A 72,089-nucleotide genomic window follows, 5' to 3' on the forward strand; every position below is an offset into this window, starting at 1 on the left:
CAGCATCCCAACACAACCAGAGTGAGCAGGTGTGGTCTGACTGAAGGGTTCCAGTTGCTTCAACCTGCCCTGACTGGAGCACAGGCAGCAGCAGCAGAGTGACTGCTCCTTCCCCAGGCAGGCAGACACCAGGTCCTGCTCCTGCTGTGGTGCCAACTTTAGCCTCTGTTCCACCATATAGTGAACCAGATCCAGGGGTTCTTGCATCACCTTAGAGGTCATCGGCCAGCTCAGAGGCCATTTTAACCGTTGACTGGGCAGCTAGATCTACTGCAGTTTATGTTGAGTGTTCATATAGGGCATGGAACGAAGCATCTGTTGCAAACAGACTTTTCTGTAGGAGATCCTACCCGGTAATAACCAGTCAATCTGCAGCCTTTCACTATTTGCACCCTCCTCTTCAAATTTTACAGGAAGCATGTGTAAATCTTTGGAGGAAAGCCTGCTGACAATCTGTGGTCTGTGCTTTCCCAACCCTCCACATCACCTACAGAAAATCGGAGCTCAAGCAGATCTCAGCTTAAAATATGAAATAAGATGGGAAACAGGTCAGTGGGATAAGCATTTTGAGAAAATAAGTGGCTATGAAACAGAAGTAATGCAGTTACCTGCTCTGATGACTCGAGACCAACGTCCTACTAGACTACGCTCTACTCAGATCAACAAAGTGTTAGAAACGTCTTTACCTCTCACTCATGCTTCAGAGTTGCTTGGTACTACTGAAAATAGAGTTTACCTGAATACTACCTTAAAGATGGCTCTCCACCTCAGTCAGTATTGGCCCAAAACCCAAACAGGAGTCAGTACTAATCCTGGATTGCCTGTCAGGGCAGCTAACAAAATCCCAGGTTATATTCAAGGTGCTGGATGTTCAAAGAAGGCTTACACTCTCAAAGTAGATCAGTAGAGCAAAGAGCATATCATGACCTGTCCTACAGACTCTTTCTAGAGCTACTTGTGATAGGTAGGCTGTGTGCTACACCGTTGAGATGTTGAGAGTCACCTCTCACATCCCCTTTGCTTAAGCCAGAATTTCACGTATCAGAACACATTGCTCCCTATTCAGGGCTGCCAGTAGCTAAAAGTTGTGTTGACATTCGTGATCTGACCAAAGTGCTGTCATTTCTGTTTTGGTACATCTGAGGTCTTCCAAACATACAGAAAGCGGCATTTTCATTGAACAGTGCACACTGGGAGCCTCTTTATTCATGTAGTTAAATATTTACACGTGCAGGCAACATGGTCAATAGAAATATCAGTAATGATTCCATGGTCTGACTGCTCTTGTACTAGAAAAATTCCTTTCTTTTTTTCTTGTCGCTATGACAAAGAAAAGAAATAAACAGCACGACTAAATATCCCCCTTTCCCCCCCCCCAACAAACACATTATTTCCCAATTCCACCATTGGCAATATGAAGTGGCTGAATGCCATACTGTAGGTTTCAGTAGAATTTTTTCTTGGTGCTATCAAATATTGACTGTGCTTTGTCTTCTAAAATCCTTTGCATCTTAGGGAGAAAACCACTTAAACATTACAGAAGAACTTTTAGACTCCGAGGTAAATGGTGAGAAGAGGGGAGGTTAAGGTTTTCAATGAAGACATAAGGACTTCACCAACATCTTCGTCTCTTCCCTAATTTTGTTAACGCACTTCATAATGTTTCCCTGCTTTAGAAAGACTCTATTCAGTGACTATAAACACCAGTATAGATTAAATCAACATGATCAAGAGCAAAGATAGACAGTTACTTCCACTGAATGGATTTTGGCAAAAGTCATTATGCTATTTATTCATGTTGCTAAAGAGCAGACTACAGTCAAATCAGGCAAATGAGGAAAGTAATAATCAGAAATGAGCTAAAAACTGCCTCTTTGAAAACATATTTATTGATTGCTCTTTGAATAGGTTAGTAGCTTGATCTGAACAGGCTGCCTGCAACTACAGCTTGGGAGGGTGGGGGGGCTGGAAAGTCAATAGTTTTCTCCATTTCTCTCTCAGCACTGTAAAAATTAAAATAAAAAATACATTTGTATTTTACAAATTACCATGCATGAAATATTCTCCTAATTAAAATTAACTGCATCAAATTTCTCCTTTTTCCTCTCTGGACTACCAGAAGCTTTTAACCAGTATTCCTGTATATCCATACTAATAATTTTTAATTTATTGCATTACCTATCTCAGCTATATAGCGCTTGCTTTTAAAGAACTGAGTGCTTCATAGTGTTTTCAGTAATCCTGAAGTATTTCTTGCTCCGTTATGAAGGGAGTGACTGGGGAAACTAAGTTCTATCTGTGCAAAGTTAATATATACAAGCTAATATCATTATCATATAGGAATTTATCACTGCAGCAGGGCTGATAATGCTGTGATTCCTTAGAGGGCTCACGTATTTTGGCCACATGAAGTGAACCATAGATACTGTTTAACACTTCACTCTAATATTAAAATTTAAAATTGTAGAATAATTTACATTGGAAGGGACCTCTGGAGGTCATCTAGTACAACCCCCTGCTAAAAGCAGATAAATTAGATCAGGTTGCCAAGGGATTTGTCTGAGTTTTGAACACATCCAAGGATGGAGATTCCACCACTTCTCTAGGCAGCTGTTCCCAGTGTTTGACCACTTTCATAGTCAAAATTGTTTTGCCTATGCCCTAATATGAAAGAAGAAGAATAATCTAATTGAAATCTCGGGTTCAGGCAGTGGGGAGAGGGAGAGAAAATACAAATAAGGGTATGTTAGGTAATGTTGACTGCACCCAAAAATTAATGCCAAATGCTTCTCCTTTTGTAAAAACTAATACGGGCTCTTTAGCATCCATTACAGTTCAAGACCTCACTTAACGTTTCACCTGGGAGTCTCATAGCTCCAATTCTTTATTGCCTTCTTCCCTTCTATGCAATACACGGATTTTTCTTTGGATGTCTCCCAGCTCTGTGCTAAATACGCCTGACCATGTTCAGTTTTAGAGGTCTGGTAACACCACATAAACTGTATTGCTTAATGCATTCCACTGAATGAACGTTACAGAAAACAGTTACACAACCTGGTCTGTAGTTTTCTATTAAGAGCTAACAGAAGTGACTTGAGAGTGTTACCAAGAAAACGTATTTATTTGTAGAAAACAACAAATATGAATGAGTGTGCATGCAGAAAGCTGAAATAAGAAGCAACACTTACTCCACTTAGGGAAAGGAACACTGTAAGTTTTCCTAGCGTTTCTTACCCCTCTGCTACGTCGTGTTTCTTTCAATGCAACGAAGTCATCTTCATCTCATTGTGAGCAGAGGTAAACTACGTGACCACTGTCGTCTTCATTAGGTAAAGCCAAAGTTTTAATAGAAACAGACTGTTCCAAAGACAGGAGGCAATTTATTTACACGGAAGGGCTTCAGTTATCCCTGCAAGGCTAAAGTAGTGCACTAGCAACACACCTCCTCAGCAGTCTCTTAAGGTTTTAGCCATAAGGCTGAAATTGTTTTCAGGCACATTTTACACAGTTGCAGATTTCGCTGCTCTTCTCCCGTAGTACCAAGGGACTGCATGCCAGCTCCGCTTGCGTAACCTACAGTTTTCTGCCACAAAGAGGCAGCCTCCACCAACAGATTCTTCCCTGTATGAAAAGTCTTAGAACTTACCAATTGCACAGCTCTTTAGACGCAGAAAAGAAAGATCTTAATCAAAATTAGTTACACAACATTAAAGCCCCCGTGTAGTCAGCACAAATTCTTAAACCACACAGCAGTAGGGCTGTACCGACACTACACAGAAGTGCAAGCCCTTTGCAGAAATACTACATTTTCGAAAGCATTTCAACAGTAGAACTCAGGTATGACGCCTCACTCAGGCCGTTAAACTGCTGAGCTGATGTTCCAGCTCCCGTGCGCAGGGCTGTGGTTGCGCAGCGGCCTCCTCCGCGCCGCGCCGGCCCTCTGAGCCCAGCCGCAGGGCTTTCACAGCCAGAAGCAAACTGGTTTAGCAGAGCTGCTTCCGAGACCACCCATTCTTCAAGTGCTTGTTTCTAGAAAGTCTATTTTGTCTAAAGAAATAACGAAGTATTTTTAACTTCTACAGAGCTAGTTTACACTGGATTTTTATAAAAGAATAACTACAAGATATATCAAATGTTGCTAATTACCGAAGTTGGAGACCCTCAATTTAGCGCCATGAAAAATTAAGAGAATAATCACTGAGGAAGAATAATTAGTCAGGGTTTATAAAGTAGCATAGTAGTTTTACTTCAATAAGAATAAATCCCGTACTGGTGCAAGTAGTGTAGAAGCAGAATATATGGAATGTACACTGTTAGAGGAATACCTGCCACTCACTGGTAGTCTTTCACGCTTCTCTAAGTATTTTGTGCAGACTCTAAACCTTGAGTAGTTAAATTCTGCTATAGTGAATTCTGAAGGGTTTGTTTTGTTTTTTTAAAACTATTGCAGAAGAGACATTTTTGCATTTAGTCTTGCTTTAATTAAAGCTTCTAGCTCCTAATTTGACCACAGGGATGCTATTTTTCAGGGGTTTTTTTAAATGAAGTAGGTTATGTTTACTACTGACAACTGCCTGAATGCATTTGCAATTTACTTTGGGAGATTAATTAAGGCTTGTTTTCTTGACAGAGACAAGATTTTTTATGATCAGATTAAAATTGATTTTAAATGATACGATTTTAAAATAGTTACAAAAATTATTCCTAGAAAATTAACACTTGGATTGAATTAAATACCAGTCATCTTAAGAATTCTGTAACATGTATAAACAGCTTTTCCTTTGCAGTTAACCACTGGACTTTGGACTTAAGCCCTATGACAGTTTTGCTGGTGGAAGGCGGTGCTGCTCGCGCAAGCGGAATTCAAGCAAAGCCCAAACTTAATTCCAAAACCTTCCTTCTCAGCTGCTGCCTGGAACCTCTCACCGCACAACTCATTAGGCATCTCTTCCCGTCATATTTTAAAGAACAAGTGTTCAGTCCTGACCCCTCCTGAGAGGGAAGCAACTCTCCAGGGAAGACTGTAGTCAAGATTCCTCCGTAGACACTGCTGTTTCTCCACAAGCCCCAGTAACACAAACATCAGCAAGGAATAGGCTTTGAGCAACAACTCTGGCTCAAAATTTATTATTAGCGAGTGCTGGGAATTTCCCTGCTCACCGTTATTTTGTTTTCTGGGCTTCATAAATGGAGTTTACTCCTCTTCAGGTTCTAGGCCACTAAGAATGTAGCGTCCTTGTCCTTTTCATTGACTATAGCCAATGCACTCGAGGTATTTTAAACCAGCATGTCACAGCTAGAAGTCAATAGTAGCTGAAACTGCTATCATACACAACAGTCTACATGTCATTAACTAGAACTATTTTTGTATTTCATGAACACAGACAAAAATAGCCTCCAAAACAAATACCTCATTAGTTTCAGCACAGAGGCTAGGAACCCAAATGTCCTGAAAGCAAATGTTATTTTTCTTGAGGAAATGGTCCTCTCCAGCTCAGCACTACAGACAATATGGACTGTGCTATATTTTGATGCAACTGTGTTTTATTTCCCAAAAGATATAGCATACGGTATATATTTACAAGTATACATGTGCTGTTACTTGTGTGATGGTCAACCTATTATTAGACTCTGCCCATTTTAATTAGTCTGAGTGAGTGGCAGAAATATTTTGAGTATTACAGGTATAAAAAGGATTAAAAACAAATTAAATTCTCCGAAGAGGGGAAGGATCCCTATGTTAACACAATCATATAAACTGTAGAAGTAACAGCCCAGAAAGTAAATCATAGTCTCATAGAATCAGTAAGGATGGAAGGCACTTCTGGAGATCTAGTCCAACCTCCCTGCTCAGCAGGGTCACCTAGAGCATGTTAGACAGGGTTGCATCCAGGCGGGCCTTGACCATCGCCAGAGAAGGAGACTCCACAACCTCTCTGGGCAACCTGGTCCAGGGCTCCGTCACTCTCACAGTGAAGAAATTCCCCCTCATGCTCAGGCGGAACTGCCTGTGCTTCAATTTCTGCCCATTGCCTCTCGTCCTGTCACACGGGACAACTGAGAAGAGTTTGTCCCCGTCCCCTTGACACCCTCCCTGCAGGTACTTATCCACATTGATAAGATCCCCCCTCAGTCTTTTCTTCCCCAGGCTGAAGAGGTCCAGCTCTCGCAGCCGTTCATCGTAGGGCTTCCTTCTAACTGAATTAACATCGATGATAAACCAGAAGACTGGTCTAATCATTGTGTTCAGTGACTCATTTCCATTGTAATCTAAATGTCTCCAAAAATCTATGTTTAAATAGGCTGAACACCTGAAATTACTGTACATACTTACATAATGAAGATGCAAAGTATACAGCTGAAACTCACTAATAACTTCTTAATGATGCACTGGATTACAGTTTCAATAGTATTTTTCTTGCTCACTAAACATGAAAACAATTATTAGCGGAGGCATAGAAAATTATTATGCTCCATACTACAGAGGTATTTCTATTAATATTCTCCTAATGGAAGCTGAGCCCCAAAACAGATAACTATTTAGCCCTATAGTTGTGTGCTGGATAGTGGAGTCATTATTCCACTGTTAAACATCTAGATACAATGAATACATACAAAGAGTGTAATAAAAAACACCAAACTTTTCAGCATTACATTTTAATTGAATTTGAAGATGTTGACAATTTTATATCTTCAGCAAAAACATGTATTTTCAAACATAGCATGTTCTTGTGAAATATACAGAGCCAGTAAGAAGCCTTTATTTACTTCTGATTGGTTCCACAGGGCTAAGTCATGTATTGCTCCAATATAATCTATACACGAATAATTTTTCCAAAGTATTTCAGTTCCCATTGATGTCCTTTTTGCATTAATTTTCTCCCTTCAGAATAGGCAAGAGTTCACCATTTTCTTTTAGCTCCTGTAAAGAAATATAGAGATTTTTTAAAAAATATATATTTTATGATTATACTAACAAGATTTCAACAGGGATGGTTTGCAGATAAGAAAATAATTCACTGGCTATTAAAGGGATGAACTAGATGACCCACTAGAGATCCCTCCCAAACAAGATTATTTAATATTCATAACGTTGTATTTAAATTCTATTTTTTGTTCATTTAGTAAAAGAAGAAATGTGGGTGGTTTTTTTTTTTTTTTTTTGGGGGGGGGGGGATATGCTCCTCTTACCCCTCTCCCCCAGAAGGACGCCATGTTACTACTTTACAAGGTAAATTATTTCCCCTTGCATATATATATTTCAGATATATTTTGTAGGTACACAAACATTCAAAATGCCTCATGCAAAATGAAAAAGTGACTGCCATTGCTAAAATTTGTTCTTACCGTACATTAAAACAAACAAGACCGCGAGATTCAGAAGTTATAAATAAGAAATATTTCCTTGCATTATCTTGATGGTGTAATTCAAACTATATAGTTTTTAATTTAAAGAGATAGAATTATTTCTCTTGAGATGTAGGAAAATAACACATATTCCACAACATGTTATATTAAAGCCATTTCCTGATATTCTCTATCTCAATTTTATTTCATATTATGCTACATTATGGAACGTATTTTAAAATACTGGCAACATTCATCAACCCATACAAATGAGTCAGTGTGAACTGAACACAGTCTAACAACACAAATAGAAAAATTGTATTTAAATAGCAGCAAGGAAAGTATTTTGCAGCATCTCTGCAATGCCCAGGACAATACTTAGTGATCACTGAAATAACCCATACACTTGTTAAATAAATAAAATTAAAGTAATCTATATAATTTAAGTAATACCAGTATTTTTAGAACTAAATGAGATTTATTGATTGCATCTTCCCAAGAGTTATAATGTCTGAGGAATTGGCTATAAACCATTCAGACAAGAATAGGCTCAAGAGTATTTGGGGTTTAGAACACTGTGCCTGCTCTGTTACAAAAATCAAAAACCACAGTAACAGATGCAGATCTATTTCTGTTGCTTGAGGGTCTGTTCAAACAACCACAATAAACCTTACTTTTTTCCAGGAATGAGACTGTTTGCTAGGAAAAAATGTCTCACCCACCTTATTTGAGAAAAGCAATGTCGAAAGTAAAACTAAGAAGCAAGAAAAACCTGTAAAAATGCACCCACGGGGTAAAAATGGTCTTTACAGTAAAAGTAACTGACTGCTGTCAAGAAAATGCATTTCACTGCTACATTTTGGCATACAGGAACACTAGAGATTTAAAGCTCCTTTCAACCATATGTTGAGATAATGGAAGTCACAGTAAAAGCAACCAAGTCATTCCAAAATCTCAGGTCACTATACAGAAATTTCTGTATATTATAGTCAGAAAACATTTTTACAGTTCTCAGCAAACGGTCAATTTACAAGTCAAACAAAATTCTCCCAGTCTTACCTTAATAATATCCAATCCTCCGACAAGTTCACCTTTTACATATAACTGAGGATACGTTGGCCAGTTTGAATAGGTTTTTAGTCCTTGCCGCACCTAAGAAAAATAATCTCAAGTGAAAACTTTGGCTTTAGTAAAAGTAACAACAAAATATACCAAGTGGGAAAGACTTAATTACCTCCTCATCCTCCAGTATGTCAAATGTCTCATAATCAACACTAGAAAGAAAATTTTTAAAACGTGATCTATGAACTTTGGCAACGCGAGACCCACAAAAATTCAAAACATTTATTTTTACAAAGCTAGCTTCCAAATCATCCAGGATATAATTAACACATATCAGGAAACAAAGAAAAAAGTCAGCTACTTAAGCACCAAAAACTAATGCAAAAGATGTCTATAGATTCATGGGAAACTCCTTATAACGCAGATGACATCACACTGTGCTAAAGATGGAGCTATATACCTTCAACTCTTACAAGGCAAAACATATCCAAAATAACTTTGTTCACTAAATAGCTTTAAAAAACTCTGCAAGTTTTTACTGAGAGATCAGACAGATGCAGCTATTTCATTTCTTTATATATTACTTGCATAAATACACTAAATGCATCATGCCACTGTAATTCTCAGTTCTGGCTGACTCACATGGAGTTTTGGTAAGTAATTCCTAGTACTCCCAGTACTGGTATTCTTTAATAACTGGAAAGCACGTGGATCCCTGTAAGGGCACTAGGGCCAATGACAACGATTTGAGTAACTACTACTTAGTTCCAAATTGTACATTGATATTCACAGCTCTGCTCTATTTGGCTATTATCTCAAGAGCTCCTTCTAAGGTCTAGTAATCAAGACAACTGGTTAACCTCTAACTAGCTGTACTAGCAGTACAAAAAACATGGGTTTATTCAGAGGAAGACAATGTTAATCTCTCACTACAGAAAGAATTGCTCTGAAAAGAAAAACTGAGTCTACACAAGATGAGAGGCTCCAAGATTAAGTAAAGAGATCAAGAGCGACCTCTAAGATGAGTTACTTATCAGAGAAGGGTGTTTTTTCTTTACAGTCAACAATCACAGCAGAAACGAGAAATTCACTGTTGCAATAACCTCCTAGCACGTGGTGTTAAATCAGATCAAAACAATCACTATGAAGCAGTCACTTTTCACAAATATTTAAGCAGCATAATATCTAACACACCATGTTTCAACACGGTATCCAACAAATGTAGTGGAGATTTACGCTACTGGTTTCTACACAGAGATAGTTTAAAATGCTTGCAAGCAAAGAAAAGGATGCTTTTGTATAGGCTGGAATGAGTATCTTCCAAATGTTTTCTATTTACAAACTGCAGTTTTTGAAACAGAACTGGCTTCCTAAATTAAATAAAGTTTACATACCCAGTACTATTTATGATTTCTATAATTTGCTTGCTGAAGCCACATTTTGCCACCTAGAATGCAGAAAAACACACGTTAAAACATATTTTTGCTGAAGTTAGTTGTTTAATTCCTCAAAATTCCAGCTCCTCAAATTACACTACAGCTAACATCAACTTTTGCTAACATGAGCATGATGAGCATTACTGCTAATTCCTTTCTTAGTCTTCCTTACACTTCACTCTGAGCTTAAATACTGCTGAATATTTCCTTCTTTATATACTTTGCAATATCCTTTGCTAAATCACTATTACTTCAGTTGTGGTGAAGTGATACAAGATTTGGCAACACTATCTTGAAAACTAATTGGGCTTCATTATTTCATGAACATTCAAAAAGCCACTGCTATAGGTAGGCTGAATACAAATGCCTAATACAATTTTGTAAAAAAGATGTGATTTATTTGGAACACACTCTTCCATCTACTTACCATTTTGGAGAGAATATCCTATGGTGAACTGATAATTATGTGCATGTACAGCAACTTCTACTTCCAATCATTAATTTCAATTACCTACTGTGAACTTTTTCATTTTGGCAGTACAGTGACTTGAATACCTAGAAAATGACGAGCATTGTATATTTAATCCAGGCTACCCTTTCTTCTTGGGGATTTAACTCTGCTGGTAACTTGGGCAAAACCAAAACACATACTAAATAACTTTCCCAAACTCTGCTTTCTTCAGGCAAGGCACTGGCCTTCTAAACAAATGCACTTCTAGTGCCTTTAAAAATAAAGTGCAGCTAGCTAGCTAGCTAGCTTCCAGTGCTCCAGTGAGGCAGCATAACCCACAAGGTTCCAGGGGTTATAAAATGGCTTAGGAGAACAGCCTATAATATTCTCACAAGTGTCTCTTGTTGTTGTACAGAGAGGGTTCAGGGAATGAATGAGCAAATGAAATGGAAAGAAATCACATGAATGAGCTAAGTTTCCTACTAAAGAAGTATCCCTTCCAGAAAAACATCGTATAAACATCTCTCAAAATCTGATCACTAAATACAATTATTGCTTAGGGTACCTCACTCCATTGAAAAGTTTAAGGTGAGTTGGGTGCTGTTCAGGAAACTTTGACAGAAAGAATTGCACTGCATTCCTGTTCAAAAGGGAAAAATTTATCCCCTGGTATAAGCATGTAACACAAATAAAGAGGATGACCTTTTGGTTTACAATCATTTGCCATTATTTTAATCCTAATTGTAAGCAGTCATCTGTCTTAGGCCTCTATCTTTATTTCAGTGTGCAAGATAGGTAACTCATGCATTAAAAGACACCAGGTGTTAACCACTCCATGCATGTGAGAAGAGATTATTTATGGCATGTGGCATTATGCGTTACCCTTAAAAACATCTAGCAGTTTTTTAAATGAAATTGTGCAAGCATAATAAAGTCAGAGAAATTAAGAAGTATAGGACACTCAATCCAACTGGGTCAGTAGATGGAAAAAAAACATGAATGAACGTGTTGGGTAATAGTCAAAAGTATACATCTCAAGTATGGTAGACTTCAGGAGCAAGTGTTTAGAACAAAATTTAGAAACAAATTTGTTTAGAAGAAAATTTGTTATCTGTAAAGACCATCAATGACCAAGACCAAAGACATGCACTGCTGCTATCAGTACTTCAGCAAAATATTTCAAATCAGGTGAAATACGGATTATGCTTCTGTGACTTACAGAAACACCAAATAAAACACAAATAACTTCCCAGAACTACTAATTAACAAAGGAAAAGAAGGTAACTAAGTGCTACAGAACAACAGTTCTATTCACTTCCATTCAAACAATTTTAAACCTTACCTGTTTATTTCCTTTCATAAAAAGCATCACAGGAGCTTTGTTTATCAAGGTTTTAAGCCTAGAGGAGGTTGGAAAAAGGAAGACACAGAACAGCTCAATTATCCTAAGCTTTTGTTCAACAGGAAAACAAATGCAAAAAGTGGAAAGATAACTTACATATTTACCAAAAGAATTTAAAGCACTACTGTAACCAACTGCATTCATTTATATTGTTCAACTTCATTCACTACAGTTATAAACAACCCTGTTACTTTAGAGCAAAAAACTACTTTTCTAAATTGTCCTGTAAGTATTAAGAAACAATAAATTTAAGAAAAAGCATTCTTTCAGGATATTTTTAATACAGTATCTATATTCAGTCATATAACACACATTGTTTTCCACATGCTGAATATAATACTTAACATTTCTTATTCTTCATATGAGACAAAGCATTTTGTAGAGTCATAGCCATAGCTGCTATCCATCAGTCATAGGATCACAAAGGACTAAGCACTACTGAAATTCAGGAACAGATCCACTTTGCCTCATCATGCCCTGCCTTTCTGGCCTATCCTTGGTCCACCCATATAACACCTCAGACACCTCTTTTCTTTTCTGCTCCTTACAGGAAAGGTTTGCCTGGGCGACTGATGGAAAGTGTTAGCAAAGCCTCCTGTCCAGCAGTTTCCTGCTAAAGGCAGTTCATCTTTTATAAAGTGTATGGCTGGTGGGCATTTTCCATAAAAGGTCACTTTGCACTGCTCAGACAATGCAAAAGTGATTCTAAACTGGAGAATCGGCTCTTTGCAAAATAAAAGTGATTGCTTTTTGTGGTCTCAGTGAAACTATTTACTAATTATCCTACCAGGTAACAACTGACCCTTCAAGAGTAACAACACGTGAACCTCAAAGATGGAACAATTTAAAAGGTATCACACACCCATTAAAGTCAGTCTGGTTCATTACTGTATAAAGACAGCTTGTTTTAAGCTATTTCTCAGCTGTGCTTCACCAAGGCGAGAAAGACCAGAATCAGTCACCTCTAGAGCTCTGCGAGACTTTTACCCTAACCATCCTCAGACAGCAAGCAGGAAATCTATGCTAACATATTTGCCTTCAAGCCACAGGCCTGCTTCTTGTAAATCAGCCTTCCTTTGCATGTCTCAATGGCACTATTCACACAAAAGCTAAAGAAAAATGCTGCCATATACTCGCAACTTCTCTAATAATTTGTCACATATGCGGAGCTTGTCTGCCTGAGGTACGGCAGAATTTCAAACAGCAGTGTATCTTCAAATGGGAAGCTTAACGGAGGACAAATTGGCTTCTAGATGTTGCATCTGACTCGAGAGGCAACACACTTCCTATTGATACAGCATGCAATCCACTGTCAAAGTGAAAGAAAACAGGAGCTGAAGGACATGGATAATCAAGAAAAATGGGGGACAAGCCTAGATACTTTGTCTACACCAATGTCATACTTATGAAGGTAAGTGCATGTCATATAAAGCAAACAAAAGCTACTAGTGCGTTTAGAAGAGGGTTTTCTGAGCTACCTTTAAAAGTAAGTTCTTAAAAAAAAGAATCAAAAAATCTATATATTCCTGTTAAAATTAAACTTAATAAAGCTTAAAATTAAAGAACTTACAATAAGCAAAGCTTATTAGAACAGTATAGCCTAATACTTTAAATAAAAAGTAATGTTTACTGTATAGAAAACAGAATATATTAAAACTATTTGAAATAAAGAGTGCAGGAGTTCTGCAATTAAAGGAAGTCTTGGTTTACTTCAGGTAAAGTTAAAGAAAAGGAATTTATACAGCAGATTGCCATATACAAAATAAACTCTTTAAAATAGAGATAATGTCATACTTGTCCTCCAACTTGCATGCCTTCGGACAGACTGTATCCAGTTCTCCCGAAGCCTCAAGTTCCTAGGGAGATTACAGGGAGCAAAAAATCAGATATGAAAAAGAAAAATTGCTTCTGATAACTAGCAAGAAAACTTCTGTTTCTAACCTTGACAATATCCAGTCCACCTATAAGCTCTCCAGCTACATATAACTGTGGATAAGTTGGCCAATTAGAATATGTTTTCAGTCCCTGACGAACTTCTTCATCAGAAAAAATATCGAAACTGCTAAATGAAATATCATGTTTGTTCAGTATCTCCACCATTTGTTTGCTGAAACCTGCAAACATAAAAAGCAGAATTATATTAAACAAAGTGTTTCCACGTCTGTATTAAACTTTATTCATTAAAAAAAAAAAAAAATACAAATCTTTCAGGCAATAACTTCCCACCAACAGCTCTAGTGTATTATTCTTTGTTGCGTTAAGATCCCCAAATATTATAAAGAGGCAAAATATAAACATAGTTAATTACTGGGCTTATAAATCCTAACTAATCAAACAGTTCAGTAAGTCTAGAGCTTTTCTACACAGAGCACTACAAAATAACCTTCACGTATTTCCCTGTTGATCCAAAATATGGTTAAGACAAAATTTAATGCATTCCTTTATTCTTTCTCTTGCCAGCTCTTCCTCATTCATAAAGAGGAAAAGCTCCTCAGTAACTGTATCTTCAGTAACCTTCTTTCACTTCCTCTACAGTTACTTGCACATCATTTTCTCTAGCTGTCATTTCTTCCTCCAGCTAATAACCTTCTTCCACACCAAACGCGGATGAACTTAACACAAAGCGGGAACTATGATTCAAACCCACTACCATGTCACTGCTTTAAAAAGTTTAAAAAGTGTAAAAGCCAAGTTTCTAATAACTTTTTTACTACCTCTGCTTCAAGAGCATCTCCTTTCTACTTCACAGCAAAGGACAGAAGCCTTTTTCTTTTTTTAATATTTATGTTCATGAGTAAATAATATAATTTTACTACCCTTATGACACTTAGGACACTACTTTCCTTTTGTGACCCATTTTCATTATGTTCTATTCTGATAATAATTTCTAGTCAGGATAGTAAATGAACATTAGAATGTAAACATAAAATAAATTTATACATTTATTATGCAGCCAACCTTGGAAAAGAGGTTTTCCCTCCTGTAACTAAGAAAAATAGAATATCACATGTAAAAAGCTGTATATATGAAGATTAGGATACTACAAATTTTGCAGTCTAAAAACACATAAATCTTCTTCCACTGAAAAGAAATTCACGTAACACTGTTTTGTGAACAATTTTTCTTCTCTATTTTAAATGCACCATTTTCACAAAGTAAAACCAGAAGAGTAATCTTTTTTAAGTGCAATTTATTTCTTATTTTCTTTATAGAAAAAGAATAATTCTTTACAGAATCTCTTCTAAAAAGAAAACCAAAAGCACATAAGCGGTACCCTTCATGTCTCCATCACTATTCTTTATGGGGTAACCTGAAAACCAGTATTTGACATCCAAAGCCACCTTCCTTCTGCTAGCAGCTTCCAAGGGGAGCAGCATCACCAGCGCTCCACTCGAGAGCGCAGAGCTCACTAAGATGTTCCAGAGAAGACTGCACAGAGTCACTCCCAAAAGAAAGCAGAGGTGAAGGTCTGCTGTACTGCACAACACGAGGAAGCCAAGGAGTTGATCTTTAGGACTGGTGATCAAATCTTGATTTGCAATTCCTTTGTTCCCCGACAGCTTATCCATCCGGCTACGCAAACATCGCTAACCAGGAGAAACTGCTAACCCCATAGCAACACGCACAGATTCTGAAGTTTTGCTTCATTTCTAACATCCAGTCTTTACCCTGAAATATTTTAAAACCTGCCACTGCTACTTTCACGCACATTCCTTCTGAAGGACTACAGGCCTCCAAGGTAACACTACTACATGGCCTGCAAGTGATTCATGCCAATCTGCCCACAAATCAATGTGATAATAATGTACATTTTATATCTTTGCCAACTCGTTCTGTTTTGGATTCATTTAATCTTGCAATCCTTCCAATTTCCTAAAAGAACTTCAACAAATGCTGTACAGTCAAATAAAAACCTCCATACAAATATATATATAAAAAACCAATCCTTAAAGGTTTTAATAAAGAAATGAAAAAAAAATTTGAAATGAGGAAAAAAGAACAGTGCCATACAAGAATAACCTTTGATTTCAGCTTGCAAAACTGCCTATTAGTTCTTCAAATACAGATTTTTACTACAGCTTTCTGCAGTTTTCATGATCTGCAATTTATTGAGATATGAAGTAGTAGTATTTATATGTATAGCATCTAAGTTGCTTTTCTTTCTACAACTGAAGTGTTAAGTTCATGTACAGCCTCAAGTAAAACACAGATTCTGAAATTTTTCATACATCTGGGAGTTCATTAGTAAACAGCTAAAGGCTGATTGCTGATGGTTATTCCATTGCCAATATATTAACTCCTTTCTACTGTAAGAGACTGGGGGGGGGGAGCTTTATTTTAGCTGTAGGCAATTACATGCAAACTAGAAAGATTGATTGGTTGTGTTTCATTCTGAAGGGATACAGTAGCAGTCTGGAAGTGTTATGCTTAGGGATAGCGTGCCAGAACAGCTTTACTCTCATAACAAAAGATTTAGGTTGAATTTCTGAAAAAATACCATACATGCATTACAAAGAATAATTAATCTGTGAATAAAGCGCTTTAAGTGGTTATCTAGACAACCACAAATGCCACTCTGGATTCTACTCTGATAACAATAGACTACATATATTACTGTATCAATGAAGCAAATAAATACGATTTATTTATGTATGTATTGAGTCCAAAAGAATCTGCTGAAATAATATAACGTGCATAGCAACCAGATACAATAGCCAGCAAACACAGCCACTGAATCAGCTTTTCTAAAGAAGAAATTATAAACTAAGTTATAAACTATAAAAAGATCTCATAACACACTGCTGGGGAGGGTTCCACACTGCTTGCCAACTGCATTCAAGACACCACTGCAAGTCTTTTATTTGAATCAAAGTAGATACAATTCACCAATACATTCACCTTTAGAGAGGCACGTCTCCTTTTACCTAATTACATTTGTAATACTGCTACTACTGTTATAAAAAAAAAAAAAATCCGTATTATCTTTGACAACATGTTAAATGTTAAGCCTTGAAAAGGAGTTTGTCTAGCCTAGAAATTTTAACAGACTCAACTTACTCCCAGCTACTGCCAGAAACTATCAAAACAGTCTAAGCAGGCATAACATTTCACAGCAAAATAAAGAGCTGTAAGTTCAGGTGATTTAGTGTGTGGCATTACAATTTTAATACATAAGTCTATTTAGGTAAGCACCTCCTGCACATTTTTCATAAGGAAGAAGGTATCAAATATAAAAACTGTAAGCTTGAAGAAATGCCTATTTTATCATAATATTAATATGCATACAAATTAACCTGTTATGCTCTTAATTCACTTTCCATGTTGAGTTTTAATGAAGTATCCTTAGCCTTGAAGCCTTAGGGTTTTGGTATTTTTTTTAAAACAGCCTCAACCCCCTCCTACCAAAAATTAAATGTATTAAAAACTCTGAGGGGTTTTCTTTAGAGAACTTTAAAATCTGCCTAGAGTTCTGCTCAATATACTTTAGCAGATCCGCTCTCTACTGGATGCCTACAGAAATCCAAAGGAGAAACGGTATGCCTGCGCCATCAGCTGATCCTTCTGCAGCCAGATGCCGATCTGAGCGTGGTGAAGAACCTGGGCAGGTCTGAGCACCCTAATCGCTGCCTGCACAACGCTCGCTCTCACAACAGACACCGGAAGAACCGTGCGCTACCTGCGCAGAGCTCAGCGCCTACAACTTCCCACGCACGGGCCAAACCCGCAACACACGCGCGGCGGGCTGCCTGTTAACATAGCAGGTAGAGCTACACCAGCATCCAGCGCTGTTCAACTTCCCCCCTCGCATCTGAATAACCAGCTGCAGACACCCCAAACATAGGCTTGGGAGTACTAGGAGATGCTGAAGTGCATCAGAGCTGTGCTCTGCTACATACAGTAGCATGTTGTACTATACTGTACTATGTATCTGCATGGCTGCACTTCACAAGTCTACTTCAGAGTGAACCAAAATTTCCATTCCTATGACCATACGTAACCTCTGTGCACTTGTAATTACGTTGTTAAAATATGCTCCTACATATAAACAGAACTTCATCAGTTCATCATCCAGAATAAAAGAAATTCCATGATCATATTAATATACCAACATCCAAAGGCACTTCAAAAAAGTTACTCGGCAAAATCTTACACCCTAGTGTCAAACTCCTTCAATACTACAGCAGCCAATAAACTATTGAGAGCTTTAAGTTCATGGTTTGAGTTTCTAAATGCAAAGAACAAGAATTTCTTGTACTTCAAATAGCAAAAGCTATTTTGATGAGGGGACTGGGGGAAGGATCTAGCAGACAGGAAGTTAAAAGAAACATTTGCAACATAACTTCAGTTCTCCAAGTTATCTCTAAGTTAATTTGCTAGCTCATATTTAGTTATACGCCACTAGGTATGAAGGACAATACATTCAGACTGTGAAATGATAGGAGGGAAAGAAACACCTTAGCCCACTACACTCCATCCCTGCTCCATTTCTCTAGCATACACCTCAACCATTTAAGACTTTAAAAAAAGACTTAGACACAGTAAGCACTGCATGTTAGAATGAAAACTATTATTTAACCTCACACTCAGCTTTCACAACAATCTGTTTTTCAGACAAAAATGAAAAATGAGGAATAACAGAAATACAAAGTAATTAAACATATAACATCTGTCGGAACAGAAAAATCACCAAAACTGTCCAAGTTCTTCATTACTTCTCAGAAATAAGCAAATGCATATGTGCAAACTGTCAGAATTCCAAGCCAGCATACAACCACACAGTGAACATGAAGGAGTTTTGAAATCTGGGGTTATTTCTGAAACTACTTCTACTGAAAAAATACTGAGAGTCAACTAATGCATTGAAATGAAACAGCAGCCTTGATTTTAGGAAGGGAAAAAATAAAGTGTGCAAATATGAGAACAGAATGAGCAGACTCAGGACATTGATGAGGACACTGCACTTCCCCCTTACTTCTGTAATCTTTTCACAGCAAGAGCTGGAGAACAAATGGCAGGCAAATATTTTAAGAGAAGCTGAGGGCATGTTTAGGGGCAGAGTCAACAAAGTAGTTGCACACAAGCTATAAACAAGTACTTCATCAACCTGAAGCAAAATCTGGCTGTGCTGCAAGACTCCCTCATTTCGCCAGGGCAGGATTATTTCTCTACAGCCCATGGTTCAGCATTTTGTTGGACATGCTTTGACCGCTACTTCTCTTTCAAACTTTGTTTCATGAGTTCATATATAAGCCATCCTAAAAATAGGGCACCATACACTACACTAAACTCCCTCCAGTTAACACTGCTTGTCAGACAGACTTTCTTCCTTTCCTGCCCAAGACAAATTGTATTAGTTCAAAGCTTTTCTTCGTAATTCAGTGCCACTAAGGCCAACTGGCAGCTTCACTGCTGTCACTGCTCTTGTCAGTTCCCTCACTTGTCAAGAATTGGTACTGATCCAAAGTCACCTGAAGTTAATGTGGAGATTCTTATTTACTCTATGCACCTAGTCCTAAATTTTAATAACTGCAACTATAGATAGGCCTTTCCTACAATACAAAGTCTACACAGCTATAAATGCCAGTCAACAGTGTCTATTTTGTAAATCATGTATTACAAACCCACAATATTCTCACTCCATTAGATCAGTATACTCCTCTATTAGCCTTCCTTTCCCCCATTTTAATAGCACATGGTAATACCACAATCTGCATCTTTCAGGGTTAAAATAGATCATCTAAAATCAGTTTCTTTTAGGTCTTTCTATACTATTTCCTCCATTATTATTACTTACACAGTTCTAACTTTAGTTTCTTTTGGGAACTTGCTGAATACATACCAATACAAAGCAAAAGGCACTAACAAAAGCATGTCTAAACTTGGAACTTGTTAACTGAATTTAATATTTAATACTGTTAAAAGCTCTTCCATGGCAAGCACACCACAAGGATATGTAGCAATTAAGTGAGTATCACATCACTAAATCCACACACCACACCAACATTTCAAATAAACTTGCAGACTTCTGTCAGAGACATCAGGCACCATTCTGCCTCTGGGCTGCATGTTTCCAGACAGGGGGTCAAACAGAACAGTGCTGTGAATCCTCATTTCATTCTCAGCAAAATGTTTTAAACACATTTAATTCACATACATCTCTGCCAGATATAAAAACATTTATAACTCTATATAGGAATCTTTCAAGTGAATATATTTTAACATAATATATGCACAGATAGACCAGGAAAAAAAAAAACAAGACTCATACTTGCACAATTTGTGAAAACAACTGAACAACTGAAGTTTTTCATAACAGTTACCCTTATCAGCAGTAAATCTGTCTGTATTGGTTCTGCAAATATATGCCGTATGCCTATCTCCACTTGGCCTGTAAGAAACTAGCCATTTCTAATTCTTTTCTGATTCTCCTGTTAGAATTTACAATTCTTTCTTCTTTTTGGCACTGAGATGTGGTTAGTATGACTTGCCTCATAGGATACATGTTCACTTAGCAAAGGAATCCTGTCTCAGTGATCTCAGTATGTCGGCTGCTGTGGAGAAAGGAGTTCTGAAAGTTCCAACATTTGATCTCTAGACCAATTTGGGGAGATAAAGGAGGCAAAAGAAATCAAAGCAACATCTTTTCATTGCTTTCTCACACACACACATTTCGAATTCTAGAATCCTATCTTAATCTCCTATCCCCAGAATAAAATCTTTCCAGTCTTCCCCGTTCCAGTGAAGCAATGAGGAGGAACGGTAGGTTTTCCACATTGCATTTTGCCCCTCGATTTTTTCACGATGGAATAGGGGCATTTGGGAATAGGTGTACACGAAAACAACAACAAAGCAACTAGCAGCTAAATGTAAGGCATTTCTACTTCTGTAAAGCATCAGTAGAAAAAGATTGCTGGGTAACAAGCAGACTAGCAATAGGAGACGTACTTCAAACAAGCTGTTATCCTGAGACATGTCCCCAAAAGGCAGGCTGGGATTATGCTCAAAGCAGGCAGTGCAGAAAGCTTGTGTTGTTAATTGCCAAAATGCTGACCCCAACCCTGCCCTGGAGCAAGAGGGAGCCATAGCCAAGCCCTGCCAAGAGTTCTGTAGAGCCAAGCAGTCTCCAACCCACATCAAAGCAGTATCCTGCAGATCACCACAACATACTCTACAATATCAGTTCTGCAAAGTAATTTTTAATTTTCTAAGCCTGCATGGGCAGAAGGATGGCAGCTTCACAGTACTACGATTTTATTTTTAAACACTTGTTTATGTACTTTCCCAATACAGATCAATATTTCAAGTCAGCTGGGAAACAATCACTTTAAACTGTGAGCAAGTTAAGCTGAAGAAAAGGCATTTCTTCTGTAGTGGCAACACAAGGCACCAGTCTTCCAATTTTACTAATTAGGGTAGCTTTACTTGTTTTTCCAGATGGCAACAGTAATCCAGGATGTTAGTCAATTCTTTTTATTCCTTGAATTGAATAGTTCTCTTCAAACTATTTTACATTTTTAACATGTAATTTGATGAATAAAATGTCATGATTAAACACTGAGACAGCTCAGAAAAAAGCATCCTAGTTCAAGGACAGCATTATACATGCTCTTTGGACAGCTCCTGATCTCTGTGACTGTATTTCCAAAATTTAAATAAGGGAACAGCAACTCTCTAACTACATATAAGCTATATGAAAATATTTTTGTATTGTTTCATTTCTAGGTATGTGAGATACCGTTGCAATGCATGTCCCCAAAACTAAATGAATCTGACAACTAGTCCAAAGCAAGGACTGTCACACTGAACAAGAACTTCAGTAAAGTCTTACCGCAGCGAGGCTCTTTTGGAGACCCTTTCATAAACAACATGCAAGGGGCAGCATTGATGAGTTTCTTTAGACGTACAGCAAGATCTTCTTTTGCAATGTCATTAGAACTAGCAGAAATGGAACTGCTGGATGCATGGCGCTGGATTTTTTTGGTCAACTCTGGGGCATGAGCACCATCTAATCTGTCAACCTTCTGAGAATTCTAAGGAAGCAAAAATATAGGCTCACGTTAACAAACTAAATTCCATATTTGCACTTTAAAGTAAAATTATCATATAAAATATAAATTTTCAGAAGTAGAGCAGATTGGTGCATTGATCATTTAGCCAACCTTTAGTTCCAGCAAAGACTCCAGACTTGCATCATCCTGCTGTTAATGCTAGCAAAATTTGTTTCTAATGAATTAAAATACTTCAAATTTTTAATCACAGGAAAACACAACCCAAACAGACTTGTCATTTCTACCAAGAGATTGTTTACCTGCTTTTTTTGCTGTGTTGTAGAAGCTAGACCAGAAAACATCACTGAAAAAACTTTTGACCCAATACAAGGTAAGACAGCTAACATAAAAACCTTAGAGGAATCCCAGTGCAATTAAGGAAGTTCTGAAATACTAAAATTAGTTACTACTAATTCTGTCTACTTCTTTCAGGATCCACTATCCAGACTTAAGCCAGATACACATATTTTTCTCTACTGTGAAAGTTTGTAACAAGCTTCTACTGTTCCAGTAATAAAAGTACACACTAAGAGCTCACATGGAATCCATTTCTTTTAAATTGTTTTTCTCTTACCTTAAAGAATAAGAATGTTGGAACAGAACTAATTCCATATTTTTCAGACACTTCAGGCACAGCTTCAGCTTCCAGCTTTTAAAAAAAAAAAAGAGGGGAAAAAAAACACAGAAAAGATGGTTTTATTTTCATAATCTTCCTTAAAGTTTGACCATGCATGTCAATCATGCCTAGAATGTTCTTCTAGGCATTTTATATATTTAAAAATGATTTTGATGCAGAAGTTTGTGACGCATTTGCATTTAAATGAGACTCACTGGGTTGGCGTGTCATCCACCAAGCCTACACAGTGTCAAAACAGGTTCAGAGGTTTTTATTTTGTTGCACATTTCAAAAGATGCCTGGAGGCTGCGAATAAAATTTTTGGTGCACTAGTGACCTAGTAAATTTTCAATCATATGCAGCTACTACTATATTGAAATCCATAAATCATTGACCCCAGTTATGTCATGATTACAGTGCTTATTTTCTGCCCACAGCAATTCTTGCTGTTTGCTCTATTGACTAATTTCAAGGGGCAGTACATCATGACTGACATTTGCAGCCTTCTGCAAATTATGAAGCAAAAAGGAGTGTTTCTTCAATAAACTATTGATGCCTAGTAAATTTTATTTTTAACTCCTGAAAGGCTACTGAGTATTGAGTGGAAAGATTGTTTAGATCATTCGTTCTGAGTTTATTCAGCCTTCAAATGCTTACTTTGGAATTCTACAATATAATGATTTACCATGAAAACAGAATCTTTTAATTTAATCAAATTTGTGATTTTCTATGCACAGTCTAGCTTATTTTAGTGACAGAGCACAAGGCTGTTTAAGTTGCTAGCTCTGTAACAACAACACTTAGCAGTAAAATAAAGTGGCTATAACAGATATAAATATTTTTTCAGACCCTAAAACACAGAAACCTGTGATCCAGTGTACAGAAGATTTTCAAATTCTTGTTCCACAAACCATACAATGACAGTTCATCGACAAGCACCTGCAGAGCTACTTAACAGTTTGCTCCTGTTCTCACCTGTTCAGCCCTACTAACCTATTTCAGAAAATACAATCTGTAATTGTCCTCACTATTAACTGAGATACAGTGAGTCTCTGAATGGTCTAGTATCATAACATTACGTTTTGATTTGCTCCAAGCGTTAAGGCTCTTAATAAGCTCACTAAACACAGAAGCAACCCAGCAATCAACTCAGAACTAGAAGTCCAAGCTTCATCTCCATTCACAGAAATCAATGCTCCGCCAGGATCAACTGTGAAGCTTTCTATTATGTACAATTCCAATTATCTACTAGCTTTCAAGTGGCAAATGAGTAAACGAATTGTACTAAAAAAATTAATTTTCTAGTTGAATTTTCTATCTACCTGGATATTTATGTTCTACTCTGGTAAGGTTCATGCATACAGAACAGATTTCACTTCATATTTCAATAACTTACCGTTACTGGTACATCTTTCCAGAATATTGTTTCTATTTTTTGATAAAATCATTTTCATTTTAAAAGTCAAGGATCTTAGAATTAAGACACCTAACAACTAAATGCAACAACTGAAATGTGAAATTGTATTCAGAAAGACTCCTTAGGATCTATTAACAATTTTTTGAAGTTCATTCCATGCTAACTAGTTCTATTCCAGAATCCACCTGTTTATGCCTTGCGAGGTGCTACACTACTCTTGGTTAGTCATCTGCAACCATCTGATAAGCTACCGGGTTCTCATCAGCAAAAAGTCTGGCTATTATGGAATAGAGACCAAAGTTCCACACGCTGAATACTTTCAAAATTAAAGATAGTCTCAGTGGAGAGCAAAAAAAAATACTTTATCAAGAGTATTTACCCAATTCTCTCAGTAGTTTGTTTTCTCTAAATGAGTATGCCATTATCTAAACTTTGCAATGCTTGACCATTGAATATAGAACCTTGCTATTAAAAAGTAAATAAACTACTGCTGAATAACAAAGAAGTAACTGAGAGGTTTCAAACTTTCTTTGGCCTACTAAAAGTTACAGCAATTCTATCCAAACAAGTATCCAATACCTCAAATTTTCAGTGCTGAACATCAGTCTTGGATGTGCTAATTAAAATGGTTTTGTAAATTAATACAACTGAGATAGATCCATCCTTCTGTTTCACCAAGAAAATACCAACTGTGAGAGGAATCATTAAAAACAAATCACAAAACCTAAAGGCTGTAAGAAATCAAATTAAAACACACAGCTGGCTGTTCCATGACTCCCTGCCCTCATAATCACAGAACTGTCTCATTAACAAGGGAAAGTTGTTTTAAAATGAACAGCACATTGATGAAGTGCATTCATTTTTCCTTCTACACTAGTTCTCTTACTAGGATGTGATGATGATCTCACAAAAATATAGCATCTCATTCGTGCTTATACCATTCAGTATTATACCACTTTCAACCTCAAATTACAGCTTTGCACAGACTTTAAATTTAATCTACCTTTAAACTCCATAAAGATTGCTGCTCTTTAGTAACACACAGAAACGAATTCCAAGATCTATTTGACTAACCAGTAACACCATGTGAACAAGCGAAATCTAACAAACTTGAAGAGTGCTTTCATTTTAATCTCAAATCCCTGGATAAAATCAGGCTTTAACAATATGGCTAACTATGGTACTGAAGCCCTCAGTCACTGCAGGAATAGGGAAATGTCAGAGCCTATTTGTTAGATGAAGTAGCTAATGTATGTACACTGTATGTATCTTAATAAACTGTCTTTTTTTTTTTTTTTTAATAGCAATGTAAAAATGAAGACATTATTTAAGTTTGAGATATCAAGCTTGGAAAGACAAATCTAGAACTTAATCCTACAGATTTTTTTTGATGCATCTCTTGCACATATTCAACTCGCATCTTCAAACATAAAGCCAAAATGAAACTCCCATCACAGTTTATTCATATTTTGCAATAACAGCTTTCTGATGTCTGTCTGTCTTTCCTGTGTTTAAAATAGGATTTACTGCCCAGTAACAAAGACTTACCTTCACAAACGTAACCTGCACATGTTCCTTTGCTAGTGCTGCCATAACCTCATTCATTTGAGCACACTGAGGAGCCCATGGCGCCCAAAAATGGACAACTACAAGAGACCTATTACAAAAAAGAAAAAAGTATACAGTGTTTATTTTTTATAGTACAGTTTGACATGCCATGAAAAAAAAGTCTTCCTGAGAAGAAAGATAATCAAGTGAAACTAGTACCATCATCTATGGTTCACACAGCAAAATTACTTATAAAAAAAGTAAAAATTGAGGACAATAGTACTTTTTTCAGGAAACACCTCAAAGCACAAAGAAATATGCCATCCTGCATTCTGGCAGTGAAAGATCACAGTATATGAATGGCAAGTAGAAAAGAACAAGCAGAAATATTAAATATGAAGTCATACACTTCATGGCTGCAGATTTTAAGGCAACCACAGGCCAGGCACACAGATCATTCTCAGGGGTCCTGCATTTCTTCCAGGCAGGTCTTCTAGTTCCAGAAGCTCTGGGTACTCCACAGCCCAGTAGCTTCATGCTAGAGGCTGCACCACTGCTCTTCTCCACTCAATGGCACTCTAACTTCTTTACTACGTACCCAAAAAAAATATGATAGTAATTTTTCAAATCAACTAGGACTTGCTCAAAAACAGAGTATTCTTATACAAAAACAATAGTTTTTGCCTTTAGTACCTTCAATTTCTTATTCCTTTTCCAGCACCAGTAAGATTTCCTTGAATATTTAGTATTAATCAGACATAGTATTTAAATATAGGTCACACGTGTGAACAAAAATCCCAAACTGGGTACCGTGACATATTTCTCGTGAACTTGTCACTGTTGTTATCAATGCTGGTTCAGTTGAGACATTTGCATTCTGTTTTCTAGATTTGCTGAAGTTAAAAGTACTAAATAATAGAGGATAAAGAATAAAAGACATATAACATACTGCTTTTAATCTACTTCAAAAGAAGTATAGAGATCAAAGCAACCATTCCCTAGAAGTCATTTAGTGCCTTTTATTAGAGTGTAAATAATAGAAGCTCACTATAAATTTTAATAGTCTCGTGGGCAGCACAATATTCATACTGGAACAGAAGCTGTATTACCTGACCTCTTACTCTGAATACAACACCAAACTCAGTTCAGACACAGGACGGTAAAATTCACATGCTTCATTTTCCAAAGCAATTCTAGAAAACTTCAGTAGAAGTATAACAGGGCAGCCGTTTTGCCATAACATGATCAGTCAGCACGTGGTTCAGCTTTGAAAGCTGATTAGAACTGGCATAGTTTACAGGCTAGTAAAAACTGAAATTATGGAACTGCAAGACAGTTCCATTTTTCTTCAAGGGCCAGCCTTGCAAATTCAGACCTGAATTTAAGAACAGTAATACATCTTCTCCAGAGTGCTCATCTGTGTAGATTCTTCCAACACTTCTGTACAATCACTTACCAGTAACAACAATCCCGAAGACAAATGATTTCCTTTGAATTGCAACAGAACAACCATATACTTCTTCAGACTAATTTCACTGCACGCAATTGACAGTAACATTTAAACTCTAGTAAAGGCTCATTTAAGTGACTTATTCTTTACTTATAAATGGCATATGTGGACATGAATGCCTTGAGAAACATGAGATCATGTCACTTCTCAGAGTAAAAAGTAACTCCAAAACTCTGCATTTCAGCATGTAAACTTTTCTACCAATGCTCTTCTTGGAATCTGTCTACAAAGCAAATGAAAAGGCATATTATAGCACAGGTAGCTCAAGCAGAAACTTTATCTTTCCTTCCAGATGATAGTCTTCCAAACATTGTTACCATTGCCAGCTCAGACTGCCACATTTTTGTTAAGACTTTTGAGATAATGGGGTTAAACACGGCACACCATGCTGGAATCAATTTTGGGGAGATGTTATCTTTTTTAAATACATCTTTTATGAGGTAAAAGACAGACAAGAAAAAAGAAAACTAGAAATGTATGTTATATTGTTTCCACTTCCATCCATAAATAGAACACAAAAAGTTAATCTACAGGCCCAAAAGCTGCAACATAGTGAAGTGATCATAATTAAATAGGTTGGGAGGCAAAGGGAGTCATTTATATATATAAGAATACCCAGTCACAATAGAGAAAGGGTTTAAAAAAAAGAAACAGCAGCAGTTTGGTATTTCAGAACCCAGACCGAGGTCTAACGCAGAGAATAATCAAGAATTTTGCTCAAGGGTTGTTTTTTCTGCACTTGCCCATCACAACCTTCATCTGAAGTTCCAATTCTGAGATCTGCTCCAATAGTTTTTTATATACGTAATGGTTGCCTACGCTGTTAAGGGTTCAGGAGACCTGTTATAAACAGATCAAGGAGGATCAAAAGCAACTTTACAAACGTAAAGTTTCATGACAGCACAAAACAGACAATTTTATTTTGATCTATTACAGCTTTTATGATTAATTATAGAGAAAAAGTTAATTTAGCTGTAAAGCTGTCACTGCAATCATACAATGCAATGCCTGCTTCACCTTTAAAAATAATTTGTGCTTCTGTTAAACTTCAAGTAGGACAGAAGAAAACTTCCTCCGGCTTAGAAATATATATACATATAACTGAATATAGGAAATATATTACTTTTTGCCTGCCACTAAGAAGTGTTTTACAGGTGCTCAGTTTAATTTAGTATGCATGAGGAAATTCAGAAAATGACTTTCTCCATAGGTCAACCCCCTTTTAAGTCAAGATGCAAGTATTTGCTAAATACTTATATGCTACTATTGACACTCAAATAAAGTAACTTTATACACTGATCTTTCTAAAACATAGTCTAGGCAAAACAACAGACTACAGAGTGATAATAAAAGCAGTCCAGTAATTTTGAAGACATGGGCTCTGTTCATCTTATGTGCCTATGAAATCTTGATAGGTTTTGGAAAAATGTGAATATTTTTCCATAACACAAAGCTTACTAATAAAACAGATAAAAGATAAGAGTAGCTTTCTGAAACAAGAGCTCTTAAGAAATTAAGTCACAAGATAAAATGGTGATAGCTGTATCCCAGTGGTGGTAAATCTACTGGAAAAGTAGGGAGTTGATTCAAACAGCAAATTTAGCTGTAAAATAGAATTAGGCCTGTCCTTAAAAATTCAACTTATCTTCTGCCTTAAGCTGTTAGTTTCAAAAGAGAAACATTTCTTCAACAAATTTTCTCCTTTTTCACATCATTATTTAAAGCAATATTTAAAATTACTTTTTGACATCATTCGTTTTCAAAACCATTTTGATAATCTAAATATAGAAGGTACCTTAAGCAAACGATGTCTATTCTTTAAAATTCTAAATTTTAAAATTTATCAAAGAGATGACGAGACCATAAGAAAAACTTTAATTTGGGGATTTGGGGTGTTTCTGAGTGCAGGTTTGTTGGGTTTTTTTGAGCGTCTTAGTAGTAACAAAAAGACAAAGCCCAATATTTTCGACTGAAACAGAGAAGAATCATCAGTACTATGAATCCATGTTAAGATCATAAGTAGTGAAACCAATCAAATCCATTCAAGAGAAAACTGCACCATGTTTTGCAGGACAGAGGAAAAGAGAGATTTGGTCGGGTTTTTGTTGAAAATAACTTCAAAATACTGTACTTGTTTCCGGAGCCATTCTCACTATGTATTTCCCCACCACCACTGCGGATATCCCCATAGAGCTGAAGCATAATTCCCATGAGGAAAACTGGAAGCCGTGGAGCAAGCTCAGAGAATCTACATCCAGAAATACAAGCGTCTTCTTTCTATAACCAAGATTTCACAATGTTTCCAGTATTGTTTGTAGTACAGTGATGCTGGCAGCTTCCCTGTTCTTCTCAAGCTAGTAATTTCGCCGGTTTTCTCTCTCCTCCGTGGTTTAGAGGTCACTGTCTGATTCAGCGGCCAAACACCGCAGCACTGAGCCGCAACGTGCCTTGCCAGAGCCGATCAGCCCACGCTCCGCTCGCGGGTTAAACGCCGTGACTCGGCCGCGCTGCACCCGCGCTCGAGCGAAGCTCAGGCCCAACTCCGCCCTGCCCCACGCGGGCACCTGCGTTCCTGCCTTTAGTTAAGGTGTTAACTACCGGGAGCGCGGCCTGCTAAAGCTAAGAACATACGTACATTTATTTCACACGCAAACGCACGGGACCAACGCGGAGACTTCGGGAGGGGCAGCGACCGCGGCGGAACCAGCGCTGACGGCTAGGAGATACCGGGGGGGGGGGGGGGAGACTGGCTGCGCGCCCGCCCCTCACCTCACCTCAGGGCGCCGCGGCCCCTTACCGCCCCTCGCGGCCCCTCACCGCCCCTCGCGGCCCCTGGGGGCGGCTCGAGCCCCCTCCTACCTGTCCCGCTGCTGCAGCAGCTCCTGGAACTGCTGGGCCGAGCCGGCCGCCACCACCGCCGCCGCCGCCATGGCCGCCCGCAGCGAGCCGGAGGGGAGAGCGGCATGACGCGCGACGTGTGACGCAAGACGCACCGCTTCCCACCGCGCATGCGCCGCAGCGCTCCCGCCCACTGCGCAGGCGCCATTTTAAATTAAGCGGAGGGGCTGAGTTACTCTAGGGGCGTCGTTAACGTTAAGTGGTGTTTCCCTAAACAAACGCTGCGTCTTGGGTTTGGCTGGTATTCCTGTTGCCGGTTGTCGTTATTAATGCTATCTGTTCCCTGCGGTCCTGGTTCCAGGAGGAGTCTCAGAAGGGCAGTGCAGTAAGAGTTGAAAAACGCGATAAACAGCTTTCTTCACTTTTTATCTGTTCATTGTTCATTAACTGAACACCAAAGAGGGGAAAAAATAATTCAGAAAACGCGTTTTTAAATAAATTAAAACTGTTTAACAGAATCCTAAGCAAAATATATGGATCATAAAACAAGATCACCACAATTTGTTCATCTTAGCAGTTATTGACCGATATTGCAATAAAAGCAGCAATTCTTTTAAATGTTTTTTGTCTCAGGTACGATAAGAAGTTGGAGAAACTTAACTCCATTCTGTTTACTAATCACTACATCTCCCAGAGGATTTCAGTGAGCGGAGGGAAGAAAGATTGATTCTATGTATTTCTCATTTATCACAAAAGTCCATAAAGCCCATATTCATGAAAGTTACCTAAATGCACCCAAAAAATTAACATTTTAACCTAACAGAAAATACCTAATCAGAAATTTGTGAGAATAGAAAATCTTTGGGGGAAGCAAATTTGGGATTTTACAACATATTTTGCTGAGTTTCAGAGCTTTTAAAAATTAGTGTTCCTTTCAGTCACAAAAAAAGGAAAAAACACTATTTTTTTGCCTTATGTTTATTTGGAGTAACTTAAGAATATAATTTTGCTTGAAATCCAAATTTGTTGCATTAAATAAATACGTCCTATAGATTGCCCAGATTTTATTTGAATTTGGATCATAAAAAATTCCACATATTAAGTAACCTATAACATAGAGGAAATATCATATAACCTTCATTGTGCCTGTCCCATGACTAATAAAAGGCACTAGATTGTGTAAAGTGGCATAGGACACAATGTTATGATGTAAGACTGTATATAATTCTAATAGTAAGTCTAATAAGACTATAATGTCTAATAAGACTATAATGTCTAATTCCACAAAAAAATCTATTTAGTCATGGTAAAATCTTTTTCCTTTTAAGTTACCTGGTACCACACAAAATGTTCACTCTGTTTTATCTAATAATTATTGATATATTATAGACAGACACAGTACTGGAAAAGACTGATGTTTCCAATAGTAAAAAAAAAAAAAAGGTATTATAGTCTCATTATCTCTTATAATTAAGTCACATACTCTCCATATTGTTGGTCCTATTACTTAACTCATTTTTAACAAATGAAGCTACTTTTTCACTGCAAAGGAATTCAGCTCATGGTAGTAACCTATGTGCTGTTCAAATCACACCAATATGGGATTGAGGGCTTAAGCACTCTCTAGCCTGCAGGCCAAAGCCAAATGACACAATTCTATTTTAAGAAGACTCATCCTACTTTATCTGTAAAGTGTAGCTTCTGTAAATAAGTATCTTCCTCTGTAGCCTATGTCAACTACAAGTGTGTCACTTAATTTAAAACCTCATTCTTTATAAGGTTCACAAGACCTTTTCAAGGTTCATTTGGAAGGTAAAAACAAGGATTGCTGTTAAAAATGTATAGGCCCATTGAGACACAGGAGAACTAAATCTCCCTAACATTAGGCTATATTTCTGGGCATCCCATATGGAGTATTTGGCAGCACAGTCCCACGGAAACCAGGGCTTCAACGACTCCAGATTGAACAACAGGCAGCAGGCCAAATTAATCTGGCAAACCTCCCACAGTGCCCAGTTGATCTACTACTCACCTCAAGTTGCAAAGAACTTGATTACAGAGGCGATACCCAAATCTGGATAAAACAAAAGCTGAAGATGCAGCACACCTAAAGCGGCATGGATGCTCTGAAATGTCAGTAATATTTTCTTGCTCTGCCTGAATACATTAGTCTGTTTACAAAAGAAATGTGTATTGGCTTTACATTTGCTAATAACTATATTATAGTGCTCTGTTGAAGTATTGAAAGGGGTATTTCTTACAGGCACAGGCTTGATTATATTCAAGCTGGGGATTTCCCATAAAATATTGATGCGTTTTAGCATAATTCTAGTTCTATACAATCCCTGAACACACTACTTTATGCACTGCAGAAAAGTTACTGGTACTTTATACAGTTTTCCTGACCCATGCATAGACAAAGACAGAAGAGACAGTAGAGAAACTACATAATTCCAGTTTAAAGAAATTAAAGTAGCTGAAAGTTGCTAAATATTCAAGATATATACAAGCATTTTTTTACATAGGAATATTATTTATCAGTACCTGCATAGCAGCATATCTAAACCAAAATAAACAGCTTTAGAATGTGCATAAGTAACACTTTTTCTTATTTTATGTGGTTACAGCCTTTTTCTATTCTGATATATCAGTAGCTATACTTCGGGGAATCTAGTCTGCCCTTTGCTCTAGAAGACTTTTTATTATGCACAAATTTGGCATCTCATTTATTCAAAGTGATTAAGAATAGTATATTTTTGTTGATGCTTGCAAAAAAATAGCTTCTTAAGTGTCTGAACTCGTGAAGTTTACTGGACTGTACAAATTAAGATTGATCCTAGGGAAAAAAACACAGTTTGAGGGAAATAGTGGTTCCATTCAAAGACAAATTAAAATCCATATTATAATAGATTACTTTTATTGATAAAATTGTTTTATTTGTGACTGTTAGTTTTTCACCAGGGCCCTTGACTGTGAGCCTTATCTGTTGAGTGACATGATTATCACATTGGGATTTTCCCTTCCTTTAAAAATCCTTATCAATCAAGGCAGAATCGTTTATTCATGTAGCAAGAAATATTCATGGGCAACAACCTACCCGCACTGAACCAAAGGTGAGATTCAGTACATAGTGTGCAACCACATCTTCCCACCATTCACATCAGTTCATAGAAGAGAGTTTTATTCTTTCCTTTTATTCTAGGGAGTTGAGGGTGGCTTGAACACGATCAGAGAAAAAAAATTGCTTAGATGTGGTGCAGATGTGTGATATGATATGGTAAGAGGAGCTAGGCAGAGGCCAATTAAAATAGTAAGAATAGATACCATAACAGAGTCTGAAAAAACTTCTAATGATAGGCAAAAATACAGAGGAAGACAGTAGTATGCTTGGACTTTTGGATGCATGACACAAGATCAAATGAAAAACATTTATGTCCTGAAAATATATAGGTTTGGGTGAAGAAGATGTTGTGTTGTATGAACGCTGAAAAGAAAGGGGAGGGGGAAGCAAAAATTCTGAAAAAGAACAGGAATTCACTTTAAGACATGTCAAGTCTCAGTATAATAGGAATTTTCTCAATGAAAATGTCAGAATTGTGTACACAGAATAAAACAAAGAGAAGGGAAACTTAACAAGGAATAAAATACAGCAAATGTGGAGATACTGATATTTTCATCTAGGAAAAAAGCAAAATTAAGGTCCCAGTCTAAGGCCTAAGGATACAGACCTAATCTCTGTAATTGCAGTTCTCGCAGTCATAAGGGTTTCTCCAGCAACACTCAGCAAGATGTAAGAGGAAACAGGTCAGAAGGTGTGCCAGGTTTGTGATCACTAAATCTATTTACTAGTGGTAAATTCCTTCTGCTTTTAAGTTACCTGGTACCACACAAAATGATGGAGGGAGTTAAGAACAGTAGAGAAAGCATAGAGAAATACTTAGCACCCGAGCTTAATGGAGAAATGGGAAATTTTTGGAGTAAATGGAGAGAAGAATAAAAATACAGTTACAGTTATTTGTGGACTGGAGGTCTTAGAACACCATGATATAGAACCAATAGCCATGAAATGTCTGTGCAGTGACAAAGAAAAGGAAATTATTCTTCAAAGAACAGGATGAGTGAGAGATGAAAGAAGAAGCAGACCTTGCCAAAAACAGTCTGCTCTTTTTGGCCCATACATTGAGAGAAATCTCATGGGACTCGTTCATAGAGGTACTTCTTTAAAATGTAGACCCATGTGTTCTCAGTTTCTCAAAAGAATGTAAGAACACTGAATCTGAGAATGTGATTTTGAGGGTGATAAGAGTAATTCCTCTATATATGATGCAAAAAAGGGCAAACTACTCCAAATAAAAATCATAAAATGCCCAGAGGCAAAGGTCTGACTATGAGTTTGGCAACCACAAAGGTAGTTAATAGTCTGGAGGTGGCAACAGGGTACTTCTGACAACCAAACTAAATCTCTGTTTCTCTGTCGGTGCTTTTCTTCGTCAGGTCACCTGCAGAACACAGGGCTGAGAGCTAGTGCCTGAGACCCTGACAGGGATATCTGCCCTGTGCTCTTGTCCAGCAGCACATACTAACACCAGTGTGAAAACAAAAGAGAAGTGGATAGCACAATATGTCACCCACCACAGTGAGTACAAAATTAAGTAAAGGGCTTGATTTTTGTAATGACAGAGCGTTGTAACTTTCACCTACACCTGCCCAGGTACTATGTGGGCAGACAACAAGCTGCTCCTTACCACATTCTCGTGTCACGCCGCTTTGTACAGTGTAAGCTTTGCTCTTGGTTTTGAGAGTTTACTTACCTCAGGTTAATACCAGATGTGGTCTAATTGAAAACATAAGACATTGTATCTGGAGATGTATTCACATAAAGAATTAACATCTCTATCACCCCTAGCCTCTTAGTTCCCAAGATGTCTTGGAAAGGTTTGTAAATTATATCTCCTCTACCTTTGTTAGTAAACTGCTTAAATCTTGCAATTACACCATTTGCATTTTTACTTCAGGCCACACTATCTTCACAGCATAAGCAATTAGTCAGTTTACAAGATTACCCTTTTCTGCTTTTCTGAATATGTTTTGTAACTTACTAAAGTGAGCTCTGAAAACCTGCTTTTTTTTTTTTTTTTTTTTTTTTTTTTTTTTTTTTTTACTCTTTTCAAAGCTAAGCTTTTTCTTATTCAGCAAAATATCCATGGCGGGAAAGAACTAATATTAATCCTGCTCAAATAGATGCTACTTAAACTTACTTTGCAGTTTGTAAGTCAGAAGAAGCTTTTCTAATGCAACTGACATTTCCAAATCTTGCACCTGCAAAAAGAACCCCCTGCTGTATGCTGACACATTTAGATGGATGTATCACAAAATGCATGCTTTTTATAGTGCATCCTATTGTTCTAAACATGCGAGTTTAAACGAGAAGCCAGTTAACAATGCTAGTTATACTGGCAAGAAGCATAAATAGACTATGGGAGTGGAATGGGAAAGTGGTTTTGAAATAATTATATAGATCTGATTTGATATGAATAGATTTGGGTTTGGTTCAAACTCTGAAAAGACTTATGCTTCAGATGTTCAGCAAACTGGATTACTCAGATTTAGGGTTATTTTTCCATCAGGCATGTCAAATGCTAAGTTAAAAGAAAAAGAATGCATAGATTATTTTTTTGTTATGCACCCCAGGCTCAAAGAACATTATATACTGTAAGCACAACTGGATCCCTCATGAAGAATAAGCTCTTAGGAGGAATGCCAGGGATAACATGACAATCTATGTTCTCTCCTGCAAAATAGTTTGGTTTAGCAGGGCAGAAGAGAAAAGCAGTTTATTACACCTGACTGAGGATATTGGTCTGTGCTGGTGTCAAGACCCAGCAAAAGTAAAATGAAGGGCTCTAACTGGCATCTGGGACATGGAGTGCCAGTGAATACTGAGCACTGCTGAATCCTGCTCGGTCACACCTCGAGAATCCTCTAGGAAAGAGGATTTTGTTGGTCATTTTCAGAGTGAATGTGAAGCTGGAATCCATTCCTTTTGGGAATGTCTAAGCAGTTTGTGAAGCCTGGTCCCAGCTCCAAAGCGGTACTAATGCCTTGGTGTTGTGTTACCATGGGCGGGAATTAGAAGACGATCCTTGGACAATTCTGTTTTGAAACTGGACATTTTCACATTGAAATACAGGCATTTTGATGTGACTTAATGTGGAATAAGTATGGAAGTAAATAACTTTTAAACTGTATGTTCTTAACATGCAGCAGAGAAGCAATAATATAGATAAAAACTCAAGTTCCATAAAGTCATTCTTATTCCATTTTCTTATCTGTAAATTAAACCTTGTTCATTTATTTTAAATGATGGAATAAGAATAATAGTCTTGCTGAAGAACTGCCTATATATCATTACATTCAAGAGAAAAAATACTGTTTTCATTTGAAAAAAAGACACTAAAAAAGAGAAAGGAAGAAATAAGCTTGATAAGCTGCAAGGACTATGAGGTAGAAAACTATCCTGTCTAAACAAACCTTGTCATTCTGGTCAAAAAAAAATCTACATCATGCGGAGAAGATGAAAGAAAAATAACCTTAATTTCACTTAAACATACAATTTATTAAGAACCAGAAAAAAATGAAGACTATGGATTGTGCTCTGCTTTTTTTACAGCTCTGTCACAATGATAAGAATAGGAAAAAAATGACTCAGAATCTAAATTTTAAAATACGTATAAAAACAGTAATTGGAGTTACTATTAATAAGCATTGAGCTACCTAAATATTGTTAAAACACTACAAAAGTAAAATCAACCAGAGATGATCTTAGATTATGTACAATGGAAACTCTTTTCAGTTGTCCCGTGTGACAGGACAAGAGGCAACGGGCAGAAATTGAAGCACAGGCAGTTCCGCCTGACCGTGAGGGGGAATTTCTTCCCTGTGAGAGTGACGGAGCCCTGGACCAGGTTGCCCAGAGAGGTTGTGGAGTCTCCTTCTCCGGAGATCTTCAAGGCCCGCCTGGATGCAACCCTGGCTAACAGGCTCTAGGTGACCCTGCTGAGCGGGGGGGTTGGACTAGATGATCTCCAGAGGTCCCTTCCAACCTTACCGATTCTATGATTCTATGATTAGACAGCCTATGATACTGCCATATGAAAGATAGCGATCACTTGTTAGGAGCCTCTTGACTTTTCAGTTTGGGCACGTTTTGGAGCATGATTGAATGCTCAGCTATTAAAAAATATATTTCACACTGCTTTTGGCTGATTTTTTTGTCCAAGGCTTAGACAACAATGGTGTACCATATAAGCAGTCAAAACCATCACCTTCCAAAGGAAAGGGAAAGCTGCCTCTGAGAAGGAGCGCTTGGTATCCTCTGTCTCACACACACACACACTAGAAAAGGAAGCTAAAATGGTTTATATAGTTGTCTGAATTTATTTGTTAACACAAAAAAAAATACAGCTGCCTGTTGTTATGTGCTCCCTTGTGCATCCAAAAACAGGGAAGAGCCAGAAATGCTCAGAAAAAGAGTTACAGGAATAAATACTGTAGTGTGTTCTTCACTAGCAGAGAAGCCATACAGCTGAAAGCCACAGTGTGCGTTTAGTTATGCAGCCTTATATATTGAAAGTACCACTTCTGGACTGCTGCATAGCCTTCCACCTCAACCTACACGGTCACTTGTACTAAAAAGAACAAGAAGAATAGCAGCAACCAGTGGAGGATGACACCATGTGAACGGTTAAGTCCCTGACATTCATTTACAGGAATGTTTGCATGTAGACAAGGTATCTGACCACATCAACCTTTTCTTGTCAGCGGTGTGTTCAGTTATTACTCCTCGGCATAGCGGGTCATATTTAAAGAGCGGACTTTTTATTCCCTTGTGCTGGTAACATACATGATGCTGGCCTGTGTAATTTTGTATCTGTAATTTCCACTTGGCTTCTAACCTTCTGGGGGACTTTAAAGGAGGTTTACTCACCTAGTTACACCATAAGATCTACTTAATGCTAGCAACAACCTTGATCACATTCTTACCTAAATGGATAAACACCTGTGAATTAAATGCTCATGAAATACACTTAGATAAGAACAGGTTAGATTTTCATTCTTTTATGGTGCTTTCTTTGGGCAGCACATAAACAGAGCAAGCTTTTTACTCTTCCCTGGTTAGGTCTGTCCTCCTTTTTGTTTTTTTAATCTACTGTGTCAATTTTAAACATTACCACTTTCAGCCACTAATGCAGCGAAACGTATTTGTTGTGGGTTTTGTTCTTTGATGTTATGGCACCCCCACAGCTTGGAGGCACAGAAATCAGACTGTGAGTTACATGAAATTATACATGCACAAACACAAAGGCCGCAGATAGCATTTTCTTTTTGGTCCTAATACCTTCAAAACCCAAAGAAACTCAAGGGGAAGAACAAAAGCTACCTGCAGTTACAATATCATTCCAACCTACTGCAGAATTTAAAGCAGAGGAACATGTAAGATCACCTCATACTTGAAGACCACTTGAAATTTCCTTCCTAACTTTTAGCTGTTCTGTTACCAATTGCAGGAATGCTCAGGAAGTTACAAAGATGAAACGCGAGTTCATAGACATGATCACTTGCGGCTGAATACTGATGTTACTGAAGGAAACGTCCCATTTCCACCGCAGTATTGCAGTAGGAGCCAAAGCTGGACATGTGCAAGCGGACAGAGCCAACTCCTCCTGCTGAGAGAGACCCGCTGCAATTTATTACCCTCGGCAAGGACGTAATTACATGCAGAATAAAAACGGCAGAGCGGTTGCATGAGACGTGTGCGATAATGCCTTTGGCAGGACGCAGATCCACGCCACGCGCTGACACAATTTACATCGAGTTAAATATCTCGATTTATTCTGCGTTTTGACAGCACCGAGGAGCTCGGGCCGGCATCGTACAGCGGCTGTAGGCAGCAAAGTGAGAACACCCCGAAACGGGCTGCCGCCGCCTCCGCCGCGGGCAGGGCAGGGCAGGGCAGGGCAGGGACGCAGCCGCGGCCCCGGCCCCGGCCCCCGCCCCCGCCCCCGCCCCGCCCCGGGGCCGCCGGGCGCGCAGGCCGCGCTGCCGCCGCCATGGAGGCGCTGGCGCTGCCCGGGCGGCCGCGGCGGGCGGCGCCGCGCGTGCACGAGGCGGCGGTGCCGGGCGAGCCGGAGCGCGTGAGTGCCGCGGCGGCGGGAGGGACGGGACGGGACGGGACGGGACGGGGCGGGCGGCGCTCGCGGAGCGGCCGGCGGAGCGCGGCCGGCGGCGGCCCCAGCAGCGCGGCCCTGCGCTTAGCTGCCGGGAGCGCGGGCGGCGCCGCGGCGCAGGGGCCGCTGGCGCTGGGGGAGGCTGAGGCGGCGTTGGGACCGTTGGCGCTGAGGGGCAGAGGTGGGAGTGAGGCGGCGTTGGGACCGTTGGCGGTTAGAGGGCGGGGGGGGGGAGGGGGGAGGCGGCGTTGGGACTGTTGGCGCTGAGGGGCGGGGGGGGGGGGGTGAGGCGACGTTGGGACTGTTGGTGGTTAGAGGCCAGGGGGGTGCGAGGCGGCGTTGGGAGCGTTGGTGGTTAGAGGCCGGGGGGGGGGGAGGCGGCGTTGAGACCGTTGGCGATTAGAGGCTGGGGGGGGGGGGGGAGGCGGCGTTGGGACCGTTGGCGATTAGAGGCTGGGGGGGGGGAGGCGGCGTTGAGACCGTTGGCGATTAGAGGCTGGGGGGTGAGGCGGCGTTGGGACCGTTGGCGATTAGAGGCTGGGGGGGGGGAGGCGGCGTTGGGACCGTTGGCGGTTAGAGGCCGGGGGGGGGGGGGGAGGCGGCGTTGGGACCGTTGGCGGTGAGAGGCCGGGGGGGGAGGGTGAGGCGGCGTTGGGACCGTTGGCGGTGAGGGGCGGGCGGTAGGGTGAGGCGGCGTTGGGACCGTTGGCGGTTAGAGGCCGGGGGGTGAGGCGGCGTTGGGACCGTTGGCGCTGAGGCGGCGGCGCGGGGACCGTTGACCCGCGGTAGGGTGTGAGGCGGCGCGGGAGGCGCCGCAGCCCCGGCGCTGCGCAGCGGGGCTCGGTTCCCGCGAGCGCCGCTCCGCGGGCGGCGGGGCTCGGCCGAGCCGGGCAGCGCCGGGGCGCCCGCCGCTGGCGGCAGCGGCCCTCGGCACCGTGAGCCTGGCGGAGCAGCGGCGCGGCGGGGGGTAGCGGCGTACGGTTATCAGCGCCGCTCGCGGTGGTGCCCCCGGGGGTGTGCAGGAAGGTACATGAAGACCGTGCGGGAGTTTGAAATGCTTTGAAATGCAGCTGTGTGCACGAGGAGTCAGTACAGAGTGGGTGCGCACCTTCGTGAGGACACGTGAGCTGTCCTGCGAGAAGAGGACCAGGAGCCTCTGTCACTAGATGTAACGCTGAGAAAGTTCTTAAAGTCTTTCTGGCAGTCACGTTGCCCAGAGTCGTCACAGGATGTGCAGTGCTTTTAGAGGATCTTAAACACTTGTTTTTATTAGGCAGAACCCGACAGCCATGTCTCTGAAAGATCTTGCTGCCGAACGTGCTGTTGAAAGAAACTATTGTATAAATCTCATCTGGATTTTCCAAGCTTCAGTAGTGAGTCTGTACAGAGACTTTCATAATGTTAAGTGGTATTTCACTGAACAAGCATCACTTTTTTGTTTGTTTTTGGCTGATGTTCCTATTACCAGTTGTTATTAGTGCTATTTATTTCCTGCTGTCCTAGTTCCAGGACAGGTCTCGGACAGTGTGTTAAGAGCTTATATGTTGTACTCCCAGACTAAGGGTTTTCCGTTTTATCTACGTTTGTGTGCATATATTTCTCTAATCAGAATAATTCCAACAAGTTGTCTGATCTGCCAGCTAGTAAGCACTTCTACTCCTAGTAAGTGCCAAGCTTCTGAGAGAGTTAACAGGAGCTCCAGGACAACTTGTGCTAGTGTTCCTGTTCTTCCCTACCTTTGCCTGATCATGACTGCATGCATGTGACATGAGCAAAAAATCTGTCTAGTTAGGGGTTATCCTTGTTTATAAGAGAAATACCGTGTAGAGGTAGAGAAAAAACCTGTTTGGTGAACTTTCAAATTCTGACTTAACTCATTTACACGGGAAAGAAAAAATGTCTTTTTCCCCTCTTGAGGTTAGACAACCAAATAATAACTTTCTTCTGGTTCTAGAATTGTCTTTTATCTGCTAAGAAAAGCATTAATGAGAAGCTTTCTGGAGACAGGATAAAATTCTGAGCTGCTGTCATTGAGATTTGAGAGAATTTTTGCCACTACCTCTGTAGATAGCAGAATGCCTGAGTTAAGATCTGCAATGTAGCTTTAAAAAGAGATCTTTGCGTATTACAATCCAGTAAGTTTGCTGTATAGAGAATCCTAGAGATTTTTTTTATAACAGCATTTTTTTCAGTCTAGATATAGTAGAATCATCATGACTTAGTTAACAGTTGAGCTGCAGTAATCATGTGCACTATCACAACTTTGAGATGAAACATCTATGCTTAATCTTGTTTGTTGTTGAGATGATGCATAGTAACTTAATGTTATGGTACCTGATCACTGTGGTGCAGGGATTTTTTAACTGCATAATTAAAAACATTTTCAGATTTTAGCTGATAGCATAAACCCTAGTGGCAATTGAAGTAGGCTGCTTTATTTTATATTTTACACAATGCTGTATGCAGTTTTGAACATTTTGGTTTTCATATGAGAATATTTGCCACTCTTCTCCTTGGAGTTATGTCCTTTTGGGGGTTTTAACCCATTGCTGGTACTGAGACTTAATGTCATTATGAGCACTCTAGTTGGCCTATGAAATGTTATCACTAAATCAGCCACCATGTGTGGGAGCACAGAACTCAACTCCACTAGTTGACGCAAGCAAGGCCAGATTGATTTTTGTTTTGGGGAGACAGCTTTGAATAACATCTCGTAAACATTGCCTTGTTCAGGGTTGCTGTCATATCCTGTTCTTTGCTAATGGCTGTTGTACATGGGAAAGATTCCTTAGATTTCTTCTCTCCCACAGCTCCTCCTCTATATTATATGTATGAACATATAATTTCTTTATCTTTTGTATATTAATACAGTTATTTGCCTGTATTTCAGAAACTTATTTTGCAATTGCTCACTTGTGTTGCATTGGTTTTACTGGCCTCTAAACCCAAACACCTTAAAGAGTCAAACGTTTTCTAGGCTAGGGCTATTCAGATAGCTTGTTCTGGACTGGCCTGCAAGCAGAATTTTCTAGGATAAGGACCTGTAGGCCCTCAGGTTCCTCTTAATTTCCCGAACCATCTGCATGTCTTTTAGTAGGGAGGTGGGCACTAACAATGGGAAATATCTACAGGCTACAGTCATTGTTCTTTGTGTAAAGGTATTCAGCAGAGCTCAAGATGTAAGAGCTGGATGGAGACCAGTTTTATACCTACAGGACAACTGTTTAGGAAATACATGGAAGCTAGCCAGATTTTAAAATCTGGCAAACAGAAAAGAAATTGCTTGTGACAAACAAATGTATAGGAGATGCTGAAAGTCTTACATTTAAATCAAAAAGCAACTAGCAGTCTGTCTTAAAAGCATCTTCAATTACATTCAGGTTAGTTATTTGTACATAGCTAATTCTAGTACCTGTTTAGTTTCACCGTTTATGAAAAGTAGCTTCTGTGAGGTCTCTATCCTTTCAGCAGCAATAAAGTAGCTACAGGCTCTTATTCTGGCATATCTCTTGCAAGCATATTTTTTTCAGGTCTTGTCAACTGAAAAAAAGAGAAGTTACAGAATATCCTCTCTCCAGATCTATCTGTTTTCTACCTGTTCTAGGACAGTATATGCTTTGCTGTTACTTGTCTTGAACTGTATTTCCAAGCTGATTATAGCATGATCATTCCCTAACAAAATTAGTCATTTTGATGAAATCCTTGCTTGCCTTTTGAATAGCTAGCCTGTTGATCTTGATTAATCAAAAACTTTTTGAATCCTGGGTTAAATGTGTTCTCTTGGCAGGCAGGATTGATGTATTGATTGTTTCTTTACTAAGAGAGAGAATTCAAGGGAATGAAGTCTTCCCTGAAGCCAGCCCCTAGAAACATCGGTATGATGAGATTGTCAGCTAGCTACTCTATATGTTGAATTTCTGTCACTGATATTAAGTATCTTAACTACTCCCCCCCCAAAAAAACCCAATACTTTGAATTTATTTTTAACAAGCCAAATTTTTTTCTGATGTATGGCAGTAAATCGTTTTTTCCTTTTCTCCTTCATCTCACACATCTTGGTAGTTATGCTGCTGCACCACCATGCTGTAGCTTTTAATAAAGGACGAGTTTTGCAGCAACAAAGGCAAGAGAATGTTTTCCCAATGGAGGGCAGTCTATCTTTAGAGGACTTTCTCAGACTTTTTGTTGTTATATTATTCACTTTCTCAGTACAATGCATATTTCAGTTTTTGATTTACCTCCCATACAAATATCTTGTATTCCTTCAAAGTGTTCTTATTTCAACTGTTTTCCACTGAGGTTCCTGTTGTATTGATCCATTTTATTTTTACATATCATATTCAAATTTTAAATTTAATTTCTGTGCTTCAGTAGTCTGTTAGTTCTGTGGCAACTCATCTTCTGTCAGAAATCATACACTTGTGAAAGAGATTGAGTATTGTTATTCCGAATAAAAAGTTTGTACAGAAAGATATCAGAAAAAAATTTCAAGAACATCTGTATCTCTTTGGAATTCTGCCAGAGTCAAACCCAGAAATACCTGCATCCCTTATTCTGTTAATTTGATGCTACAATTTCAAGGAGATCCTGGGATTTGGGTAGTCTTCCCACTGCATGGGATAGCAGTCACAAGCCAAGAATATTCTGCTTAAGATCTCTTCCACAGACTTGCACCTCAACCTGACTGGTTCCTAAACAGTTTTTTTTTTGTTTGTTTTGTTTTTTTTTTTTTTTTTTTTTTGAGAGTGCTAAAGCAGTACTTTCTGGAGACCTTAAATGTTGTATGGGGATGTGAGAAAGACATCCCTGTTAAGGATAACCTATTCTCTGGAAGTTGAGTGTTTTTGATGTGTAGTCATTCAATACTAGATAACAGTTCAAGTAAAAAGTAGAAAGTTAATTTATTTTATAGCAATGGGAAGCTTTAAAAAGGTGACAATATTCAGAAAAAAGATGTGAAGAAATAATTACAAATTACATCTTCAAAACTGTCTGACTTAGCTTCAGGGTTTTCCTTCCGTTTCCTTGATTTAATTAGCAGTTTCACACAACTTCCCATGATCCGCTCCTTTGATAAGCCACATCCTAAATTATACACTAATGCATGGTGAAGTATATCCTTGTTTCTTCCTTTCCCAGTGGCATTTTATATCTATTTTATATAACTGAGGCACAGAGACATTTAGTGTTATCTACAGACATCCCTGCTCATCCTGCATGAGGCACAGAGTTAGATACAAACTTTTTAAGTTTTGGACTAGTGTCTGCTAGGCATTATTCTACATACGAGATATTCTAGTGGAATGGATAGAAATAGAGTGGAATCTCTATCAGTCATAAACAATAAAAATACTAAAAACTTACATTCAGTGGCCTATACCTTGCCAAGATATGTAAATACTGCTTTTAATTCTTTCAGAAGCGAGTATGCAAGCAGTTAGAAACCATTCCAAGTGAGGCTGACGTTTGCTTTATTGATTGTGCTATGGATCTGGATTCTAAACAGAAAGTCTCCACTGACTGTGTTCCTCAAGCTGCAAAGACAAATCAAGATTCAATGGTACGTTTACATCATCAACAACATCTGTTTATTATAATATATTTAAAATATGCTTTATAATAAAATTGCAAGTAATTGCTTTTCTGATGGTTTTGTATGTGTTTTTGTTAATTAGATTTTTGAAAACCATGGAAGCAGAGGTACTGCCCAGCCTTGCCCAAGATGTATCGCTGGAGAATCTGTAAGTATATTAACCTTCTTTCCATGACATAAAAGATAGACTTGTTCTTAAGTATTAGATCCATAAAACATAAAGTTAATAAAAACCGCAATTACATTTTCAGGAATAAAGCATGTAAATAAAAGAAGGCAGATTGATTTAGTGCTTCTGAGGCATGCCAGCAGAGTACAAACTAATATTTCCAGCATCAATTGGAAAATATAGAGATTGCAAATAAATTTTTCAAATTCACTCTAAAAAGCAGAGTTTAGGAAGTAACTAAAGCCCACAAGAACGTACAATTTCCTCTACTCTATATCTATCTTGATTTATCTGATGATAACATATTCAGGAATTCCATTCTATCTACTTTTTTTTCCCTCCAACTTGATACTTCCATGCCAAAAAATATAGCAGCCTAAAAATATTACACCGTAGACATACTTGCGTTAGTTTTAAAGTAGTTAGCTAAAGAACTAATGGCACAGATGACTTCAGTTTTCTGAAAAACAAGGCAAGTGTTTGGACAGTTGAATAGTGCTGAATTCAGTGCTGCTACACTTAGACTCCCTTTGATATCCAAGTAAGCTAGCTGAAATCTACAGTTTTTATGTTTATGTATTTATGTAGGCTGTAGTCACAGCTGTGGTTTGGCAGAATGTAATATGTTCTAATACTGCAGGAGCAGCACTAGACTCTCCCACTAACAGATGATCTTAACCATTCCCTTTTCCCGGGATAAAAGGCTAAAGCCTTCAAAGGATCCTGTCCGAGAAACAGTGAAAGAGATTATGATGTTCTTACGGTTTCATTTTTTTCATGCAAATTGTCTAACAAGCATTTAGGAAGTCTCTCAAACTGTGAGGTAACATAACTTCTGTTTGAATCCTCTACATCCTTTTGAACCATCGTAGGGGATTCTTTAGAGAGCCAAAACCAAGGAAAGTTTTGAGGACTGCCTTGCATTTCTTTTAAAAGACTGAATCTTTATAGCAAAATCTTTGATCTGATGGAATTGATAGCAAAATTCCCATTGAATGCTGTAAGAACTTAGGTTGCTCTCATAAGGAGTTGTGACTAAAAAGACTTTTACTGTCTATGATGATTTATTTCTACTCATCTCTTAAAAACAAAATAGAATACATGGCTGACTGTAGGAATATAGAAATCAGTGTGACCACATATTTGAATTATCAAGTTTGGACTTTTCAAATGTATTTGTTCAAATGTGTTAACATTTTGAGGGCCTGGAGATCTTAAAGAGCATCTTGGGATTGAAGCCCAAGTTGGCACATTTGGAAGTCATTTTTTTTATATTGCAGAACTGCAATGACTATATTATAGTTTGTAAAATTACTCTTTAATGCTGACTGGTTAATTTTGGAAAGTTGTGACTCATTTTTTTGTAATATGAATATAAATATATTTATTTCAGATAACACCATTTCTATTTTAAGTCAGATTAGCCTGAAGTATTATTCTTCTTATGGCTAATTAGTGAACATGTGATCAAAAATACAAAGCCAGATAACTTGGACGGTAAAATTCACCTCTTGTGCAAGCATCAATGTGTTTAAGTTGAGTATAACAGATGACTTTTACTCTGATCACTTTAAATGTTTTCTGGTTTGTGAGATAAGCTACTGTTATAAGGATTAAGGAAAACAATTTGTTAGCTTTACACAGTAAAAATTGGATTCCTTAAAACTGAACCATTATTTTACTTGACTCTTTTTGTGCTTTCAGTACGTCATCTGAAGTTATTGTTAGAAAAGTCTGAAGCCCTTGTAGAGCTTCTTGCTAGATTCGCCGCATATCATTGATTTGAAGTGGGAAAATGCTTTACTCAAAGCATTTTTTTTTCAATATGATTGAATCCATGGAAATCAGTTTCATCTATGTGCCTTGTTATAGGGGAAGAGTTTATCTGTGTCTGTTACAGAAAAGCATAATGTCAGATACAGATTGGAGTTTAAGGATTAAAATATAGTGTTTGGTAATGGAATAAGGAAATTAGTGTATTTATTCAGTTTTCTAAACTGTGTAAAACAAAAATATGACTGCTTCTGCACTGATAGCTTGCTCTTGCAGAGAAGAGAGGCTCTCTTTGGCTCCCAGTTCCAGTTAGGAAAGTTTACTAATTTGGACGTAATGCCACACAAAGAGCATCTGGAATTGTGTTTCAGCATAGCTGAGTTCATGTTGTGTTGAGCTCATAAGATCATCCTCATATAAGCTGGCTTGTGTGTGTTTGCATTCAGAGCATAATTTGCTCATAACTCTCTACCTATGGGTGATGAATTGATCATACAGATTTGTTCATTGTGATCTCTTTGGGTAATCAGTTATTTGTGGCCATTATAACAAATGATACAGTTTTACTTGGATAAATCTGGTGAGAAGTAAATTAGCTTCATTCTTAAAATAATACAAAGCTTATATTAAGCAGATAGTGCTTAGTAAACTGGTATTAGCTCAGATAAAAAAAGATAATATTTCACTTCAGGAAAATCAGAGATTGTCACACTACTTAATACTTCATGGAAACCATGCAGAACAACTAAAACTAACATTAGCTTAGAGGCAGAAAAAGATTAATAATGTTGCCATTTATTTTCATAATCAATAACAGTGTTAAAATTCTGATAAAAAGATGTTTTCTACAGATGATAGGGAAATTCAAATAAATAAAGCATCCAAACTGGAACTTGTTAAACATGTAGCATATTCAACTAAAACAGTTTTTCATGGCTGTAGGTAGTCTCATCAGCATTGTATTTTGCATCAAGAAGTCCTAATATTTATAGAGCTAATAGGTCATGTGAGTAACTTCACTAGAATCAGCATTCCCAAACGCATTTAAGTCTGTTTCAGTACTGTAAGTACTCTGGACTTCAATATATATTTAAATGCAGTATCATTATCATTATGGTTTGCTCTCTTAATCCTTAGGTCTCTTTCCTACATTTTATGACTACCACGTTTTAGAAGGAATGATAGAATTGTATTAAACCTGAACTGCAAAAAAAGAGTACTCCTTCAATGCTTGGAAATTTTATAAGCTTTTGTTAGACTAATGTTGCTGACTATTTATGCAAGGACTTAGAAGAAGTGCTAAGTAGAAAAGAAGGAAGCTAGATAGGATTTTGGTGGGGGAAACACCATCATTCTTAAGATTTTCCTGTGTTACATGATAACTAAAGGTGAATTTTCTTGTTTTAAAAGTAATACTATGAATACATTTTTTTAACTGATACAAAACTTTAACAGATGTTATTTAAAACTCAAGTTTGCATTTGTTTGTATCACAGTTTAATCAGAAAATAAATTTCTGTTCTATCCTCAAATTCTTTAAATGCTTAGTAGTTAAATAAAGTAAAACATCTGGTGTGCTATGGATATCTGTATGATGCTAAAATTGTTTGTGTTCTTTTTGGGCATAGTTTAACCTGATGTGCAAAACTTCAGTCATGCTGCTCATACAGATTACATTGAGAATTCTCTTTACTCTCCAGACTTCTATAATTATCCACGAGTTCTTCAGGGAGAAAGGGAATGTTTGTGATGCTTTCAGGGGAACTGTTGCACAGTATCTTTTTAAAAAAAAAAAAGTTTGAAAACATACATAATTGGAAGAATTAAGAAGAAAAGTTTTTAATCAGCTAATTATTTAAATGACATGGAACTTTGTCATTTCAGGGACACTTCAACCATATTCTGGGCTTCTAAAAACTGAGAGATGGCAAATCAGCAACACTCTTTTTGCATTCTAAGGATGCATGTGTGAACACTGTACTGCTGGATATCTGCACATCCATTCTGCTAATGACATGATTTTATGTGTGTTATTTAGCATATAGCAGTTTGCTGTATGTGTTATTCTTTCATTGCACTATTCTGTACATCATTGTTTTTACACTTGAAATATACTTCTGCTTTTAAGATAGCTCAATATGTGAAAAAAGTGACACTAAGCTTGGTTTAACTTTTTAGGTAATCTTGCTGATTTAGCTTTTGGCCCAGTCCTTACCTGGGGCTGGGCCAAAGGCAGTGTTGATACAAGACATTTTTCTGTCTCTCTTGTGTGGTCTCCCTGATTGACTTGGGGAGCGATCCTTGTATTTACATAGATACAGGGCCTACAGTTATACCTGAGCTGTATATAGGTGGGCAGAAATGGGAGGACTCTTTTCAGTCTCAGAGATAAGAGTTATGCAGCTTTGCACATATACAAAGAACATTAAAAGTTCTGTTGAAGCCTACACATTTTGAAATCCCCAAATATACATCCAAGTCAGGTATCTTATATATTAAACTTCAATTTTTTATAACAAACACAATGTGTGAACGTGGCAGATAAGCAGTTAATAGAAGAAACAAAATTATTTGAACAACTCTCTAATGGAAATGAATGGTAATTAAGCTCTATGTGGTGCTCTCAAAGTTGTTAAAGATACCATCTGACATTCCATGAATCTGTCTTTCCCATTATTGTGATATTAGATCCAATCCCTTTGTTTGAAAGGTCTTGAACTTGTTAGCCAGCATGCTTTAGCTGGCTTACCACAAACCATTTCATCTACAATTTTCTAGTATTTATGACTATATAATTTTTAAACATTTTCAGAGTTTTAGACTTGCTAAGATTGCTGAGTTGTGGTGTTTGGGTTTGACACTTCAGTGGAGGCTCTGGGACAAGCAGAAGCATTCTGAAAGCTCGGAATCAACAGGCAGTATGTTAACCCTCTGCATTAGAGGCAAATTGCTGTTACCTCCCAAATACTGCAAAGAAAGCCATACCCACTGCCTGGAGAACTGCTGAGCTACAGCTGTGCCTCGCTGCCGCTCAGCATTCAGGTACAGTTCAACCCAAAACAAATATGACTGTCATAACAGCATTTGGCTTCTCCTGTTTGGAGAGCAGCTAGGAACCAGTTCAAATGAAAATAGTAGCTCCAAAGTCACAAGTTAGTGACAGGTCTTTAGAGACAGGGTTTACTAGGCTATAGAACGCTTAGACGAAGGGTTTTTTTTCATAATCCTAGAATGCTTTCCATATTGTATGTGGAATGGTAGCTGGCACTGAGTTGACTGTTAGCAAGAAGATTTTCTTCCTAAATAAACTAATATCGTATAAATATTGAATTCATATAAATGACAGATGAGGAAATCAGTTTATAAAACAGAGCTGCAGTAAATTGGCGTCCAAAGCATTTGTTAGGAAAAAATAAATTTCTTCCAAACCATTATAAAGTTTAGTTACATTGAAAATAAATCCTTTCAGGCATGAAATATTTCAAACACTTCAAAACTTTGTTCAGTTAAAAAAAAAAAAAAAAGTACAATACGATCAAAGATCAGGTCTGTAAGAAACACAGTGATTTTTAAAAGTTGCATCAGCGCTGTTACCTTGAAGATACGAGACTTGTCCTGAATCCTCCTGCTCCCAATACAGATTGATAAATGCTGTAGTGTCTATCCAAAGTATAAAGGAACTTATCCTGACTTGAAAAGATAGTGGTGCATAAGTAAATTCACATATATTGCAATCAGAGTTTTATCAATTAGTGCAAAGTAGTAATACAAAATGTATTCTGAAGAGACTGATGTTTACTCCAAAAGTACACATTTCTTACTAATGTGACTAGTTCATATATTGTGGACAAATCAACAAATCATTTTTACAAAATTTTCCAAACCTTGTTTTTTTAAAAATACAGGTGATAATAGGAGCCAAAAAAAAAAAAAAAAAAAAAAAAGGACTGGCATCAATTTCTGTATTGTTAAGAGCTCAAATAGTTGGTTAAAGGTAAAAGCCTGGAAAGTATCTGAAAGGTTAGTTACTGCAGAATAACTCAAAACTTGGTGTGCTTCATTGAGTAAAATGTATGACAAATAATGATGAGTAGTACAGTGCATAGTAAAAATTTGGGATAGACAAAGAAGAAAATATCAAAAATAGTCTCAGACTCCATTATGGGAAAACTTTTCTGCTATAATATGTTAGAGCAGAGAAGCATGTTGTCAATTCTAAAATACAGGTGGATGATATGTGTACGGATCATCAAACAAGGGTGTTTTCTGTTTAAATAACTCAGATTTTGTCATGTTAAGAATTTACAGATAGGACCAATGCATGTATCTTTTTTTTGTTTGCTTTAAACTTACTGTGTTTTAATCTGGTATGGAACATGGCAAAAACGAGAATCAGTTGGTTTTCCTTATGGTCTCCATAGTTTTTTAGATCATATTCTTTCTAATTGTGCTCCTTTTAGATTAATTACTATTTGGTTTTGTAAAGCCTTATCTTACATAAATCATAGGCTTGGTCTTAGTTACAGAAGGCTGATGAAGTCATACTATTGTTTGATTTTAATGTAATTTTTTCATATCAGTCTTCTCATTGTTACTGTACACTGTGCAGGTAGCTTATTACATTGTCCATAGTGACTCTCAATACTGTCCTTGGAGATTACTGCATCTATACAGCTCAACAAAATAGCCAAACTTTATACTACTTTTACTCTGTAATCTGCAACATAAACATAAGCCTGTTCTTTACATTGTTGCAAATGTAATGGTTTCAAAACTAGCTAATTAGTAATTACATTATTCACATGTCCATTTTAAGCATCTAAATGCTATACTATAGAACTTAAACTTGAGTAAAATTGTCACAAGTTCTTTTTTCTTTTTTTCTTTCTTTCCTTTTTTTTTCTTACTATAACCTTTTTCCGTTCTCCAGGGATACTACATAGGATATAAGTAAGGTCAATTCTATAATAATGTTTAATTAAAAAAAAAATCACCTACCAATTTACTCTGTTTTGAGAATGAACTCAAAAAGGGGATGTAAAAATAGATGAAGTAGTAGAAAGTTAGCTTCCTTTCATTTTCAGCCTACCCCAATTACCATTGTCATGTAGTTACACTGAGTGTAAATAAAATGCATTAGTATAGGAACGAAAAATACTTGGCAGTTACTGTGCTGCAACATAACACAGTTTGTAGTAAAAGAGTGATTATACAGAAATAGCTTTTGATACAGAAATGCAATGCTTCTTTTCTTTAGCAAAGATTTAAAAGGATACCTGTGTATATCTCTATTCCTTCAGATTTTATAAGTGTTTTAACTTTTGCATCCCTAACTTCTCAATTTCCAGGATAATTTTCCCTAGTTACTTAACTGCAGCAGTACCAGTGTGGGCCAATTGAGAGCATCTAATTCAATAACCTATAAGCCCTAGTGGACACATGGAAAGAGTCATCTTAGACTAGACAGGACACATTGAGTGGAAACATTCTGAACATACAGTAAATCAGTATTTTACACTAGGTTTGTTGTGGGCATTGCTTCGTTTCTTGCCTCTTAGCCTTCAGCATCAAATATTACAAAGACACTGAAAATGTCGATAGTTTCCAGTGGCATTTTTGTCTTTGCAGTCGTTTGTTGATATAAAATGTATTGCCCCTCAGGAGAATGTTGAACTTGACTTTTCTTTTTTTATTAAGCATTGGTGTCTTTACTATGTAAGAAATAATTCCAGTGCCACTAGAATTCAAGTGTGTATGTGTGTGTCTGTCTGTCTGTGTGTATACTCATATTCATTTAATTCATCTGGTGCAAGTATATTGTGTCTAGCATTTGTTAAATTAGCTCCTTTCTGTTTTTTCCTGAGTTGACTCACAACATTAAAAAAAAAAAGATATCTGGGAACTGCAGTTTAAGGTAGGAGGAGGAGGAAGGGTAATTTGTATATAGTGTTCTAAATTGTTGTTCATTACATGAGGCCAGAAGTCCTAACAAAAATTTGGCCCAATTTTGCTTATTTTTCTGGGAATGCTATTACTGATAAATAAAATACTCTATAGAGAGGTAAATCTGATTATATTCTATGTAAGGTATCCAAATGTGAAATAACTGGTGATGTTCATTTCATGAGCCAACATTCATATGCAAACTCTTCATTTCTTTATGGGGCAAAGCAGCATCTGCCATGTATCACTGCTTCTGCTTTCTTTGGTTCTTGTCAAATGGCTGCTAGTCTATTTATTATGAAGTGTTAACTGCCGTTTTTGGCCAGTTCTTTTTCAAAACATCATAATTATCGCTGATTTTTTTTTACAAACAAGAATTCATACATTTGTACATAAACTTTAAAGTGAGTCTTTAGGCTAAAGTATTTGTGTGTTTCTTTTTTTTTCCTAATGGAGTAAAGAATGCATTTATAAATCAGCCAGTGTAAAAATAAATTGTACTTGAAATAATCTAATATATTGAAGATTTATAATGGCGTTATTTTTTAAATAGATATACTGTATTTGTCATTTGTTTCAAGATTTGCCATTAGTCAGAATCATAAAGCTATTGTAATAGGTACAGATGAATGCAGTACAGGTTTGGACAGGTAAATATTTTTTCAAAGCAATTTTGTGTCAAATCTGCAGTAGTACCACAAAATTATTTTTGTAAAATTTCACTTTGTAACAACTATGGATTTTTGCTTTATTAACAAATTTTATATGCTCTTTATATTAATATAATGTTTTGTACACACAATAACTTGATGCTTTATTTATGTGTGTATAGTAAATTAGACATACAGCCTGTTTTTAATTCAAGTAAAAATGATTTTTAAGTTTGTATTTTGTAAATTGTTACCCTTAAAAGAGGAATCATTAAACACCACTTTGGCTACAGTATGAAACTGACTGTTTTTCTTTTGTTATTCCATTAATAATTGAATTGTGTTCTGCAGACACGAAGGCATAAAGGTAAATAAAACCTGATTCTGGTTCATATTATATAAAGTGGCATTTTCACAGTATATCCCACAGAATTTTCCCCTCTCACTGGCCAGATATATGAATGATATGCAAAATCAATATTTTGAAATGAAGCAATTCCTCTGTAGGTTTGGTTTAATAGAGTTAAGCTTTGGTATTCTCCAAATGTTCCTCTATTTCTGTGTTTATTTTGTTTTTCCTCACTCTAGTTGGAATATCTTAGGATTAGATCTAAGTTCCTGTAAACTTCAGTAGAAAGGTAAGTGCTTAGATACCTTTGTGAATCAAAGCTATGATCTATTCCAATTTATGGCTTTATTTAGATGATCATTTTACTTCTTACAGTGTGATTTTCTTTTTTTTTTTTTTTTTAAGCAAATTCCCAACGATTTAGTGTGAATTGGTTCAGTTTTTAGTATGCTTTTAGTGCCTGGGTAGCAGCTCCTTCCAGAAGCAGCCCAGCTGAGGATTTTCATTCCAGACCTCAAATGACGCCCAGCCCTCGTGGGACCACAGGAGTCTGAACCAAGACTGGTCCTTCAGGTGCTTCTGTTCAGTGCGGTGGACTAGACAGTCTGGTCCGGAGTAAAACCTCCCACCACACGTAGCATAGGCGTAGGGGCCTCGACACTAGCTGTGTCAGTGGGCTGTTCCCCTACTGTACTCAATTGCTGGCCAGTGCAAACGGCCTTTGTTGTCCATCTAATCCCAAAACAGATTGTGTTGCACTGTATTGCATAGGTGTGTTATTTAAAGCCTTAATGAGAAACTTAGGTACAGGACATTCACCTACATAAAGTCCTTGTGAGGACTCAGAATGCATCTGCTGAACCAAATACAGGATACACTGCATTTTAAAGCCCACACTTTAAATAGCCAATTCTGTAAAATCTTTAAAAAATTGAATGAAAGTTGCTTGAGGAATAAATATATTTTAATTTATTTACATGCTTGCATTTATTCCAGGTATACAAAAGAATTCTTCTAAATAGCTGCCTTGGAAAAATGTAACACTTGCCGAACAGTGCAGTCTATAACCCTGGGAAGGGAACAGTTGTACTCTGGAGTGGCAGTAGTGAAACCAACGAGAGGGAAGACGGAGGCATAGGTATTTGCTTACTTTTCTGTTTTTGCTACATACATGTACCATATATGCCCCCATGTATCGAGTGTAAAGTAACTTCTATTTACGAATGAATGTAGGATTTTGATTGGATAGAATTGTACATTTTGTATAAAGGTAAGCAGATGAAACACTCTTGAAGAGAATTAGGCCTGGTTTGATGTCTGAAGTAGCAAGAGTGAGTGTGAAAGGGGGCAGGATGAGTATGTTATTCATGAAAATAATAAATACATGTTGTATAACATCTTGAACTAGGTTTAGTTGTTTTAGACTATGGTAATAGTGTTCATTTAATTATTCATTTGCTAGTAATTACTTCATCTTGGCTGCTAAAAAAAAGAACCTTATTTCTGGCATCTGGGGTGTTTAAAGGCAGTCTGTATTTGGCCGCAAAGCCAAGAAATTTGTAATTGCAAAATATCTATTGAAAATAATATGTTTAAAAATGAATAGTGTTTATGCGTGTGTTACTAGGGAAAACTGAATGCCTGTAGGTATAAAAACCTTGGCAGCTCTCCTTGAGAATCTAATATGATGCTTTCTGAAAACATAATATGATATCCTATATTAGCAGATTAATAGTCACAGATTAATAATACTATATTTGCATTGATTACTGGCAGCAATTGTAACATTCAAAGTTACACCTTGACATTTTATCCTGCATGAAACTTCTATTGAAAATAACTGCATATAAGGACTGGTAAACATGGGTCTAATAGGTACAAGGAGTTTGAATTGCTGGTGAGACATATTTTACTAAGATGACTTGTACAGAAAACTAAAATTCTTAGACATAGCTGGAAACTCTAAGAAGAAAATAAAGTGAAAAACAAAGTTCTCTGTTGTAACGTGTTGTACAAGGCTCTGTGGCCCAGGGTTCCCCATGTTTCCCTTACCTAACATAGCATACTGCACTCCTAAATGGGCCCTACACCAACGGGTTGCTCTTCTCCAAGATTTTTCAGCCATGGTAAGTTTTACTGGTGAGCCATGGGCTTCCTCAGGTCACAGATCATCTGGATTGATCTGTTGCCGTCATTCTGCCTTCCTTAGTTGTTCCCAACTCTTTCACAAATAAGCAAGGGAGAGATCGGCAGTCTTGTTTTGCTTTCAAACATAAAAATCAACCAGCCCAGGACTGGTTGTCAAATGGCCGTTTTTTGGCAGAAGGTGACGCTCAGACCAAAGGAGCAGCCCTCACCAACTTCTAAGAACAAATTTGCCATTCCATGACTATGTATGTGCTGAGGTCTCTAAATGGTAGCATCCCAATTCGAAAATGTTGCTCTCTGTTCTTTGCTCTACTCTATTACACTGTGCTTCTGAATCTGAGTTTTCAAATAATGATTTTTGGAAACCTAAATAACAACTTGCTTGATGTTCAAATACCCTACAGGATATGATCCCTGCCAATACTAATGTGCTTGCATTCAATAAACGATGGATCTTATTTAGTACTAGGTATATATTGTATTACCTTCTGAAGTTCATACTATTTAATACCGTTTGCTTTGTAGAATCAGGTGTAGTGATATTTGTGTATGATTATAGTGTTGTTACTGAAACAATATAGAAATCACTGCATGATATTTGCTTGCAACACAGGGTGTCATTCATGAGTTATACATAAATGGCAGCTTTACATATTTAAAAGGAACATGGACTGCTTCATATCTGAAGTATGTTTCCCAGGAGGTAACACCACCATTTGATCTATTTTTGATTAAAATGTAAAAATTAAAAATTAAATCAAATGGTAGTATAATTCCTTGGGGAAAACATACTTCAGTTATGAAGTATTCCCCATAGTAACCTTGAGAATCTTACAGCTGTATTGTCTCATCTGTAGGTGGTCTTTTTATGTCTCACATAATTAAAATGAATTGCTGTTAGAGAAGCCATACTACTGCATACAGATTTATGAACCTTGAGACACCTCCATTCACAGACAAACAGCAATATCAGAAGCTATAGCTTTTGGAGCAGATGCACAGCATCCAGGCAGGTATGGTAGCTGAGGTGCGTACCGGTGAGTGCCAGTTACCTGTGTCTCGTAGGAGTAAACAAGGAGCGTGCAGTAAAATGATAATACATTTTCAATAAAGAATGGTTTCTGGAGAACCATCGTGTACAGGACAACTACATTATGCTACACTTTGTTGTAGAACACAATCTTTAAAATATTCAAAGAGCATTTTATATACTAAGGAATGGCTAATACGTCACCAGAAAAAATTGTGAAATTGGATTTACTAGGAAAACGTGCTCTACAAAATCTAATGCAACCTGTTTATATCAAGCTGCTTTATCAGACTGACTCAGAATATGGGAATGTGTATTTGATAAGATTAGAGAATAGTGGGGATAAGAAAAAATAAAGCTATAGCATTTGCATTCACATTTTCACCTATCTGAAGTACAAAAATGTCATTTATTTTTTGTTTGATTTTGATTCTCTTAGCCCTGTTAATGCAATCCATAACAAGGGCTTGTGACTGTGCACTCTTTTCAGGCTGTAATTAAAACTTCCATAACATACATTTCAATAAAAGAAACTTAGATGTCAACAAGATGCCTGGATTTAATGTTTTAATAGAGGAAAAAAAAATCTAACAATGGCAATATAAAGTCTAAGAGCAGTGCCTTGTAGAAACATTTTGTAATAAGCAGCAGGAGCATTCACATTTCAATGTAATACTTGAAAGAAAATGTCTCTGATCTTTTGAATTTCTTTATAGAGAGGAGTTTTTAATGTATAATCAGACTAAAATCCTCCTGTAATTGCACAGTGAGAGGCCTGTGAAGTTTCAGGAAGACTGCAGATGCAATACAGAGCCACAGAAGCAAAAAGGTGTTTCCTAATCCATGGAGGCAGCCATGCGAAGTGAGCCCGCACTGCCCCAAGGCGCATGGCGGAAGGGCTGAGCCACCCTCCGCCCCGGCTGAGCGTTGCCCGTTGGAAAATTTGGGAACGTGGAAGATCATGTAGGCTTTTCCTTCCTCCTCCCTTTGTGCCTCTCTGTTGAGAGGGAAGCTTTGAGACATGCTGTGTCTGATGTTCATGATACTTGTATTTTCACATATCTGAAGGACAAAATGTCAGCTGGAAAAGGGAGCAGAACTGGCTAAACTAAAAATACTGGAAAGAAAGAAAGAGAAAAGATCGCCTAAAATGTAATAGTTAAGACCTTGGCACTACAAGATACTTCCTGGGCATGAGATTTGCATCCAGCGAGCTGCCAGGTAAAAACCCTGGTTGTTATGAATTAGACTTTAATAGATGTCTCACGCATATCCTGACACCAGGGCGGCTCAGGCCCACCTGTGCCCTCTACCTTACGCCAGACAGCTCCTGCTCATAGCAGTCGTGGCAGCCACCGCCAGCATCCTCGCCCCCGGAGGGAAGCCCCGGCCGGAGCCACGGTCCTGCTCGGTCCTCACTGCGCAGCACCCCAGACCCACTGTCCTGAGTAGCTGCTGGGCAGCCTGTGACACGGGGGCACATCCTCAGCGCCCTTCTCACTGTTAAACCTCCTTGTCTTGAACAGAGGCATTATTTGCCAGTTCAGAATGAAGTATTTAAATAAAACTAAGCTGTCGGAGGTCAATAGCTTGCACAAGAAAGGTTCTGTGAAGCTTTTAGAAATGTTGATGTATAAGCAACACTGATTCCAAAATAAGCCAGACAATGAATTCATATTAACTGCAATCATTCATGGTGCTGTCACAAAGGCAGCGACAAGGAATCAACACTTTTTCATGACTTTCTGTTGAAAATAGTGGCTGTCTGCTTTTGCCATTGCTCAGTTCTCAATAATTCAGGCCCTTTAGGGGCACAGTGTAGCACGTGCCTAAACACACAGAGGGAGCCAGAATTTATGGAATTATTTATGGACTTTAAGACCAAATAGGTCCAAGTAAAATAACTGGTTGCAACTCACAGCTGGGTATAATTTGGACTTAACAAGTTAAAAACTTAACATTTGCGGAGTGCGGCATCAGCAGGTAGAGTAACTGATGCCTTCCACTGGCAGCAGGAAGCTGACGGGCAATTTCTTCATGTCTCTATGCGCTCAAAAAATTACTTTGGACAATAGGGAAAATCCCTTAAAAGTTGTAACAGGACACACAACAAGTCAAAACAAGTTTTCTGGCTTTGCGATGTTTGAGTAGCAGATGATTCAACAGCAGTATGAATAAATAATGAAAGAAGCAGATTGTAAATTGTACTTCCGTGTTTGGGAAGACTGATTATACGCGTGCTACAAACTTGGGGTCATTTACAAAATAATAAAACGCTCAGATTACCCTTAGCTTTATGTAAATGTAATTTTAATATTTTAACTTCATTAATTATCTAAATGGACAACATCTTGGGAGCAAATCAACCACTGACACAGTTCTGCAGCTATTTTGCCAGCAGGGCTCCCTTTGAAGCGGCTGGCAGCTCCGAGCGGACGCGGGTGACACGACTGAGGCGCGCTGCTGCTTTCGGAGCAGGAACTGAAAATCCGGATTTCCATCAGTCGGCTCCGGGTCTGCACAGAGCCGCTTCTGCTTGGCAGGGCCCTCAGCAGCGCGGAAAAACGGGCCTGGTATTGCTCTGGCTGGGCCACCGAGCCACGGGGTCCAGGCCGCCAGCGTGCTTGTCCGCGGGGTGATGTGCGCTTTGATAGCGGTGGCCAGGCCGCCCCGAGCGCAGCCCTCGCCCGTGGTGGGGGCCTGCAGCTGCCTTTCCCTTCGCCTTCCTGCAGCCACCCTGGCAAACCAGCCCGGGTGCTTGCCACCTTATTTGGGATTTTATCCAGCCACATGCATATAAATGCTTACGCTGAAAGGAATTCATTAATGGCTCACATTTAGTTTTGTTAGTGTGAAGAAGAGCGAAATCAGTAGGTGGGATGGAAAGCGCAGAGCTCCACTGCCGGGGCAGCGCAGGCGGCACCGGCTCTGCTAACGCTCCCGTTGGAGCTCGGCAGCTGAGACGACAGATCCCAAAGCAGCAGCCCTGGCACTGCACAACCCCAGGGCTATTCATTACGCGGTACGGTTTCCCGTCTGCTTTATGAAAGGTAGGGATGTATATTACTGTAGTTTGCAGGCTGTAATTTTCATTAATAATCTGATCCATGTCTTTAGATTATTTTAGTAATTACTTCACATAAAAAGACTACTGAGTATGATTACAAATATGTCTCTGTTTTCATTGCCTGCTTTGGTGGTGAATACCAGATGTCTGAAGTTCTCGACTTTGCCTAACAACGTAAATAATGTTCACTGAGGTTTCCCAGTGCCTGGCTCTGACCCCAGGAGAATCCAACTTCATCGCACAGCACTCTAATAAACTCAGCCGCAAACTGTTCAAAGTTCAGAGACTAATCCTGATTTGCATACAACAAAACACATTGAAAGAACACCAAGGGCCAAATTCTGTGCTTTTGCGGACGGGTGCGCACAGCTTGCAGATCGTCGCGGCTCGTGGCGAGGACGGCAGGAGAGCCGCGGGAGGCGGCCCGCTGCAGCCGGGAGGCATGGCGAAGGGCTGAAGGCAGTGTTGCCCTACGCCTCCACGACACCTCCCTGCACAATAGTGCCAGATATATTTTGTTATCTCCCTTGGGTGTTCCCATACCCAAAAGTCATACCTGCAAGAAAACAAAAAAGTGAACTGCTGCTCTGAGCCTTTCCCGCATCCCCGTCACCTTCCATGCTATAGCTTGAGGCAATGAGGTGTGAAACATGCGACAAAAAAAAGGAATAAAAACATAGCAGAGAAATGCTTTTAATGCAGAAATTAAGAATTTGAATAAAAGTACATTTGTGAGCATTGCTTAAAGACACAAGCAGATGCTGTGTATTCTTTGCGTAGCAAAAAATATCACCTGGTTTATTACAAGGACAATTTTAGTTGCGATACATAACCGAAAGGGGACAAAACTTTCTTTAGGAGAATAAAAAAAGTAAAAATGCAAAGCAAAACGAAAAGGAAAAAAAAAAGTTACTTAAACCGAAGTTCCTCACTTTTTTCATTTAAGTCACAATTAAATGCAGTTATTTGACTCCCTGATTTAAATCAACCCACAGCACCTCTCTCAGATGATCTCAAGCAGTTAAATAAAAAAAGAGAATACCATCAAGAGCCGGTCTGTGTCACGAAGGAGAAGACCACCCCACAGGGATTGCTTTTAGCCATTTTTTTCCTGTTGCAATCCCTAGATTTCCAAGGAGGGGAACGAATCCATAGGAAGCCGCGAAGGGCAGGAGGTCGTGTCCTGCAGCATCCTTTCTCGGAGAAAGCCGCGGAAGGGCTCACGTAGCCGGCCAGCATAAGCCACCGCAAATTTGCATCCACTAAATAGGTCTTCATGCTTCCTTATTAGCGCACATGTAGATGTACATGGTGCGTTTCAGGAAAATGCTTTTTTTCTGCTGATATCCCACCCTGCTTTGGGAAAAACTGCAGAAGCGAAGGGCAGACCCTGGGAAAGCTCCTGGCTCGGAAACAGCTCTGGCTTATTAGCTCTGAAATAGGTGGCGAGAATTGAATATCGGAAGTCTTCTAGATTATTGCTGTGGGACCAGTTGTATAGTTAAAAAAGAGGGGAAAGAAAAGTTAAAGGAGTCTAAAGGGCGATAAACTTGGGACAAACTTCTGACTGAGGCTCCTTCCAGAGTAACAGTTACACCGCGGTCAAAAAGGCAGCTGTGCCTGCTTACCCGAAAATAGTCATTTCAGATCGTTGTGACTTTTCCCCCCAGTTTTTGCCTCGGAGCAGGTTGCTGCCTCATTCCCGCTCCTTCCCTGCCCGTTAATTTCTCTGCGTGGCGGAGCAATCCGGCCCTGACGGGAGGGACGGATTAGGTGGCTTCCAGCGTCTTTTCCAGCATTACTCGTTATGATTTGAGAGCCCCAGGGGGTGAAAACTTTGGAAAGGAGAATTCGTGCCGAAGGTTGTGAGGAGCAGGAACGAACGCAGCGCGCGGGGACACGGCAGCCGTGCGCTGCGAAGCCCCGGGGAAGCCCGCGGGATACACCTGCAAACTTAAAAGTTCATACGTGCGAGACGCAGGCGCTCAGGAGCAACCAAATATCCCGACTTTTGGCAGGAGATCTGCGTCCTCTGTGCAGGCGCCCGGGGACTGAGCACCAGCAGGGGCTGGGGCTGGTGCCACCACGGCCGCCCACCACGGGACCCTTTTCAAGGTGACTACCTTTGTCTAGTCCGAACCGAGGACCACACTGAGGTTTTATTACAGCGCTGAAAACGTCTTGCAGCATTTACACAAATAAGTTGTTGCCCCAGCGTTGATTCTTTTTTAGGTTTTTTTTTGTCCTGCAAGAGACTCGGAAGCGCTGTCCTGAAGCAGCGGGAAAACCACAGGCCTTCAGCAGCACTCCCAAGCAATGACCTGTAGCACCAACTCTGCAAAGGACACCTAAAGATCCATTTCTAATTCGTTATTCCTAAGCGACGATAAGCTGTGAACATGCAAAGTAAGTGCGTGCAGGTGCGATTTTCATCGTCTCTTGCACTGTGTTTCGCCTGGCTCAGGTGCGTGTGGAATATATACATATATATGTATTTTTTATATATATATATATATATATATATATATATATATATATATATATATATTTGTGTGTGTACCTGCTGGAAGACAGAGATCGCTCCCGCTTCCTACCACGGTGAGAGAATTAAATACAAAATCTTCTGTAGGAAGCAATTGTGAAGTGTGGAAGTTTCTAGTCAGGCAAATAAATTGGATTTAAGTATATTACAGTCATAATCTTTTTCTGCCTCTCTCCAGACAGCCTTTGTACATGGAGAAATGAGAATGTATTCTCAGACAAATCTTGACCTGAGGGAGAAGGCTGCGGGAATCTGGATTTTCAATAACATAAGACAATAAAGCTCAGACTTCTAACCTGCCGCAATATGGTAAAAGTATAAAGAGCTTAGCAACTAATAAAAGAAAAGGGTCTTCCAACTCATATTTGAAGATCTGGACCCCCAAAAGGACACTTCATAAAGATCATAACGGGTTAGTCAGTACCTAACAGATACCGTGTACCTTGTTGACCAATTGTCTGACAGTTGTCTTCTGCCGGCCGGGATATTAATAAGCCGAGCGTTGATTTCCTTGGGGTATTTTGTCTTCGTAATTGTACATCTACTTGTTGTGACACCCCGGCTCGCTATATATTTATTTAATGCGACTCCTATAGCGAAGCAGCGTGCGTGCTCTTGTTTCCCTTATGCATACATTGCAGATTTCCTCTCCCTCCAAGGCGCCGGGAATCAAAGCGGGTTCGGCGCAGGGAGAGTGCGTGATCTCGGGGCAAAGAGCAAATCCAGACGTGGTTTCCCCTTAGGTGCGAATACGTCTTACTCCTCGCGCTGCACAGGGAATACGAAGGCATTCAATTATCACTGCATTTTTATTTCTAGTAATAACAAAAACTCGTTCTAGAAGGAAACGCAGTTAAATAATATTTTGACAGGTAATGCTGGTGCAAAGTAGCTGTCACTCACGCCGCGCGATCAAGGGGAGCGAGACGCACACGGAAGATCGCAGAGTGAAAACGAAGCCGGCTAAGAGCGCCGCTCGCTAATGGAAGAGGCCGCCTGCCGCTGGATCCGGCCCCTTCCCGCAGGTACAGCTGCGGAACCAACTGCAAATATTTAGAGATTTTGTGTCATATGCAAATTGCAGTTTTCCAGGCAGTCCCAAGTGGAGGCGCATGGGGGAGCACAGTGCAGGTCTGCCCTGGCATCCCCGCGCGTCCCAGCAAGTCGGGCGAGCAGCTTGGACACGCGCGGGCTCGGGTCGGCCCAATAAACCTCACTTTCACAGCAGCTGATATTAAGACTTTTTTCCCATTTGCAAGTGTGGCGTATCAGTGGCCCGAGAACCACAGCGTCCGAGGGGTGTCACTGAACAGGGAGCTGGCTGTTAATTTTGCTCTGTTACGATTTTTTTTAATCCACGCGCGGATTTGCAAGAAAAAGGCGAACGCAACGGAGGTTAATGAGCAGCTGATTTTAGCCTCAGTTTGCCTGGTGAGCATTACCTGACGAAGTCCGAGCTGAGAGCTGCAGCTACGCGCGGGGAGGAAATAACGGATTTACGTCTGCTCCGGCGCGGAACGCACGTTAGTGAAATCTGCAGCGGTTTTATGGAGCCGCCATTAAGGAGCTTGGCTTCATTTCCGGCTTTACCCGAGGTTCCTTAAATAAATACATGCAACTGCACAAGCTCCGGCTCCGAACAGGCGTGTGCACGGGTGCCGCACCCGCGCAGAGAGGAGAGGGGCCGCGACGTGGCGTCACTCGGCGCCGAGCCACGGGCCCGCCGGCGCGCGGCTGCTCCTGGCGCGCGCTCCGCCCGGGCAACGCGTGTCCGTCGGGACGGCCGGCTCCTGCGCGCTGCCGGGGGTTTTCTCCAGCGTTTCGCTGATCTGTGACTTCGACGTGTGTATTTCCAAGCCGATATTTAACTTTGACGACGAAAAGCGATAGCTGCCTGTTCTCGCCGGTTACACGAAAGCAGCGGCAAAGGGACCATTGGGCAAAGCGGGTCGTCGCAGCTCCTCTGCCCTCTGCGTCGCACGGCTGGAGGTGCAGCCGCGCTTCCTGCGGTCCAGGATCTAATAACGCGCGAGCACTCGCTGGAGGAGACCAAGCAAACGGCCTAATGCGATCTTGCCATGTGGTAATTTTCCAGATAAATGGACAGTTGCTTCAGCGGCTCCGCTGCTGAAGGTCAATGATCCATATAATGCGGGCAATTACAGAAGTATTTCCATTGCAGACTCGGTGACAATTTTTTTTTTTTTTTTTGTTAGTGCAAGACAACAAATACACGGTAGCAAGCGGGCGCAGAGCCCGGCCGCAGCCCCGGAGCGCTGCGCCGCGGCCCCCCGCGCCCGGCGGCTCCGCGGCCCGCCCCTGCTCTGCCGGTCCCTCGCGACCTCTACGTGCCGCTTGCACGCCGTTGGCCGTTTCCTTGCGCTCCGGTTCAGAGTTGAGCGCTTGGCTGTTCCACGAAGAAGGGCCTGCTTCAAGGCTTACGCAGGTTTTGCTGAAAGGGAAAGAGAGAAAGCGACTCGGCATGCCGGACCTCAGGCTCCACGTACGCGATGAGGAGACGCGCGCGTTGCCGCCCCAGGCGATCGTCCTGCCTCCGCTTCCCGCCAGCCGGAGAGCAAGAGCCGCCCCGCTGCCAAGGCCCGAGCCCTGCGAAGACGGCGCGGAAACAGCCGCGTTGCCTGCCGTTTATGGGAAGTGCATTAAAAGTTGCCTCTATTATGACTAATTCTCGCAGCGGCGTACGGTAAAATTTTCAAGGTTGCGGCTGGCCACGCAGGGCTTCGTTTGCAGCAGCGCCGCACGTTGTTAGGTTTTCTGACAAAGCGCGCTCCTGTGCGCCGCAGAAAAACGCTTCTCCTCCAGAAAACTGGCTCCGTTACTCGCCCAAGAGACCAAACTGGAGCGCGCTCAGGTGGGACGGAGGGACTCCCCATCAGGCACGCAGGTGAAGCGTCGCTTGGGCCGCAGGAGCACGGCACTGCAAAGGTTTCAGTGCGAGAGCGCGCTCCGGCGCGTGCAGGCTGCAAGCGCGCCTGTGTGGTTTGGTGCAGTTTTGCTGGATTTGACAGGATTTTGCAAGTTTTTGCAGAGTTCGGCACGTTTTTGCAGGGTTTGGCAGGATTTTGCAGAGCTTTGCACTGTTTTGCACAGTTTTGCAAGGTTTGCCAGGACTGGGCAGGGCGTGACGGGGTTCGCCAGGGTCTGATGGGGTTTGGCAGGGCTTTGTAGGGTCCTGCAGGGTTCTGCAGTCCTTCCTGTCACCCGTAACACGAAGGCTCAACATCGCGGCCACCCTGCCCCGGTGTCGTTGCAAGGAGGGTCCCAACCGCAAATCCTGCCCGAGCCCTTTCGGTCGTAGCTCGTCTTTAACTCGGAGAAGCTTTGAGGACGGCTGAGCGAGGGGGCTGCAACGCGGGAAGCAGCGCTGCTCCCGGGGTGCTAATAGGAACCCAGATCTCCTCCTCCCCAGCTGCCTCTTTCCCCCTCGCTTTGGGTTATGCAAAGCAGGACGATACTATCATCTTTCCAGCATCCTACCCGAAAGGCAGGCATTTCAACGCTGCAAAGGAGTGTTGTCGTGACGAGGCCGCCGGGCAGCCCCAGCGCGACCCCCAAAAGCTGCAGCGTTGCTCTGGCTTGCAGAGGAGGGACCGGAGCCGGCTGCAAGGAAACAGCCAGCAGATGGCAGGGCCTGCAAAGCCTGCGAGCGTCCCGCGAGCGCCGCGGCCTTGAGCAGAACCAGCCGCAACGATACTTTCCGGACGAAGCGTTTTCCTACTTCAGCCGCCCCGACAGGATCTGTTTGCACCTCGGAGAGGCATTGCATGAGCCCCGGCCCCCGGGCTGCGATCGGCGCGCCGACCCCGCCGGATGAGGGAGATCCGCTCCGGCTGACGCGTCCCCAGCCCCGGGCGGAGCGGGGCGGCAGCCGCGCGCAGGAGGCTTCGCCCGCGGCAGTACGCAGCTCCCAATGTCTGGAGACGAACGTTGCTGCAAAGGAAGGAACACAGCGAAACAGCGCTTCAGCGTTATTTTTTAATACCTGTTTATACTCAGACATAGCGAAAAATAGACGATCTTGCTGAATTTTAGAAAGCGGCTTGGTCGTGCTCCTCAGGCCCCCGTGGGCCGTAACAAGCTGCCGCACTTTGTACCACGGTGCCAAGGCGGGAGCTGGCGGGAGAGCGCCGGCAATCCGGAGTCGTCTCCGGAGAAAGCCGCAGAGCTGGGGCAGCGGTTCCCAGTCGTGCACAGAATTCCCTTTGCAAATTTTTAGTAAATACCTGCTGATTTCAGTGGCGCCGCCTGAACCGCTGGCTAAAAGGCACATGTTTAAATTTGTGCATTTTTCACAAAAGGCTTCCGGGCATCAGATGTATAAAGTTAGCCATTTCCCCCGGAACAAAGCCCCAAACTTCTGTCAGCTGAGGCAATCGCACGCGCCAGAGCAGCTACCTGCCGGCCCCCTCCGCTGCCGTGCTGGAGCCGCCCAGGGTGACCCCGGTGGCGCCTCCTGCCTTGCCCCATCTTGGGGCAACCTTGCAGCTCCGCACCCGTCACGCAGAGTATTCCAGGAACTGGGAAGCGGCGGTGCCTCCGCCAGCTCGTGTGCGGCCGGGTTGCAGCTGGGCCCAAGTCGCGCCGTCTTTTACGGGGCAAAACCCAACCGCAGGCGCTCCGGCACGGCCCGAGGGCACCGGGCGCGCGGGCGTTTTGCAAGCGGCCGACGTTGGCGGTGCCGGCGCCGGCGGATGCTGCGGGAAGGGGCCCGGAGGGCTCTGCGGGAGCGGGAGGGCCACGGCCGATGTCCCGCTCCAGCGGCACCGGGCGGGCGGCCTCGGCCGCAGCCAGGGCCCGTTCCGGGCCGGGGTCCCCGCGCGAGCCGGGAGCCGGCGCAGCGGCTGCAGGGGGGCGAGCGCTGAGGCGCTCCTCCCTGCACCCCTAACCCTGCGCCGCAGCCGCCCTCCCCTAAGGGACCCCGCCGGGAGCTGCCCCCTTCTGCCCCCGACCTTCACGTCCTGCGCCCGGGCGTTAATTCCGGGGTCCCGGGAAAGCGGCAGCCGCGGTGATGGGCGCCGGCCGCAGCGCGTCCGCGCACGGGGCGGGGGGGAGGGTCGGCCTGGGGGTATCGGGGCCCCCGCCCGCGCCCGCGCAGCGCCGCCCGCCCGCGCAGCACGGGGAGGGGCCGCTTGCGCACTACTGCGCTCCGCGCACCGCCGTGCGCCGCGGCGCGCTCGCTGCGCGCTGCCCTCCGCGCCTTTCCGCGGCAGGCCGCCGCGGCCGCGTGCGCCGGGACAGGTAAGCGCCGGGGCCCGCGCCGGCCCTGCGCGCCTCTGCGCGGGGGGGGGACGGGGCGCGGGCGCGCAGGGCGGCGCAGCCGTGCGCGCTTACCTGCGGCGCGCGGTGCGCGGGCGGCGCGCGGGCTCTGGCGCCGGCGCTGTCCGCGCTCCGCTCCGCTCCGCTCCGCGCCCGGGCGGCGGGAGCGGGGAGCCGGGCTCGGCCGGGGCCGCCACGCCGCGGTGCCCCGACTGCGGCGCAGGAAGCAATTAAAACTCCTCCTTTCGGATTAACAACCAAAAATTGATCGATGTGTCAGGAATACTGTTGATTTATGAAAGGTGCTTATTTCCTTGGTATGGAGAATTTTATGTTCTCTAGGTGAAACTGAGTTCACCCAGCTCCGGAGTAGATTGATGTTTTAATAAAAATAAATAAAGGGAAAAAGCTAGCCTAGTCTTCGGGGACATCAACTCTCAAATCGCGGAGTTAGACTAACAAATCAAATTGCATTATCTTTACATTTCATATCTTTTAATCCAATGCCTAAAAATCGCGGGCACGGCCGTGGCCTTTAGGATGGGGGGGGGGAAGAAAAAAAAAAGTTGTAACGTGGCGTTTAAAAGTTCAGGTAACAAATAATCGATGTTTCATAAGCCGGGAGGCCGCGGCGGGCGGCGGGTCGCCGCTGCGGGGCCGGGCCGGGCCGTGTCCTGTAGGTGGCACACGGTCCCCGCGCTGCGCGCCCGCGGGAGCGACGCCCAGCTCCGCACTTGTTGTCCCCCCGCGCCGCCGCGTCTTTCTTTGCAGAAAGCGCCGAAATTAATTCGGAGGGGCGTCGCCAGCGCCCCTTCCCGCGGGGGCGGGGGGGGGGGGGCACTCCGCGGTGCGCGGCGCCGCGCGGAAGGGGCCCGCGGCGCGGGCCGGCGCTGCCGCGGCAGACGGGCGCCCGGGCGCGCTTCCTTTGCAATGTAAATCGCGGCGGGACAAATTGCTTATTAATAGTCTGGAGGAGCAGGCAGTTTCTTTCTTTCTTCTTTTCTTTCTCTGTTTTTAGCTCTGCATGGCCCCCAGCTACGCTCAGGGCAGCCTCGCCGCCCAGCGGTTTCCCCTTCATTTCAATATCCGACAGAAAATGCAAATCGCCACGCTGCGGCCTTTTTAAAAAGTTAAATTAGCAACAGCTTTAAGTGACTCCATTAGTATGGAAAACCCGCAGACGGGGAGAGCGGGCAGCGCGGTCCCGCCCCCGCGCCGCGGCCGCGCATCCCCGGCGCATCCCCGGCGCGGAGCGGCCCCTGCGCCCTCGCCTACGGGCAGGAGCGCGGGGCGGCCGCGGCCCTGCGCGCTCCGGCCGCGCAGCTGCTCCCGGCCGGCAGCGAGCGGCGGCCCCGCGGCGCGCGCGCTGCGCGCTGCCTGCGCCGGGCCGGGGCTGCTCCCCCGCGCAGCGGCGTGCGGCACCTCCGCGGTGCTACCAGACCCCTTCGGGGTCGAGCGCCGCGGCGGGCGAGCCCGCACCGCGAAAGAGTTAAGGTTTATATTATTCAGCAGAGGTCTTGTTAGGATGTAATCTGCATTTTCTAACTACCGCGTAATAAAAAGTGAGAAGTTTTGAGACACCTTTCTTGATTATACCTTTGGCGATACTTTAGGTTTTACATTTAATTTGCATTTTGTTCTTAGTGAATATTGAAGTCTTGAGTGGAGGATTGAATTTTATTAGGACATCTGGACTGACAATATCAAATCAGACACCGGCGTCCCAAAGCATGCTAAAATTTCAGAGTTAATTAGAACGAAGTGTGTTTAATTAAAGCCAATTATAATATCTGAAATTATCTGATCGATCCTTGTTTGTTCAGTTGGAGTCACTTCGCGCTGTCCCCGCGCCACGAGCGGACCCGTCCGGCCGCGGGCCGCCGCCTCCGCTCCCGCGCAGCCGCCTGCGCCCGCGCGGAAAAGCCGCACCCGGCGCTGGGCCGGGAAAAGTTTGCGGCTTCCCGCGAGCAGCAGCGCCGGGCGCGGAGGCGCTCGGGGCCGCGCAGGCCGCCCCCGCTTCCCGGCCGCTTTTATTTGCCAACTTTGCGCGCAGCGGCGCGGCCGGTGCCCCCTTGCCTCCCCCCCCGTAAGGAGCTGCAGGTAGCGGTCCGCGCACGCAGAGCCCCGGCTTATTTTTCCTTCGGCTTTTCCGCGGAGTTGGGGTGCAGCTCGAGCGTTTTCGCCCGGCCCAAGCCGGGTAAATAAATAAGTAACAGGGGGCGGCGGGGCCTCGCCGGAGGAGCGCGGCGAGCGGAGCCGGGCGGCCGCGAGCAGCGCCCGGCGCAGGCCGCGCCGCGGCTCCCGGCCGTGCGCGCTGCGCGCCCGCGCAGCGCCCCCGCGGCCTGGCCCTCCGCGGGCCGCCGGGCGCCTCCGCGCCGGAGTGCGCGGCTCGGCGCGGGCCCGCGCGCATCCCTGCCCGGCCGCGCGTCGCCCCGTGAGTTTTCGCGGGGAAGCGGCCGCCGCTGCGCAGCCGCCGCGCTGCCAGTCCCCGAAAAGGCGAATTTATAACTCCTCAGAAACACGGGAAACAAGAGTTAGCGGAGATTTGTTTCGGTTAAACCGGGCATAAATTACAGCTCCTGCAACCGAGCACGTTAATAATGAAGGCGCCTGAAAACAATAAAATTGAAATATGAACGTTGGCAAGTTTGCTCAGGGCCTGGCCGTGCCCCCCGCTCCCCCGCGGAGGGCAGCGCTGCCGCCCGCGCAGCCGCCGCGCTGCCCCGGAGCAAGCGGCGCCGCCGAAGTGCCCTGCGCGGGAGCCGCTGCGCGCCGCTGCGCGGGGCCGCCCGCGCCCTGCACGCCGCCGCGGTAATTCACTGCAAAGTAAATACGTGCTCAAACTTCTGTGATTTAAAACATCGAAATGCGGCGTTTTCTTTCGGGAAAAAAAAGAGTGAAATGATTAGGATAATAGTCCCCAGAGGTTGTCCCGAGGAAAAAAAATAATAATAAAGTTTAGGAGAATCCGGTAACAGCTGTGGAAATGAGGCTATCAATTTTAATCTGCGCGGGGCACGCACGGCGCGTGATTGTGTGCTGCGCTGCCGCGCGGGCGGAGGACGGAGCCGCGCCGGGGGCTACCGCGGCCGCGGCGCCTCCGCGGCCCGGCGCGGGGCGCTGCGCGGGGCTGCGCCGGGGCCCAGCTGCGCTGCGGCCATCTGACCGGCTCCGCCGCGACATCTGGGAGCCCACTGGTGTGTGGCACGCGAATCGCTTGATGTCGCTATTTAAATGCAAATTTGCGCGGGTGAGGAGGGGGGGCTCGGCGGAGCCTCACCCCGTAAATTCGCACAAAAGGGAGCTTCGGCGCGCGGAGGGGGCCGCGCTGCCCCGCGCAAGAGCCGCGCGCCGGGCAGGCTCCGGCCTTCCCTTCTCCACCTCGAGCGTGGGAAGTTGGAAAAAAAAAAGAACGAAAAAAAGAAAAAAAAAGAAAGAGAAAAGAAAAGAAAGAGAAAAGAAAAGAAAAGAAAAAAGAGAAAGGAAAAAAAAAGGAAATATCAGCGAGAGCAGCAGAATTAAATGAAAGTTGGCGGCGCGGGGGGCGGGCGCATGCCCTGCGCGGCCGCGCTGCCCCCGCGGGCCAGGAGCTGCGGGGGGGTAGGGGGCGCGGGCGCGGCCGCCCCGCGCAGGGAGCCCCCGGCAGCGGCGCAGCCGCTGCGCGGCCCGCGCAGCGCCTGCAGCTCGTCGCCAGCAGTACAGTGACAAGAAAAGATAAAGTTGGTGAATGATAAAGACCGTATTTTCCACGCTTTGGGTGCAGGACCAGATGATCTAGAAAATGAGCTGAAATAGATTCAGCCTCAGAGCCTGTTGTGAAGAGCAGCTGATTCCCCTATTTCTGGCCAGATGGCTTCTGAACACAGATTTGCATTCATTTTCGCTTAATATCGTCCAAAATAGTGGGGCAGCTGCATTTGTTGTCAAAAAGGTTTAAAACTCCCTTTCTTTCTGGGGCAGGATCGTTACCTTATGTGATGGGCTTATGGAACTTTTTTTTCCCTCTTTAGTCAACAGTATCAGATTTAAAAGGATTTGTTTTAAAACCTTCTAATTTGGTAATCAGATTTAAATCGCCTTGGCGCGTGTAATCTGAATTAAAGATACTGTAAATGATTTTAAGCATTACGCCTTCGTTAGCCCAGGGAAGAAACAACTTCAGCGTTGCTCTGCGCATTTTAGGGAAGAGGTTATGATTATAGCGCTGGTGACTGTTTCCGACTTGTTTTTGAGACGGCGCGTTTGGCAGAGCAGGGGAGCGGCGGCGGCCGCCCCTGCGCGCCCCCAAACGCACCCGCGCAGGCGGATGCCTTTTGCAGCCCGAGCGCGGTGTTGCCGGTAACTTCGCGGCGCGGCCGGAGCGCTGCGTTTCGTGATCTGCCCCGCCGTAACTCAAAAGCTCGGGGCTGATGATGAATACGGGAATTTTCTTTTAATTTATCATGAATAGTTTCCATACACTTTGATTTAAGGTTATTAACATTCTATAGACAGTGGCATCTTTAATATGTGGCGATCGCTTCTAAAGACTAATCTCATTACCCTCAAATAGTCATAAAATATGATTTTATTATACTTACGTATTTAATTAGACGGCCAGCAATGTAATGGATTTTGAGATCGGGTAGAGCAACAGCTTTGATAA

The 72,089-nt window shown here is 41.4% G+C and overlaps 2 protein-coding genes and 2 long non-coding RNA genes across 6 annotated transcripts in view; 3 read left to right on the top strand and 1 right to left on the bottom strand.

Annotated features, from left to right (window-relative positions):
• Nucleotides 1-6,641: 6,641 nt before the first annotated feature.
• On the bottom strand, nucleotides 6,642-29,801 carry GLRX3 (glutaredoxin 3). 3 transcript variants are annotated; one of them, XM_062580587.1, is made up of 11 exons: nucleotides 29,698-29,801; nucleotides 25,329-25,437; nucleotides 22,322-22,396; nucleotides 21,528-21,729; nucleotides 13,640-13,812; nucleotides 13,493-13,554; nucleotides 11,639-11,696; nucleotides 9,804-9,856; nucleotides 8,582-8,621; nucleotides 8,407-8,499; nucleotides 6,642-6,922 (listed from the first exon to the last, which is right to left on the bottom strand). In XM_062580587.1, exons 1-11 carry the CDS (start codon nucleotides 29,766-29,768, stop codon nucleotides 6,872-6,874), a joined length of 987 nt encoding a protein of 328 aa, XP_062436571.1. In that variant the 5' UTR covers nucleotides 29,769-29,801; the 3' UTR covers nucleotides 6,642-6,871. The 3 variants fall into 3 exon arrangements, 2 of the variants coding, with proteins under 2 accessions (XP_062436571.1, XP_062436572.1); XM_062580588.1 differs by lacking the exon at nucleotides 29,698-29,801 and adding an exon at nucleotides 25,736-25,757; XR_009958992.1 differs by lacking the exon at nucleotides 8,582-8,621.
• A 1,695-nt stretch (nucleotides 29,802-31,496) lies between these two features.
• LOC134143064 (uncharacterized) lies at nucleotides 31,497-38,439 on the top strand. Its single transcript, XR_009959024.1, has 3 exons — nucleotides 31,497-31,809; nucleotides 34,171-34,312; nucleotides 38,244-38,439. It is a non-coding gene; the product is annotated as an uncharacterized LOC134143064 (long non-coding RNA).
• Nucleotides 38,440-44,444: 6,005 nt separating this feature from the next.
• Nucleotides 44,445-54,684, top strand: LOC134142974 (uncharacterized). The gene is made up of 3 exons (XR_009958989.1): nucleotides 44,445-44,463; nucleotides 44,579-44,644; nucleotides 54,377-54,684. It is a non-coding gene; the product is annotated as an uncharacterized LOC134142974 (long non-coding RNA).
• A 12,674-nt stretch (nucleotides 54,685-67,358) lies between these two features.
• EBF3 (EBF transcription factor 3) overlaps nucleotides 67,359-72,089 on the top strand; it is a 129,600-nt gene continuing 124,869 nt past the window's right edge. The window contains exon 1 of the mRNA XM_062579499.1: nucleotides 67,359-67,426. The gene's annotated coding sequence lies outside the window, so the exon portion shown is untranslated. The remainder of the gene's footprint in view (nucleotides 67,427-72,089) is intronic.

This window comes from Rhea pennata, chromosome 7, assembly GCF_028389875.1.
Source record: "Rhea pennata isolate bPtePen1 chromosome 7, bPtePen1.pri, whole genome shotgun sequence".
Lineage (NCBI taxonomy): Eukaryota > Metazoa > Chordata > Aves > Rheiformes > Rheidae > Rhea > Rhea pennata.

What these genes read in the sequence shown, in the direction of transcription:
- GLRX3 (XM_062580587.1), bottom strand. Translation starts at nt 29,768, where the DNA reads ATGGCGGCGGCGGCGGTGGTGGCGGCCGGCTCGGCCCAGCAGTTCCAG. An exon ending in CTGCTGCAGCAGCGGGACAG is followed by an intron (nt 25,438 to 29,697) that starts GTAGGAGGGGGC and finishes TTTTTGTAATAG; the next exon opens with GTCTCTTGTAGTTGTCCATT. An exon ending in TGCAGGTTACGTTTGTGAAG is followed by an intron (nt 22,397 to 25,328) that starts GTAAGTCTTTGT and finishes TTTTTTTAAAAG; the next exon opens with CTGGAAGCTGAAGCTGTGCC.